The sequence below is a fragment of the Magnolia sinica genome, chromosome 2, assembly GCF_029962835.1.
Source record: "Magnolia sinica isolate HGM2019 chromosome 2, MsV1, whole genome shotgun sequence".
In the NCBI taxonomy this organism is placed as follows: Eukaryota; Viridiplantae; Streptophyta; class Magnoliopsida; order Magnoliales; family Magnoliaceae; genus Magnolia; species Magnolia sinica.
In genome coordinates this window covers 137,842,283-137,914,371 of record NC_080574.1, presented here as the reverse complement: position 1 = coordinate 137,914,371, position 72,089 = coordinate 137,842,283, and the positions used below count along the sequence as shown (strand labels likewise).

Below are 72,089 nucleotides of genomic sequence, written 5' to 3'. Positions count from 1 at the left end.
GACGAATATGTGTATAGTTTCTCCGGCTCTGCTATATAGGAATAACTAGTTCAACGCTACGGCTACTAGTAATTTCAATAGAGTTTTGAGATACTTACACTAAGGGAAGATTAAAATCGAAATATATTTTTCTTTATGCATATAAGCTGATTATTCTCGCAGAAATGTTTTATCGAGAAAATATATTTTAAAAAAAATCAAGTGGGGGATTGTTGCAAAAAATATTGATTTAATAAATATATATATTTTTTTAAAATATAATATAATATATAAAAGTGTTTGAAAAACACATTTTGTGGGTTTTGGGAATAGTCCCATATTAGAAAAAGAAGAGAAGAAAAAGTGGTTTATATGAGAGTGGTAGAGTATTATAATACTTACCCACATGGTCCAAAAAAGAATGGAACCTGCGCGCGCGTACTCAGGCTCGAGCACGGACTCAGTCATGGGCTCGGTGTGAGGGCATGGGCATGTGAGGTAGTGTGGCTGTAGAGGCGCCAGTGGCCCACTTTGCACTTTGCACATGTGCGAGTCACGGTGTGACTAAGTGGCTAAGACGAATGGTTGGCTGGACGAAATCTAGAGGATTGAATGTAACATCCTGAATTTTCACTGTTTTGAATTTTTAAAAATCCTTGAAATTTTTTTTAATTAACTTATATTATCACTTACTGACCGTTAGCACTCAACGTTAGCTTATACACGAGTGGTCCAGTCTGGTCACGATTAGACCGTGTGCAGGCCATCAAGTCAGATGATCGGTTTGTACTTAGCGACAGCTTGTATAGGCCGTGCAGCAGCTGATGAAGGTCAGAAAAATCTAAAAATTTATGAAAACATAGATCTCACTGGGCTTGTGGTCCATCGCGGACCATGGACTCAGTGGACACCCAGAAATAAACTATTCAGGCCGTCCCAATGGCACTTGCCAAATGCAACCCACCAATGCCAGAATTGGAATCTGGCACTGGTAAATAAGACTAGGATTTCAGACATTTCAGCCATCGAATTTCTTTCAAATTTACGGTAATGGTCTAATGTATTTGTCTATGCCTGCCCACAAAATTTGGGTCCCGATCATGGCACGGTGACCGTTGATCACGAATCAGACCCGTGCGACTAAACCCCATATCCAATCGTTCCCAAATTTTGCATGGCCCTTCATCGGGCCATGGAGCACCTATCCTGTAAGTTTCATGGCTAAAGGGCCACCAGAACTGCCCCGATTCTCCAAACAAATTCTAGACCGCTCGTTGGTGGGCCACTAGTTCCAAAACTATAGAATAATGTCCATCTTACTGGGCTTGACGCCCATCGCGGAAGTCGAACCGGGGTATTGTCCAGAACCGCTCAACATAAGCCGAAGGATGAGTGCATGAAAAGTGCAAATACCCTAAAGGAAGGAGTTAGAACTTAAGTGAATTGAGTCGTCCACTCTTATGTAAAGTTGAGGATTTCGGACCGTCGGGTTGCGACCAAACTTTACATGTGGAGTGAGGATATTTCCCTGGTCATATCCGTATAGTCGTGGCCCCGATCGACCATCGGTGACCGTTGAACAGACTTCTAATCGTATCTGTCGATCGGCGCATCTAAATGGCGGGCCGATCATGTTCATACGTAGATCATCATTAGGGCTAACTATCCTACGGTGTATATCAATATGTACACCCTATAGTGGGCCCTAGATCTTGAAAAGACCCTCCCATAGGTCTAGTATAGTAAAAACCCAACACTTGGGGCCATTTTCACTAAATCTGGCATTATAAAAGGGCCTCATTTGGGCACCCTCTCTCCCTATACGATTTTGCCCTAGAGAAGGAAAGAGAGAAGAAAGAAAAATGAGAAGAGAAAGAAGAGAAGGAGGAGAAAGAGAGAGGAAGAAGAGAGTGAAGGAGGGTGTTGTTGATGGTGAGGCCCAAGGAAGCTCAATCTTGCAACTCTCTACCCCTTCTCCAAGAAAATCCCTACACTACAACCGCAAGAATCGTCCGTTGGTCATCTAGGTAAAACCCCTCACCCCTTTTTCTTGAAATCCATGTATTGAGAAGAAATTGTCATGGATTCTAACATACAAATGCTTGCTTTAGGGATTCCGGCCGTTCAACCCCAAAAATCCATCTTCCTAGGTCGTTTTCCAAGCCTTCAACAATCCGGAGGTGCGGACTATTACTCCTAGGTGGCCTAGCACCAATTTCAATATGAGTTTAATGATTATGATTGCTTAGTTGATGCATTTAGAGAGTGTAGAGAAAACCTAGGAATTTATGTCTATTTTAATGGTATGAAATTGTATGTTTTATTTGATTTCCTCACATGATGCTATTCTTGCTTCTCACATGACTTGTTGAAATTTGATTATCGCTTGTGGATGACTTGTTGGATTGCTCATATGATGATGCCCTATAGTATGTGTGCCTTATTAACTCTTATGTAGTTGTTTCTATGAGTTGTAGGAAGTGAGCAATTTCCTCACCAACACACACAACACACATGCACCATTGCTCATAAATTGTGTTAGCTTGCTTATTAGACGAATCTGAATTATATGATTGAGGTGTGAGAACATGATTATGATTTTTGCTAATTGATAGCTCTGTCCGTTGACGTGTTGTGAACTACCATCCAAACCCTAGGGTTGGTCAAGAAAACAAGGAAAGTTAAGGCGGTCTCGTTGGTAGGACCGCCTTGAGGCTAATCTCATGGATCTGGGCGAGAGCGTGTGGGCGACTGTAGTTAGACTACATAGGTTGCTTGCACCCGATGTCGTTCTGCCATGCCCTTTCCTGGGCTCTGCGGTCTAGCCTACTATCTGACCAACCTTGATTGTTAACCCTGTTTGCTCACACTTGTATGGAACCTGGGACACCCTACAACCGTTGTAGCTCATCGATAACCCACTTGAAATTGGTCCACAGCTTCGTGAGCCGGGCATGGTGGAATGGGACACCGTGTCCGAGCTGTCGGCCTACGCTGGGGTACCGCACCTCCCCGTAGTGACCGCGAGCGATCCCTTTTCTCTTGGCACTCCTCATGTGCTTGAAGTCGGGGATGAGGAACCCGACGGGATCACGGACCGCGGGGCCTCTGCCTCACGCATTGGGGGAGTCGTGGTCTCGCAACCAGTTTAGGGCGTTGATACGTGGGGTGTACCAGAATCCCCAATCTGTTGGATGAATGAACCTAACTAATAACTCGGCTAACACGAGCGCATTTCATCGCATTAGTTAGGTTGCGACTCGGCAGTCGAGGTCGCACTGAGGGAGTGTTGGCATTGGCGATCGTTAGATGTTGTCGCACGAGGGAGCGTTGTGGTGAGGGCATACATCATATCATCCTGCATGCATGCACATTAACAAGACTAGATAAATGTTTATGATTGATTGCTTTTCATTAAATTCTTATTATAATTGATGCTTGTTACACCTTATGGCTAATAGCACCCACTGAGTTGATCACTCACTCCCACTCTGGGACGGTGTTTTAAAACACCAACCAGACCCTTTCATAGATGCAGGTGACTCAGGACTGGAGGAGCCTGATGGGGCGAGCTTCGACGAGGAGGATGAGTTATTTTATTTCCAGTGATGGACGGCTCTCCATTGGCTTGATGGGCAGGATCAGGATTGCTGAGTAGTGGGCTCAGCCTTATTATTTTTGGGATATAGAATTCTTTTGTTGTTTTGGTTGGGCTACGCCTTATGCGGCCCGTTTATATTTTTGGACCTGTGTATATGATAGATCTCTTTCATTTCAGTAGACTTGTGTGGATGTACTTCGTGTTCCAGGAGATTCCAGGCTGCCCATTTAGATTGGATCGCATATTAATGAAAATTGGCTATAAGTGACCTCGGGAACTCGGGAGTCGGGTATATGCACGACCCCCGATTTTCAGGGCGTTACAAGATGGTATCAGAGCAATAGTTTGGAATCAATTGGGCCATGGGTCATGAACTCATTAACGCGTCCGCTGACTTGAGAGGATATGTAATAGAATACGCAATAGGAACTTAGAACGCTAGGAGCCATCCCAGACCCTGAACCAACAATTGTAGACGGAGGGTAGGACTTCCAAGGAGTTAAGAATGGGTAGCAAGAGAGGGAATAGTGACGCTAGAGAAGGAGATCCAAGAGTCTTACAGTGTCACAACCCATTCTTGGGCAAGAAGTCAGGAACTTGACGGCAAGACCCGATCCGACTAAGTAGGAAATTTAGGTAGTCTAGGCCACCTAATCCTTAAGGGCCCATTTGGCCAACTGCGTTAGGTGGGATTAAGGTGAATGGAATGGTAAGAATAGCAATACATACATGTGTAAGGTATTGTCTCTAGATTGTCTGTATCCCATGTTTTCTAATACAAGGTTTGTAATGCATGCAATTAAAGGTAAATCGCGGGATTTCCTTTCAAATTACACTTGAAAATCCCATATCACACCTTCCAACACAAGACTCATTCTACAAAGCCTATGAAATAAGTTTTAAATTTCGTCCCACACCCATTCCCCATATGCCATTCCCAAATCTTGAGTTGGGAGTAGCATTGCAACCCCATTTAGTACAACTAAATGCCCTTAGCCAGACAGGCATAAGTCGAAATCTCTCTTTCCAACATATCACTTTAAATATTCACCTGGCATCACCCTATTCTTGAATTTCCCGGGTACATTGGTAGGAACGAGTCAGAAATCGAAAGATTTGACAGTCGGAAACATCGTTCTAAACCAAATGAGTGAATACCAGGCTAAATTTGATAATTCCAACCTGCTCTGGGATGGAGACTTAAGGGTGAATGAAAATTTACCGAAAATGGGAAAAACTGTAGAAAAATTAGATTTTTACTGCTAAGCAGGAAGAATCTCATGAAACCATTAGTCTCGTTGTGTAGATGAACTCCTCCTACCCCAAAATCATATATAGTACTTTCCTGGGGGCCTTACCGATGCCCGAGAAATCGAAAAACTAGGAGTCCCAAGCAGGACCCCGGCGTGGCCGCCCAAAATACACTGTGGGCCGGCGTGCCCACGCCCACCGGGCGTCCCCAAGCCCAAAACTCCAGGGGCCCGGCGTGGCCACGCCCAAATCTCCAGGGGCCCACGCCCAAATCTCCAGGGGCCCGGAGTGGCTACGCCCAACCGGCGTGCCCACGCCGAAATTTTCTGCAAAAATCGATCAACTTCAAAAATGCATATCTCCTTCGTTACAACTCCGATTTAGGTGATTCAAAAACCAGATTTAAGCTTGATGAGTCTAGTTTTGTATAAAAATAAGAAAAAAATAAAATAAAAATTATAATATAGTTAAACTTAGAATTTTTTATCAACTGTCCAAAAATTATTAATTTCAGATGACTGTCGCTCCTAAAATTTTAATAATTTATTTACAACTTCAAATGAGATGAAATTTTGTGGTATAACTTTAAACTTAATTATAAAACATTATAAAAATTAAAAAAATAATTCACTCACCAATTTATAAGAAACGTTACACGATAGGTCCCCTCCTCCCTTTCAATGTACACACGAGTGGGGTCCCCTCTCCTTGCAAATAGGACTCAAACCATTTCCTTTCCTTTCATTTCCTTCCTCTCCATTGCTCCCGACACTTGGAAAAAAAAAACCCTCTCCCCTCCCTCATCTCCAAACTCCATTCTCAAAACCCATTCCTCCAAACCATTTTCTTCTCTTTCACAAAACCCATTCCTTCTTGTTCCACCCATTCAACATCAAACCCACCTTCATCTCTTGCACATTTCCCATCCTCTCTCACCACCCATATTTCTTTCAATACTCATTCACCAAAACCCCACTCCTTTCACTCTCTTCTTCCCCATTTCAAAATTTCATTTCCCAAAACCCATCTCAAAACCCTTCTTAGCCACTTCTTCAAACCCGCATCTCAACTCCCATTCTCCAACTCCATTTCTCATAAAACCCATCTCAAAACCCTTCTCAAATCCCATACCTTCAACTCATATTCAAGTTCATTTCTTCAAGCCCACACTCAACCCATTTCCTCCAAACCACATCTTTAAAGTCCATCTTCCTATAAAAAAAAAAAAAAAAACACATCCTTCTCCCATTTTCACTTCCATCTCCCTAACCCATCTCCACTTTCTCATTTCCAAAAATCCCCTCCAACACCCAATATCCATTTCCACCTAAATCCCTCATTCACAAAACCCAACCTCAACCATCCACATTCAACCCATTCCTCCCCATTCCAAGACCATCCTCAACTTCATTTTCCAACCCCCATTCCAATCTCACTTTCAAAACCCATTCCTAAAACAAACTCCCAAAACCCATCACATTCTCATTTCCCAAAACCCTTCAACAAAACCCATTCAAAACTATCCACTCATTCACTCTCATAAGCTCATTCACAAAACCCAACGATTTGTAAAAATTGATTTTATATACTTTAGTATACATTGATCATTAGATTGTTACAATTGAAAATTTTTATATAAGGTTTGATAATAATTAAGAGGTAACAACTTACTGTCCATTTTCAACTTAATTTTAACCCAATTATTAATCTTTTCTATTCCCTTCTGTTCATAGGTCAATTGGTGTTGTTGCCACCAAACGAGCACACCCTTTGAGTTTTGCGGCCACAGACCTTAATTTCTTTCCATTCTTCCAAGCTTTCCAGATAAAGAAAGCTGTTAAGGATGCTATGTAGTCCACCTAATCAATGGGATTTAAGTTGCCTCTAGGATCCAACACATTGACCTGGATGGTGTGATCTGACCCTTCAACAGCTTGGGCTAGGTATTTCATCCGATAAGTTGCCTTTGTTGTCCTGTTGGAACTATAGCAGAACTTGAGTCTTAATTGACTCCATTAGCTCTCTCCAAACCACCCTCATTTTCTACACCCTCTCTCCAAACCTCCTCACCTTCAACACTCCTTCATTCTCTTCATCTTTCCTCTCCTAAAACCCACTCTCAACATTTATTTCCATCCCATTCTCAACTTTCTTTTCTAATCTCATTCATGAAAACCGACCTCAAACCCATTTTCAAGAGACTCATCCAAGAGCATCCAGCCTCTACCCATTCCTCTTCATCTTCTCCAAACTCATTGTCAAACCCAATTCAAAATACATTCCTAACACCTATCTTAAAACCCAAACTTCAAACCCCATTTCAAATTCATATCCAACCCACATTTCTCAATCCGATTCTCAAATCCTTTCCCAAATCGGTCTCGTAAACCCATTTCCCTCTACTCCCACTCCATCACTCTCACTCTCCCATCCTCAAACCCATCTCCTCCTTCTTCTTCTTCTTTTCTTCTTCTCTAAACCTATCATCAAAAACCCATTACTTCAATCCTTTCTTCTTCTTTTCTTTCTTCCAAAGGCAACCATTGAATTAGAATATAATCATCTGAAACTCAAATGGGCCATCTCATGGAATAGTTGAGAAGGAACATCCACTGTTAGTTATATACGGGGCCTATCATGGTCTTTATCTGCCACCCAATCCATTCATGTAATGTGCTTCATCATAGATAGGTGAGGTTGCTCTAAATGAAAATAAATAAACTGTGATTCCATATACACATCCCCATCTGAATATTGTGTTGTCCACAATTAAAGATACTTTGTAGTCATGGACATTCAATGCTAGATTTTGGTACCAATGTTGGGTGTGGAAGTGGCTAGGAAACAGATCAGTCATGAAGACAGATGGCTGACTAGTGAAGACTCTGCTAAAATAGGAGCTGATAAGCAAGTTCTAGGACAGGCTATGGGTGTTGGAAACAGTTCTAGAAGAAGAAACTAGACAACAAGTTAAATCTATTAATGGGTTTTGTTGCAAACGCAAAATAGGTTGTAATGGATTGAATTTAAACAGGTCTGCAGTAGAAAGCAAATATGCAGTGAAAGATAAGAATGTTTATTTCTAATAATACTAGGAATCATCCTATGATTAAACTAATTTTTATATATGTTTTTCTATTTTAAGTAGCTTTCAACGCAATCGAATTAGGACCCTTGAGTAGGATTGGGTTTCACAGCTTAAGGCTCGGAAAGTTCGTATTAAAGGCGGACTATGGTAAAATATGTCAAGTTTTCCTATTCTGTTAAAGAATTAAGGTTCGTACCACGTTGAGAAGATGACATTCTTCGTCTTTCCTTTTCTGCATCCGTCTTAGCGTTATTAGCACTTCAAACCTCTGAAATACCTTATAACTTTCGATTCTTCCTTCCCTCTCGAAGTTTAGGAAACTGAAGTGCAGTCTGCTCCTAACCCACTAGACATGAGATCGAAATGGTGATATACATATAAGATTTTATACTATTAGGAACATTTTTAGGATAATCATTTGACTATAAGCACCGTGGGAGATTTAAATCACTAAGTTAGACAAGAATTAAAATGAGAACTCTCTCGGACTAAGACATAAAGGACAACCTTATAAATAGGAGATTTAAACTTTTCAATAATGGTCGTTTCCTAAGCATTTATATTGATCGGACTACGAAATTACGGAAGTATACATCTGCGAAGCATTCGCGGCTTGACTCAATTCTCAATCCTGGATAACTACCAATGGACTCACTGCTTTGACCGAGCAGAAGACCAGGATCCACCAGGACGAAGAAGGGATACGATGAGTCTTCTACCCTGGTCAGGTAGATGATCGACGTATCGGGTTAAGGCCCACTATAACCGTCTCTCCGTATTGGTCTACCATTGAAAATAAATATTTTTACTCTAGATAGAGGAAAACCATCGCCATGAATCTAAATCTTTATAGATAAATTTTAGTAAACCATTAGGGTGAAAAAGTTTTAAGGGGGGTAGACTAAAATGAGCCAGCCTAGTATAGATAGTATACACCCTATTACATATATAAACTTGAAATCAACAAACTTAGGCAAATGAAATAATGAAACCTTTACTACTACCCTTAAGCAATTTCGGGGACGAAATTATTTTTAAGGGGGGAGATTGTAACATCCTGAATTTTCACTGTTTTGAATTTTTAAAAATCCTTGAAATTTTTTTTAATTAACTTATATTATCACTTACTGACCGTTAGCACTCAACGTTAGCTTATACACAAGTGGTCCAGTCTGGTCACGATCAGACCGTGTGCAGGCCATCAAGTCAGATGATCGGTTTGTACTCAACGACAGCTTGTATAGGCCGTGCAGCAGCCGATGAAGGTCAGAAAAATCTAAAAATTTATGAAAACATAGATCTCACTGGGCTTGTGGTCCATCGCGGACCATGGACTCAGTGGACACCCAGAAATAAACTATTCAGGCCGTCCCAACGGCACTTGCCAAATGCAACCCACCAATGCCAGAATTGGAATCTGGCACTGGTAAATAAGATTAGGATTTCAGACATTTCAGCCATCGAATTTCTTTCAAATTTACGGTAAAGGTCTAATGTATTTGTCTATGCCTGCCCACAAAATCTGGGTCCCGATCATGGCACGGTGACCGTTGATCACGAATCAGACCCGTGCGACTAAACCCCATATCCAATCGTTCCCAAATTTTGCATGGCCCTTCATCGGGCCATGGAGCACCCATCCTGTAAGTTTCATGGCTAAAGGGCCACCAGAACTATCCCGATTCTCCAAACAAACTCTAGACCGCTCGTTGGTGGGCCACTAGTTCCAAAACTATAGAATAATGTCCATCTTACTGGGTTTGACGCCCATCGCGGAAGTCGAACCGGGGTACTGTCCAGAACCGCTCAATATAAGCCGAAGGATGAGTGTATGAGAAGTGCAAATACCCTAAAGGAAGGAGTTAGAACTTAAGTGAATTGAGTCGTCCACTCTTATGTAAAGTTGATGATTTCGGACCGTCGGGTTGCGACCAAACTTTACATGTGGAGTGAGGATATTTCCCTGGTCATATCCGTATAGTCGTGGCCCCGATCGACCATCGGTGACCGTTGAACAGACTTTTAATCGTATCTGTCGATCGGCGCATCTAAATGGCGGGCCGATTATGTTCATACGTAGATCATCATTAGGGCTAACTATCCTACGGTGTATATCAATATGTACACCCTATAGTGGGCCCTAGATCTTGAAAAGACCCTCCCATAGGTCTAGTATAGTAAAAACTCAACACTTGGGGCCATTTTCACCAAATCTGGCATTATAAAAGGGCCTCATTTGGGCACCCTCTCTCCCTATACGATTTTGCCCTAGAGAAGGAAAGAGAGAAGAGAGAAAAATGAGAAGAGAAAGAAGAGAAGGAGGAGAAAGAGAGAGGAAGAAGAGAGTGAAGGAGGGTGTTGTTGATGGTGAGGCCCAAGGAAGCTCAATCTTGCAACTCTCTACCCCTTCTCCAAGGAAATCCCTACACTACAACCACAAGAATCGTCCGTTGGTCATTTAGGTAAAACCCCTCACCCCTTTTTTCTTGAAATTCATGTATTGAGAAGAGATTGTCATGGATTCTAACATACAAATGCTTGCTTTAGGGATTCCGGCCGTTCAACCCCAAAAATCCATCTTCCTAGGTCGTTTTCCAAGCCTTCAACAATCCGGAAGTGTGGACTATTACTCCTAGGTAGCCTAGCACCAATTTCATATATGAGTTTAATGATTATGATTGCTTGGTTGATGCATTTAGAGAGTGTAGAGAAAACCTAGGAATTTATGTCTATTTTAATGGTATGAAATTGTATGTTTTATTTGATTTCCTCACATGATGCTATTCTTGCTTCTCACATGACTTGTTGAAATTTGATTATCGCTTGTGGATGACTTGTTGGATTGCTCATATGATGATGCCCTATAGTATGTGTGCCTTATTAACTCTTATGTAGTTGTTTCTATGAGTTGTAGGAAGTGAGCAACTTCCTCACCAACACACACAACACACATGCACCATTGCTCATAAATTGTGTTAGCTTGCTTATTAGACGAATCTGAATTATATGATTGAGGTGTGAGAACATGATTATGATTTTTGCTAATTGATAGCTCTGTCCGTTGACGTGTTGTGAACTACCATCCAAACCCTAGGGTTGGTCAAGAAAACAAGGAAAGTTAAGGCGGTCTCGTTGGTAGGACCGCTTTGAGGCTAATCTCATGGATCTGGGCGAGAGCGTGTGGGCGACTGTAGTTAGACTACATAGGTTGCTTGCACCCGATGTCGTTCCGCCATGCCCTTGCCTGGACTCTGCGGTCTAGCCTACTATCTGACCAACCTTGATTGTTAACCCTGTTTGCTCACACTTGTATGGAACCTGGGACACCCTACAACCGTTGTAGCTCATCGATAACCCACTTGAAATTGGTCCACAGCCTCGTGAGCCGGGCATGGTGGAATGGGACACTGTGTCCGAGCTGTCGGCCTACGCTGGGGTACCGCGCCTCCCCGTAGTGACCGCGAGGGATCCCTTTTTCTTGGCACTCCTTATGTGCTTGAAGTCGGGGATGAGGAACCCAACAGGATCACGGATCGCGGGGTCTCGGCCTCACGCATTGGGGGGTCTTGGCCTCGCAACCAGTTTAGGGCGTTGATATGTGGGTTGTACTAGAATCCCCAATCTGCTGGATGAATGGACCTAACTAATAACTCGGCTAACACGAGCGCATTTCATCGCATTAGTTAGGTTGCGACTCGGCAGTCGAGGTCGCACTGAGGGAGTGTTGGCATTGGCGATCGTTAGATGTTGTCGCACGAGGGAGCGTTGTGGTGAGGGCATACATCATATCATCCTGCATGCATGCACATTAACAAGACTAGATAAATGTTTATGATTGATTGCTTTTCATTAAATTCTTATTATAATTGATGCTTGTTACACCTTATGGCTAATAGCACCCACTGAGTTGATCACTCACTCCCACTCTGGGACGGTGTTTTAAAACACCAATCAGACCCTTTCATAGATGCAGGTGACTCAGGACTGGAGGAGCCTGATGGGGCGAGCTTCGACGAGGAGGATGAGTTATTTTATTTCCAGTGATGGACGGCTCTCCATTGGCTTGATGGGCAGGATCAGGATTGCTGAGTAGTGGGCTCAGCCTTATTATTTTTGGGATATAGAATTCTTTTGTTGTTTTGGTTGGGCTACGCCTTATGCGGCCCATTTATATTTTTGGACCTGTGTATATGATAGATCTCTTTCATTTCAGTAGACTTGTGTGGATGTACTTCATGTTCCAGGAGATTCCAGGCTGCGCATTTAGATTGGATCTCATATTAATGAAAATTGGCTATAAGTGACCTCGGGAACTCGGGAGTCGGGTATATGCACGACCCCCGATTTTCAGGGCGTTACATTGAATGAGAGTCTCTCTGAATATATAGAGAGCTGCAAAAAGAGCTATTGCAACAGATCTCTAACAGCTGTGCAATTAGTACAGGGTCCAGCTATAATTGTTGCATGACTAGCCCAACAGCTAGAAAACGGTTAGCTACTGTCTCACAACAGTCAGCATGTAACAACTTAATGGCTTATGCACGACAGTCAGAAAACAGCCATAAAATGGCTAGTTTTCTCCAACAGCTAGAAAATGGTCATGAGATTTATTTCTCTGGACTATAACCCCCAGCCACCACAGCTTATATAAACAAGGCCTGGGTGGGTTTACAAACCATCTCACCACACTCCAGCAATACCAATACGAATCAAAGCATCTCCTCTCCTACAAACGAAAATATCAACAATATAGCAAGGTTAATCAGAGCCATTGCTTGAAGAACAGACCAACGGTATGGTCTAGAACGGTTCAACTGAACCAATGGCTGAATAACTGACCAGTGCAGTGGTCTAAAATCACACATTCTCTTCTGAGATTTTTCTTTATTGTAATTCTACCAGATAGTGTGTAACAGAGTTCCATTTGGTGGGCTTTCGTATTTGCTGAATGTAGACCCACACCAGACTCGTCGTATCCTAGAAGCAGTTTACCCGTAACCAATCAGCATACTCAATCTTTTGAGTAGGGGCAAATAACGCTTTAAGGACAACGTCTTAGACGTGCTTTAACCTATCCTTTATGCAGATCATCTTGATTTTTCGGATTCCATATTTTATAGAAATATTATTATTCTGTATAATTTCCAACAAGCCGAGGATTGAACATTCACCCGTTGAAACCTTATTGGGTTAGGGTTATATTTGTCTTTTCCCTTCATCCACGTAGAATTACGGTGGCCCACCATTCTTTGAATGGTGGGTGTCTCTATATCTATTATTTCTGATTCCGTGGCTCACTTGGAGTTTGAATCTCCCTAACTTTAGCGCGCTTTTGCTTGTATCCTAAAATGAGCTGACCAAAACGAACGTATAGTTTGGATATAATACAAACATCATGGGACACGGATTGGGCTTTGTGGGCCCCACAATGATGTATGTGTTTCATTCATTCCGTCCATCTAATTTTTTAGATCATTTTAGGGTATGCAACCTAAAATAAGGTATACCCCAATATCAAGTGGACCAAGTTACAGGAAACAGTGTTGAATGAAAGTCGACCATTAAAAACTTTTTGAGGCCCATGAAAGTTTTGGATCAAGCTGATATTTGTTTTTTTCCCTTCATCTATGTCTGTATGACCTAATCAACAGATTGGATGTCAAATAAACAGTATAGTGGGCCTTAGGAGGATTTTAATGGTGGATATCCAATCACTATTGTTTTCCTGTGGTGTGGTCCACCTGAGATTTATATCCCTCTCATTTTTGGGAGCAAGCCCTAAAATGATATGTAAAAATGGATGAATTGCATGGATGAAACACATACATCATGGTTTGCTCACAAAGCACCGACCACCAGACACCGGGCTAGTGGCAGGGGGAGTAGCTAATCCGTTTCCAACATCATGTGGCCCTGCAGAGATTTGGGTTACAGGCAAGACTGCATCCCTGCAGGTGCACTCCCGCACTCATCCACACGTGGCGATCTGGTACGCGGGATTTTCAGCAGGTTACAGTGGCACGTGCATGTACCTTAAACCAAAAGCCTAAATAATGGGCCCACTGAAGATTGGTCATATACTCAAAATTAGATTTATTACGTGCTCCTGGCATCTGATTGGTGGACATGTTTGTCCAATTTCAACCGTTCGATGGTCAATTAGATGTCCATCAATAGACTTTTGCCGTCACGCTTTCATTACAATTTTTGGCTTATAAGCCATCTATAGTGGGTTCTTTGCACTGGACGGTTTGGATTTGTGGTACGTGCCACGTGTACATATAGACCTTCATATGTATACCACAGCAGAGTTACTGTGCCGCGCATCAAAACTCAGCGTTATTTCGTTTTACACGCGTGGCCCACTTCATAGACTACTCCCTCGAAGCTTCGGCCGGATCATCTACAGGCGGTCCTACAAGCACGGTCATCCAGACTGTTGAAATCATGGGCCCATTGTGGATGGTCAGATTCTGAAAATCAAACCGATTAGATGATCCTAACCATCTGATTTTGCCCATGGAGCATGGACCAACGACCACTGCCCATTTAAAGCCAACTGGATGGAAACTGAATCCAATGGCTAGGATCATCCGAACCCATTGATATTGTGGACATGCTACATCCTCCATGGGGCATGATTTTGAAGGTCTGGATTGGTGGGGTCCACCATGATGTATGTGTTGAGCCATCCATCCATTTTGCCAATTTATTGTAATGCATGAGCCCGAAATTGAAGGATATCCAAAGCTCAAGTGGACCACGAGGAAACAGTGGGGATTGAACGACTACGCCTGCCGTTGAAAACTCATTGATATAAACATCGCTGTGGGCCCTAGGAAGGTTTCAACGGTGTATGTCAATATCCTCAGTGTTTCCTGTGGTGTGGTCGATTTGATGCTTCGATTTTTGACCCATGCCTTAAAATGAGCTGGAAAAACAGTTGGACGGAGTGGATAAAACAATACGTCATGGTGGGTCCCACAGAATCCTCACATCACCTATCGCCGTTGTGCTCGGGTCACCACCAAATCAACGTCCGGCACGCGGGTCCTGGACGACGAAGTTTAACGTACCAGCATGTTAGTTGTTCGACGCGGATTGCGTACTACCCCCGCCCGTCCCTAGCTGCTAACGGGCAGTTCTGTGGGCGGGCCCACCGTGATTTATCTGTATATCCAAGCCGTCTATCCCTTTTCTCAGATTATTCGAAGGCATCAAAACAAAAATGAAGCATATCCAATGTTCAAATGGACCACACCACAGATGAATCTCGCATTTAATGCAACTGACATTTAATGCTTTGTGCATTTTAATGCAACCAAGCTTATTATTTGGTGTGGTCCATTTGAGCGTTGGATCTGCGTAATTTTTGTTTATAAGCTTAAAATAATCTAAGAAAAAGGATTGACGGCTTGGATGTACAGATACATCACGGTGGGCCCGCCCGCAGAACTGCCCGTTCGGAGCTAGGGACGGGCGGGGGTAGTACGCAATCCGCGTCCGTTAGTTGTTACCCGCTGAATACGCTGCAGAAGCAAGCACTGCACACTTTTCTTTCTGGGAACTGGTTTAATGTGCCTCGAGCTATGTGGGGCCCACTTCTGACTGTATGTGCAATCCAAACCATGCATCTATTGCGCCTCTTCATCTCCACTGCACATCCCAAGAATCGTCCTGATCCAAGAATTAGGTGGGACAAACCACACATATAAACATGATGGTGGTGCCCACCAGATGACGGGTTAGAGGACATATAAACAAAACAGCAGACACAAATTCCATCTAGAAGTTTCTATGGTGGGCATCACCCTCCCCAATGAGGCCAATCGATCCTTTCTGTGTGGCCCACCGGTGTCATTGATCAGGCTGGCTTATGGTATCCAGGCCTAACATGGCGGGGCCCATCAAATGGACGGGTTGGATGACACTCATACACCACAATGGGCCCCATACACATGATCTGTTGGAATCAACGTATTCCCTGTCATCTCCAAACATGGCACACATTTAATCATGACCATTGATCTGGTGGCTCAGTTCCAACCCAAAATTGCAATGGAGTATGACAGATAAACGGTAGGTGTTCAGCTACTGCAGTTTTGGACCATTGAAAGCAGACCACATTTTCAGGCTCAGGTCCAATCTAAAGTTAGACCATGATTGGACCTAAATCAGGCCCATTTGTTGGATTGGCCTGACCCATAACTTCCACTGGCCTGTTACGACTCAGAGCAATGCAGGACCTACATCTGGAGTCCAGTTCAAATCGGCTCCAGGTCCAATAATCCAATCAATAGATCTGAACCGTCTATTAAGTCCAAAATATATGTCATGGACTACCATGAAAAGATGGCAATGATCGGATGATCCAACTTCCTTGAGTTGGCCTTACTTTGATTCCCCTTCTCTTTTCATGCCTTTGGATGGGATGGCTGCGATTGCCTAACAAAAGTGATCTTTAGAATCATAAGCACGTTCTTGATTGGACCAGATAGATGGATCAAATCGTTGATAGGACCAACTTTTCTGTAAACAATCTTGACCACCCATATTAAAGGCCATTGATCAAGTGGTTAATATTTGTCAGATTGGTGTGATGTTTGCATGGTAACCCAGATCACGTGTTGGATCTAGTGAGGATTCTAGATGAATTGATTGGACGGTCCAAGCGTCCTAATGACACTAAGAGCACTAGAATTTATAATGCTTTGAGAGAATCATAGCATTTCTCTTGGGGGTTGTTTGGATGCATGTAAAATCTTCAATCTGTAAAGGGATTAAAGGTAATTCATAAAATCCTTGATTTATAAAGGGATTAAAGAAAATTGGATTGAAGGGGCTGTTTGGGTAATTGCATCTGGTATGAAAACATAACACCTTTTAACCAGCAAAAAGCCATATTTCATATTACAGTCAAAGTTTTTACAGCTAAAAATACATTATAAACATCAGAACACAATGGTTCATATACACTTATAACGTGTCGGGCTCACGGTAATATGTATAGTACATCTAATGTGTCTATTATGTACTTCATGATTGATTATCAAATGGACCACACAAGTAAAAAGGATGGGATATCTCCACCATTAAAATCTTTAGATTGCATTTGGGGCCATTGTTAAGGTTGGAGGACATCAAATCCATCCAGTGCTAAAAAAAAATCATATCCTTTTTACATTACTTGCCGATTTTGGCGGGATTTACTGCCTTGAGCTACATATGGTGTCAATACCTACTTTGTACATTGTAAACACCTTGTAAGTTAGCCATCCACAAAACCTGTTTACCACTAAACAAGATTACCACAAAAAAGCCAAGCAGAATAACATGCAAACAGTTTACACATGAGGGCCAAGATGATTTTCCAATTTCCAATGTAATTCAATGTAATCAGGCCATCATTATCATTTTAAGGTGTTTGTTTAAGAGAGAATTATGGTGCAAAAATCAATGGTCAAATACACCTATAAAGCAAACGAGTAAAGGAAATTGTAATTATTACATTTTTACGTTATAAAATTATCATCTGTGCTCATGTAAAACAAACAATGGTAGATTATAATCATTACAGTCAAATGTAAGCGATGTCATCACACAGATGAGTAATCATTTACCAATTTCCAGCCAATTACCATTGTAATTGGAAAACCAAACACGCCCTGAAACTTTTTTCGAGTGTAAAGTGTTTATAATTTAAAACTTTGTAGGCATCCAAATGACTTGTTGGGAGTTGTTTGGGAGGTGAATTTGATATTTATTTGTAATTGCCATGGAATCCATGTGAAATGGAATCACTAATTGTGTTTGGCAGCCACTAATCACCAGCAATCTGGTAATCAGAGTCACCAAAGTGTATTTGGCAGCCTATATTTGGAAGAGAGCGCGAGAGAGATGACCGTGACTTGTGAATCAGTGCTAATCGGATTCTATGTGAAATGAAATCACATGGTTTCACTCTGATTTCAAACAAGTGCCTTTTGTGTATTTGATGTGAATTGGATTCCAATTGACATCAATACACTCCTCCCAAACATCCCAATTCACATTGATTTGCTACCAAATGACCTCTTAAAAAATAAAACGAAAATAAATAAATAAAAGTGATGCTAATTGCAATGACATGAAGGAAACTAGCACTTTAGCATTGCGAATCCAATGAGAGCATGTGACCCTGTGAAATCGGGGTTAGGCTTCATCCCGATTAAGTGGGATCCCCTACCCAAATGGATCCTAAGATCAGCGACCAAGATGCAAATTTTTATTTTTTTTCAGTATGTGGAGTGGAAATTCAAAGTATCCAAACATATATTAGAAGCAAATACAGTAAAGAATCCCCCAAAAACCATAGTCTTTCAATTTACATTTTTGAATGGAAACAGCTCTATATTCAAACCTCCAATAAAATGCACTGAAAATGGGAAGAAGGTTCAACAGCACTAGAAATCAAAGCAATGAGGTTTACCTTTCTATACATAACAAGCCATGGAAGGAAACCGGCAATAACCATCGCTCACTGCCCGAACCAACCTTTCTGAGGCTGGATTTCACCATTGTTCATCAGCTTGTCCAGCACCATGTTCAGATCAACTGATTGCCCATTCTCTGTCAGCTTCCTCACTGTCGCCCTCACCTGGTCCCTCGAGAACCCCATTGTCACCACCTTGTCGACCACATCATCGATTGGGACCTTGTTCCCAGTTCCGCCAGAACTGGAACTGCTGCTGACACTGTTTGCAGTCGGTAACGCATGTGGTAGTATCTGGGCCGTCGGGAGTCGTGGGTAACTGCTTCCACCAGCAGGTGTAGAAGGAGAATGCGGAGGCGGTTTTACCAAGCTGCTGTAGTGAGTAGGGGAACTACTATAGGGATATGAATCGTTGAAAGTTGGCCCAGATGGCGGGCCATACCCAGCAGAAAACGCTGGCTGTCCTGAACTTGGCCTGCTCCCTGAGGGTTCATATGTGTGGGTGGTGGGCCGATAAGTATGTTGGGATGTAGGAGGCCCGTAAGTCTGTTGGGATGTAGGAGGCCCGTAAATCTGTTGGGATGTAGGGGGCCCACTTGGCGGCTGAGTCAGCAGGGCCTGTTGGTGGATGTTTGGTGGGTGGGCCTGTTGGTGGATGTTTGGTGGGTAGGTCTGAGGTGGTGGCATGTGAGGACTTTCTTCAGGATGATGGCTTGATGGAGGTTGGAGCTGTGGAGGGAATGTGAGCCCTGGAGGCTGGTGCTGTTGTGGAGGTGGGGCCGGCTGGGAGTACTGAGGAATTTGTGGGGGTGCTTGATACTGTTGAGGCGGTGGGAGTGGCTGAGCTGGCATCTGATATTGCTGATGGTGGGCCTCCGCTGGCTGGCCTGACTGCGGGAAGTATGCATTTCCTAATGAGGGCAAGATAGAGGGCATCTGGTTCTGGGGCAACTGAGCTTGAAGCTGAGCTGGCAGTGGGTTTTGTTGCATTGAGGGTGGAGGAGCAATGGGCGCCAGCAGTGGGAGGACAGGAGCTTGAGAAGGTGGCAGAAGAGGAGACAAAGGCAGGTGCGATTGAATCGACTCCTGCGGTTGGGATACAGATTGTTGAGAAGAAGCTGCTTGTTGGGTGTTCGGGTTTTCAGTTGGCTGGCGTTCTCCCTTGGAGACTTGCAACTTTGCCAGCCGCAACTGAGCATCTGCAATCTCTTGCTTATCATGAAGAACCTGTACACCCATTTGTACCTACAAGAAATTTGAACACGAAATTGCAAAGTACACGAAGTCCTGCCCCAACATGAAGGAACAACTTGCAAGCAATGTGACAAATACCACCAAGATTTTGAAAATCTCACAATAATATCATGAAAAATGCACTAAATGTTGTTATCATGAGATTTTCAAAAACATCAGCAGATTGAAAATATCGCAATATTACTGCAAAAAAGTAAAAACCTTAAGAAATTTCTTATATGAAAATATATTTAAATTTTAAATTTATTCATTAATTTAGAAAAAAATTTATTTTTGGCAAGATTTTCCCGATAATATCACCGAGAAAACTCTCGAGAAATTGCCAAGAAGGAGATTTGTCATTATGCTTGTATGAGGCTGAAAGAAGGTTATGCATAGAATTCAGCTTAATTCCTTTTCAGGAGTGGATCCACAACCTCTGGAGAGATGGCATTTTTGTGCCTCCAAATGGTATGCCATACATGTGGCGCATGTATATGATGATCCCAAGAAAGCGTATCCTGTGGGATCCACCTTTGATTGATACGTATGGAAAATTGCTTTGACCGGAGTATCTTCACCGTCTAATAAACAAAAATCTCCTTACGGCACGGGAGCCATTACCGATATTTGTATTTACTGTTCATAATCATGCCACCAATTAATGGGATGGGATCCTCCAGAAATTGTGAATTTTTCAGACCAAAGCCTGCATATGCAAATGAAAAATTACTGTATTTGATCTCATCCATGTTCGCTGCATGTGCAGAAATGAGGAGGCGGCACAGAAATGCCAGGACTCCAGAGGCACCTAGTGCACTCCTTTTTTTCAAGGGAATTGATATTTACATTTCACCCTATATGATAGTTACACAACTTTTCTTCCCACTTGCAACACAATATTTACAACTTTGTTCTATTGTATCACTAAACGGAGAAAGAGTGTGTGTGCATATCAAACAGGGTGGGTATAAATTGTAGCTCCCTTTTATTATCATTTTTTAAAAATATAAATTACTTATTCTTCATTGCATCACAAAGTTTACAAAAGAATTCAAACATGAGAATATTCGTATCAGAAGAAACGAAGACAAACAAGGTAATACGCACAGCATATTTTCTGCGAAGTTGAGCAACTGTTCATTAAAAAAAGAAGAAGAAAACGAAAATGAAGGATGGAAAAGCTGAAAGAACAACATGAACTGCTTGAGCTAGATACCTCAATAGACTATTCTAATAAATGAGAAAAATAGCAGGCACAGGAAAAGGAGGAAAAAAAAAAAGAAGAGGCTAGTTTGGTGGAACTACACACATGAGAAAGGAAGAGTTTCAGGCACAGTTACCAGACTGAGAACGGACACAGGAAATGGATACAAGAACAGTTTCATTTTACGACATATATGACGATAGTTATAGGACACCGAGTTTGGAAGGAGGTTGGTAGATTTGGAGCCTATGGTTGGTCTGCCCAAGCCATTGACCTAACGGCCCCCATCATGGATGGACCATCCCTAGAATATCCAGTCAATTGGTCAACTCTAACCTTCCCGTTGTTGGCATGCAAATACAAGGTAAAAAAGAAATGCATGAATAAACCATATTCAATGGAGGAAAGACCAAAGATTGATGTCTAGGTCTTCCAATTTGGGAGATTTTCAGGGAACTGTCCATCCATTATATGGCCCACCAGATCAACAGCTTGGATAGATCACCATGGGCCCAACATCTACAAACTAAGTTCTAAACAGCGAAGTTCCCTGTTGGGAACGAACAGAGAACTTGGCCTCTAGTTATACATATATCCGAAATGAATGTGGAAATGGGAAGTGAGGATCATGTGTATTTTCAGGGGGAAGTGAAATTTATGTGATGTCTTGTACCACTCAAAACTGAAAGGGAAATATTACAGGATAGCACATGCTTTGTGGGCAATGTATCAGTAATGGTAACGGACTAACGGTGGCCGTAACGGTCACCACCGTTACCTTTACAATACGGCTGTAGCGGCTGTTATGGCCCCCATAACGGCCGTTACGGTTTTTTTTTTTTTTTTTAAAAGAAAAGAAAAAAGAAAAAAAGAAAAAACGAAAAACATGTATAGGTCCCATCATGAACCGTTACAGCCTTTACCGGGGCTGTAATGGATGTCACGGGTTATTTTTTTCCGTAACGGCCATTACCGTTGTTACATTACGGCCTTTAGACCCTGTCACGACTGTTACAGCACACTATGTTTGTGGGACATAATGTTGGGCAGTTGGCAAACAACATGTTCGTCTGATGAGTGTAGCTGAAATGAGGATGTTGAGGTGGATGATTGGCAAGACGGGGAAGGATAGAATTAGAAATGAAAGCATTGAGTGAACTTAGAAGTAGCACCAATAGGTAATAAGATGTGGGAAAGTAGACTTAGATGGTTTTGTCATATGCAAAGAACACCAAGAAGTGCCCCGATGAGGAGTTGGCACAAGTCGAAGGTTCTAAAAGGGCAAGGGGAAGGCCCAAAAGGACTTGAGAGTGGAGTTGGTAAGAAAAGAATTGATGACCTGTGGTCTAACTGAAGTTATGACCCTTGATAGAGTGGAATGGCGGAACAAGATTCATGTAGCCAACCCCAATTAATAGGTATAAAGCTTGGATGATGATGATGATGATGATGAGATGAAGCGAGTTTCATGCTAAACAAGTTTGATACAAAACTAAAAAGAATAGTAATGAACCAAACCATATTGAAAATGAGATCTGGGAGATGACCTTTGGGCTAAACATTTCATCTACCCACATAGGTAAAAAGGCTTGACAGTATTTCTGATTTCTTGGGTTAATGAGGTGTGAGCTGCTTATTAGGGATCCACTCCTCTGTTCTGAACATTTTGCCTAATCTTAAATTTGTTTTCTTATTAAATTAAAAAAAAACATTAATTATGTCAATAACATCAATTACATGGTGGTTGGAACAAGTCAGCTTTAAAAATAAAATAAAGTCAGGATCATAGAAAAAAAAATACAAAACAAATTGCACAAAACGTGAGATAAGACTACCTCTCTCAATATGTTCTCCAGTTGTCTCAGCCTTCCATCAGTGCTGCCATGATTATTTCCAACTGTGACCTTGAAATCATCAACTGAGATTTCAAGGTGACGTGTCCTGGTCTCCAGCTGTGATAGCCGGTCACTAACTCCTTCCAATGCTTGTAGCAGATTATCGGCAAGTTTCTTCATTGTTCGATCAATCTCAGACACCATAACAGTATCGTAGGTGCTCCTATCTTTCTCTGGAGAACCATGGTTCTATACGGATCATGAGAAAACCAAGAGATGTTACAAGAAGTTCACATGGCATCATAGAAATCTCAAGAATCAAATGATTCGTAAAACATTGAGACTTGTTTCTCTAGTAAAAATGTTGAATAAATTCTTCATGTAGCAAGAAACCATGGAGCTTGGAGACAGACATGCACGCTGGGTTTTTCAGGTTCCTTACATGGGTTGAAAAATATAAATGCGAATGTGTCGAGATCCTAAAAATCTGACATGCGGACACATCCATCCATATTTATAATGATATCGAAAATGTACTGTCATTGCTTTATTTCTTCCCTTTCGCTCTGCCTGTCTCTGGCCCCTTCTTTTAATAATATTGCATCTATTCATCAAAATAATAATAATAATAATAATAATAATACTGAAAATTTATTATCATATAAATTTTATTTCACTTGTGCCTTCAATCGGACACACCAAGGCATTTGGCTTGATTGCATCCTGCCCCAAGTTAGTTGGGTGTGTGCACGTTTGACTTGACTCAACATAGTTGAGCAAGGACTATTGGTCCCAGAGAAGACCAAATAGTACTACACTTCTTGGACTACAATCCGGTACATGTGTATCTATCTACTTCATTTTAATAAAATTCCATCCCCCCCCCCCTCTCTCTGGTGCAGGACAATTAACCACTTGCTCTAAAAGCTCGAACCGTTAGAGCATGGCGAATCAATCCATTTATCTCATAACCCAGGCCCCACATCTCATGGGTTAGGACCTCGACTGAACTCCCCTCGTGGGCCCCAAATCACATGGGCATCGCCTCACACAGGCCGTCCACCCCGAGTGTGCCCTTGCATCCCACAGGCAACCCCACTCGAGCCTGATGTAAAAATGTTTTCGTATTAATTACCCCCGATGAGGAGTCTCGAACATGAGACCTCCCGCTCTAATACCACTTTGATGCAAGACAATTAACCACTTGCTCTAAAAGTTTGAACTGTCAGAGTATGGCGAATCAATCCCTTTATCTCATAGCACAGGCCCCACATGTAATGGATTAGGACCTTGGCCGAACCCCCCTCGTGGGCCCCAAATTACATGGGTACCTCCTCATACGGGTGGGGCCTACCTCACATAGGCTGCCCACCCCGAGTGTGCCCTTGCATCCCACGGGCAACCCCACTCGAGCCCCCACATCTCATGGATTAGGACCTAGACCGAACCCCCCTCGTGGGCCCCAAATCACATGGGTACCGCCTCACACGGGTGGGGCCCACTTCACACAGGCCGCCCACTCTGAGTGTACCCTTGCATCCCACAGGCAACCCTACTCGAGCTCCCCCCCCCCCAAACAAAAAAAGTGTCCTTGATAGGACTAATGTTCTAGTAGATTATATGTAACGGAGTATAGCTTTGGAGGCTATGTTCAGTTGAGAATTCTAAGCATTGTTAAAAGAGCTAGAATATTTAGGTATGCAAGCATGGGTGGAATTGACTTTTGGGACCATTTTGTGAAACTATAGACTCAAAATCTTTATCTCTGGCTATTTTATATGTAAGTTTTTATTTAAGAGAAATACTAACATCCCACCTTCATGGCAACATTAGAAATGACCCCAATGGCATATCCCATCATAGATCTAGACCATCCACTCCTTCATGGCAACAGGGGCAATCAATGGTGAAAATATCATGATGATCCAATGAATATCTTTGAAAATGAATAGCCAAGATTGAGCCAAGAAATAAAATAGGGCCAATCATTTCCTAAAACATCTTTTCACTAGGTCCCTCCATGGATCGCTCATGATTCCAAAGAAGCACTTTGGTTTGATGATGCTAACCATTGGTCCAATCTATGGCTCGCATAAAATGGATGGTTGTAACTAAATGCCTCACATTCTAAGGTTAAGGTTGTCATATCAGGGTGATTTTCTCATCATGGTTGTTCCCAATGGTATGAATGAATTGATAGTACAGATAAATGATTGAATGTACCACGTGTCACAAAAAAAAAGGGACGTTGCTAAGTCCCTATGAAGACTGTTAGCGTTCCCGTTTATTTTATCTGTTTACTGTGTATTATTGGCTGCATGGTGAAATTATTTACATGTTACAAAAGATGTGTGGAGCCTTATTTTATAGAAAGCACCTTGCCCATCTGGGATTGCTCTCCAATACTCAGATCATTTTGTTATCATATGCGGAAAATTTGAACTATGGGCTCCTCTTAACATATTCAAGCTTGACTCTGTCCTCTTCTACCATGTGGATATTAAATTTATTACCTTTTAAAAAAAATAAAAAATGGTAATAAGGACTTTATTTTTTAGAAAATGAATGTGGCCTCGTCCGGTGATTGGTTTTGCTCATAGAATTAAAGGTGCAGTGAATTAGACAACAGTGGAATGTGTTGCACAGTTTATGTAGCTTCGTGCTATGAGTAACTTGTGCACATGCTAGTGTAAATTACGACTAAAGCATATGTACATACTTTATGGACTTCTATGAGAAACACGTCTACTCCCAGAATTAAGTTATGACCCTTGGTGTTATTGTGAATTTGATGGAGTCATTCTTAGCATATGTGCTCCAGTTTGAGAGTGAAATGCTTTTTGGGCAAGTGGGAGTCTGTTAGTATTGTGTGCCCAGCAAAGCCAACGTACTAGTTTTAGCCATTGATCATAATGACCATAGGTCCTATGCGGACATATCATTAATAACATGACTTGTATATGGGTTTATCTTAAATTCCACATGTATTTGGGTTAAGGAGAGGGATTCCTCTTATTGTACTTGGGAATTTGAGTTTGGACATGACTAAGGTATTCAATAATGGTAGTGGTGGCCATATGGCCCGTTGCTACTGTGATGATATGGGCTATGGGAACAGGATCCTAGTATTGGACTTGGTAGATGCTTGCATTGGAGGATCAATTCAAGTTTCCAGACCAGGAGACCCATCATGTCTAGACTTTGATCAACTTGCGTATGTACTAGTTTCAACTAATCCTCAAACATGAGGACATTTGGGGAGTTCAAGTTCCTAATGTAATGTGCTTTGGCCCGCCTCACGAAATCAATTGCAATAGTGCATAGTAGATGATTTTGGTTTATGCATTGGAATACAGTTGAGGTCCATATGATCCAACAAAGGATCCACTAGTCTCCTAGGGACACTCTTATGGCCAAGATGTGGTAGATCACACTATCCATCAGGTGGTTTTTCACTGGTACAGGTACCCCAAAGGTTTCAAATGGTTTTACGAGTATTTTATCTTTTATTTTAACCATTATAATATTTTCATCACACTTGACGGTTATTCCGATAGTTAAGATCTTATGGTCCATCACTTAATTTGCATGAGAATTGAATTGAGAATGTATGGCCACGTTTGGTAGACGGATGGAGTCGGTGCGTGGTTAAGCAGGATCACAGACTTTCAATTAATAGGGCATACCAAAGTTTGCAGGGTGATGGTCTCTCCCTAAAACCATAAGTCCCTTACAAATAAGATCATATCTAGAGGGAAAGGATACACATAAGAGAGAGCCTTAGACACCCAAGCCCCTGAGAGAGAGAGAGAGAGGGAGAGAGAGAGAGAGAGAGAGAGAGAGAGAGATTCTCCAGTCCAACCTATTGGATGTCCTCCCAGCTTAGATGTTGTTGATTAATTAATGGTAATAAATATGAGGGGGCGTAGAGTTATTTTACATGACCTAAAAAATACAATATTGCATATTGCATTTACTTTAACTATTTAACCAATGCTCTTCTCTGTCACATGTACAATGGGCCCCCACATGTACATGGGCCCTCTTGCAGTATGCCCTGCATGTACAGTGGGCCATACATGCACGAACCATGTGTACAGTCGACCAGATCGGGACCGTTAATACTCTAATTAGAGATGAATGGGGTAAAAAAATAGGGTTAGAGTGGGCTCCATTGTACGGTGAATCCCTCAATCATAACTTGTAGTGCTGAAATCAAATCACTCAAATACAACCTGTTTTTAGCCAATGAACCTATTATTGGAATCCCCAGCGTTAGGTTGGGTTCCCATTGGAGGTGATTAAATTTATATGAGCCTTAGCACCATTCCCCTCGATGTGTTCATCACTAACTCTCTAAATAGAGCTTTGGTTAGTGGGTCAGCTAAGTTGTGTTTGGAACTTACAAAGTCAATTGCAATTACTACATCCTTGAGTAATTGTTTAACTAAGTTATGTCTCAGACATAAATGTTTGGATTTCCCATTATATATCTGATTATTTGCCTTTGCGATTGCAACTTGGCAATCGCCGTGCAAGGCTATAGCTGCTACAGTTTATCCTATAAGGGCATATCTATGAGCAGATTCATCCGTTATGGGCTTGATTTCATATCAAAGGTGTGCTTGGATGCTTAAGTGCAAATGACCTAAGATGGACTAGCCCATTCCGTTCATAATGAGGAACTATCGTCCAAATCATTTATCCTACAAACCGTCTCAAGTACAACTTTGAGTTCAACTAGGGGTTTGATTATCCTTATGAAATTAAATATGGCAACGTCCCTACTTCGTCATTAGTCCTATCTTGAATTGGGTCATCACAATCCAATTCAATTGAGCTTCCAAAAGTGCAAATTAGAGACACATCTTCTACACATAAATTCCCATCAAATTCCACCAAAACCTTCTCTAGAAACAACGAAAGATTAACTTACCCCGAAAATATTCTTAAAAAATAATCAAATTGCCCCTAAAAACGCATTAAAAACAACACCAGACATCAAATAAAATCCCTAAAGAATGCATATTTCGCCAAGAACTGCACCATATGAAGATGGGGAATCCTATGCTTAAAGCCATCCGCCATATATGCATCAATTGCAGGACTGTGCAATCCATTGGCCCCACCATTAAGGCATGGCCCAAAAATTCTATTGAAATTGGACTATCCTAACCACTGGATTATTCCCTCCAACATCCATTTGATGGCCACCAACCGATGGGCTACCGTTATCCAATTGTTCTAGCCATCCATATGCGGGACATGATTTGGACGGTCCAGATTGCCATGCAGATATGCCACGTGTACTGTCGATGCATGCTACAGTTAATCTATTTCATAAATAATTAAAAAAATAAAATAAAATTGAAGAAACTTACTCTAAATCCAGAAGCGTTTTTCGCCTTCGAATCCGCCGAATTCCAAATCCTAGCGCCTGGGATGATGCCACCTGTCGTTTCAAGGTTCATCGCAGCTGCTAGTGAAGATGACGGACCTCCGACTTCTGCGGACCGAATCGGATGGAAATCGTAGCTGGGCCAGATGTCGTCTTTCTTCTGCTGCTGCTGATCTTCCTGACGAGGGTTTAAGAGATCGAAGAAATCGCCGTTATGGGAAGACGATCTCGACAGACCCAAGATCTCTTTGTCCATGAACTGCGACGAACTCATCTACTTCGACGCAGATATCGTAGAAAACAGTTGGACTTTGAATTTATTTTCAATGTATTTCTTTTCGGTGTTTTTTACGATGCTGAGTGGTTTTACTTCTATATACAAGGAAGAGAAGAGACAAGAATAAGGCTTTGCTCACTCCACGCGCGTCTGAACTATCGAACTTAATCACACACGCATGCCAATATGGAACATGTGTAGAAGATCTGAGCTTTCCATCTGGTTTTTAGAGAATCTTATACCACGCGTGTGAATGGATGAGCTCTAGATTACACATTGGCATTCTATATGGGACCCAGTATCACAAAGTAAAGCTGACGGTCAAGATTACTTTTTCTTCGCTTCGGTTGTTTTATATGCTATCCAAACGGATTGAAGATCATCTCGTACACGTAAGCGTGTAAAATGGCCTATTTTAAGACGGGAGATATAAAGTGTATCCCAAACAGAGGATCATCTCCGATGCATGTTCCACATTGACGCGTGTGGTGCTGTGGGATTAGACGCGAAGAATGGGAGTGCGGATTAGGTGCAGCCCGAGCCATACCCAAGACGGTGCGGCCCTTACCATGGGGCCCACCTTGACGCATGTATTCTACATCCATCCATACTGTCCATCCGGTTGGCCAGATCATTTTAGAGGATGAGATTTTTGATGAAGATCTAAATCTCAGGTGGGCCATACGACAGGAAACAGTGTTGATTGAATGATCCTCCATTAAAGAATTCTTAGGGCCCACTTTAATATTTCTGTGATGTTTATTTACCATCCAAACTTCTGATAAGATCACATAGACTTAGATTACGGAAAAATAAATATCAGCTTGATCCAAAACTTTTACAGTCCATTAATAATTTTTGAATGGTCACTAACTATTGTTTCCCATGCTATAGTCTAACTGCGAATTGGATCTACCTCATTTTTTGCCCATGTCTTAAAATAATAAGGAGAAACAGATGAACGTTTGGATATAAAATACATGCATCAAGGTGGGCCCCACAGTAAAGGCCGCACCTAGCCCGCTCCGTCTTAGTGCCTGTTTGGATTAGCTATGACGACTAATGCGCTGAAAATGGATAACGATTATGGATATTCTTGATTAGAGGTAAGTTGAGATATTCGCCATATAAAATTTTTAAAATATGTTATATTCACATTATTCATTCGTTCTGTAATAACATTTTAAGACATGACTCAAAAATTAGGCAGATACAAGGCCCAAGTGGACCACACTGGATAAAGAAGTCATGAAAATAACATCTAATATTGAAACTTTCTTAGCCCACCATAATGTTTATTTGTTATCCAGCTTGTTCATAAGGTGATCCAAACTTCAACTAAGGGAAGCATAAATATCAGCTTGATCCTTTGTCTAACACTTTTATATTATAAGCGAATTTAACCATGTAGTCCATTTTTGCTTTGGATATGTCTCATTTTTTATATCATCTTTTAAGAAGATTGACTATATAAATAGATAATATGGATATAACACACATCATGGTAAGGCAATAGAACTAAGCCAAGTCAACCCGCCTTGGTCCATACGCATCTTTACCGTGGTAGTCAACAATAAGGCCAAAAGCTTATGGATTTATCTTTAAACAAAAATAAATAAATAAATAAATAAATTAGATTTTGATTAGGCCCACTGTACTTTTTATATGATAATCCAATCCATTCGTCATATGAGCCCATCGGGATGAATGGATGACACCCAAAGATCGGTCAATTCCAGAACTCAGATGTTCTATATCAGGTAATTTTAGAGGTTTTAGCCATCATTTTAAATAATGTAGCCCATTTGAGTTTTAGATCAGCCTTCTATTTGATCGAATAAGAAAAATGAAACATGGATGTTATGCACACTTCACAACAGGTCCATGTAACAAAATTGTAGGATTAACTTGCTCTGCTATAGTTGTGGAGCAACGGGAGTGGATTAGCTTAGGCTTGGGTAATAGCCCAACCAAGCAAGACCTAAACATATGGCCTATCTTAATGTATGCATTGTATATTAACATTGTAGCTCATTTTTAGGTTACTGTCCAAATTTTGGACACAAATAGCTTTTTCTTTTTCTTTTTTTCCCTACATGCACACACCCCACACACTCACGCTAGTGGAATTTCACCACTTATGGATACTTGAACCCTATGCGGGGTGTTGAAACTCCTGAGAGTCTAACACCTGAGCAAGAGTAACGATCCTTAAACACAATTAGCTTAGAAGGCTTTTTGAAAGAACTTATGATGCAATGATTCAAGTTACTTCCATGGGATCTCACGCTGTTCTGGTTTTTTATAGGTGTGGCCCACATCATCAATCACCTGCCTGATGTTTAGGCCGGATCATCTACACGGTGGGTCCACCTTATGAACGAATATCCTTCGCATGGTTCTATACTCTCGTGGAGGTGCGTCCCGAACGTTGCGTGTAGTGTTACAAAACGTTCCAATTATAAAACGCCTGACTGGATGCTGAGTTTTGTTTTTTATGCGCTGCGTAGGTCGGTTCCTCTGTAATGTTTGGAGTGTGTGGGGCTCAAATCCAGTCCGTCCATAAGGTGCCTCCCTTCAGGGCTGTTTGATTTCGTGCTTTGAATTCATAAAATGGGCCAGGCCCATTGACGGTCCTAACAGGTCCGATCATCAGACCATGCCTATATATGGGACCCAATGATGCCACAGATGCTCTGGACCCCTCAACTGCTAAGAATTTTGGGGCTCTACGCCACTGTGGCTAACTAGGCCTAAGAACTACTGCTTAAGCCTATGTATGTGAGCCTTTGGGCTGGGCTGTTTCTGGCCCACACCATCTGAGGCCCATGCTAGGAGAAGAATGCTTATTGCAATGAAATCAAGCATCCATCTGCATTGCTCGTTTACCTCATCCAGTGACTTGGCTAGGCTCCTCTGATGGTTCATCGCCGTTTTTAAAATGGTGGTCTTCAACCAGATACGTGGCATAATTGTATGGCAATTCAGACTGTCCAAATTGCTGACCTGATTTTGGATGGAGCATAGCCAAGAGAATTTGCTGAGAAGATGACAATATCTGTCCATTTGATAGTTACCAATTGGGTGGTTAGGATTAATTGATCACTGAGATTTAAAGATATGATCCATATGTGATGAGTCCCATTGGATGGTTTAGATAGCTGTACATACTGTCATAAATGAGGAGGTGAGTCACCTTCAAATGGTATAAAACTATCATATGAATAATCTAGCCCCAAGATTTATAATGTACAGGGGCATAGGGCAACTTGGGTTGGGTCAACCCCAGTTTCAGGTGTGGTTGGGTTGAAATTTGGTTGTCTTGAACTGACCCAACCCAACCCCTGGGTTTGGTTGACCTTGGGTTGTGGGATCTGGGCATTCCAACACAATTTAGAGTTGTGCCTAAAAAAACCAATGTGAATCCCATCCATTGATGGCATGAATGATGTCCAGTGATATTGATGATCCTGACTAAAGATCAAGATGGCCATGAGTTATGGATGAGTAAGCTACGATGTCATAGCTAATACATGGGAGTAATTTAAATGTACATGACATAGGTTAAAGGAGAGGGATTCATCTAGCTGTTTTTGAAAATTTGAAAATAGACACAACGATTATTAATCGAGAAATAGATGTGGACCATGATTTTAGTATCCTGTTATGGCATGATCATATAGTAAGTTATAGGAAAAATGTATGGTTGGTCATCCTATATATAGAGACCGATGACGAGTTGGGATAAAGTGTCTTTATCAGTGGGCAAGACGACAACGTTCCTTTGCCCTACCCCACATTGGAGTATGCGCGCGCCATGCCATGGGTATAAGCTCATCAATTTGGACTTGCCGTGTACTTGCATTGGTGAATCGAAGTCAAGTCTCTCTACCACGTGGTCTATCATTTTTGAATTATGATCAACTTAAAGATGTACCAAATAATTTTAATCTTTAGATCTATGGACGTGTCAAAAGTTGAAAGTTTTAATTAATTATATTTTGGCTTGCTTTACAAGGTAATTATGTAGCTAACAAAAGCAGGTGTAGTTTAATAGGAACTCATTTATTAAGAGGGTGTATCCATCAACGTCGGTTAAGATTCACATAAGTTAACAAGAGTTCCAGTTTAATAGTAACTCATTAAGGCTTAGATCTTGGAGATTAAAATTTATCAAGTGATTTTTTTTTTATAGGCCCATCGTTCAAAAGGTTTTAAAAAGTTTGACAAATATTTTCAAATGTCAGACTTTTAATTTAACAATTAAAATAATTTTGATCATACCTAATGATGGTTTAGAATTAAAAATTTATCACTTGATCTATATAAGCATTGGGACAACAATGGATTGCTATAAAAGTGAAAGGATTTGATCAATTTATGTACATAAAAAAACAATGCTACAGACTTTTAATACAATGTGGCATATGAAAGCCTATAGGCTGAAAGAGTATCATAACCAGCGTCTTATTGAAATTCTAATTCTTATTTATATATAGATCCTATTTAAATGTTGAGGAGCCTAAATTTCAAAAAAGAAAAAAGAAAAAGAGAGAGCATTAGACATCCCCACCTTGTGAGCCTCACTTGTAGACAGTGAAGAAGAAGAGATTGATATGAGAAGAGAATAAAGACACGCATCATACGTTAAACACGTTTGGGGTTCATTACATTGACAGCTTTATGCATCTCCGTTGACCATACTACAGGGGCTAACATGTTGCTCACATCTTCTCTTACAACAAAAGAATATTAGGAAGAAACCTTTTGAGTTAAAATAACAAATTCTTTAGCAACATCCATACGAGGTTATCCTAATTTTTAGAATTAAGTAGTTCTTCTTAGAAACTTGACAATATTTGAACTGGTCCATGGAGTTGTAAAAAGTAACATATGAATTTTTTAACTTCTAACTATTTGCTAATGCGTTTTGAAAATCCCAACAAACCCAAATCCCACCTTGAATGCGTTATATATACATATGCGTTATGAGTAATATAAAAGATATAAGCACAAAATCAAAACTTACACAGAAAATAAAATTCGTGAATAGTCTCTTTAAACAATGGTGAGTTCTCTCTCTCTCTCTCTCTCTCTCTCCTATTTCTTTTAATTTATTTATAAGTGATGATTGTGGACTTTATTTTGTTAGTGCTATTTTGATGCATGCAAATTTACTTTAATGAAATTATTTAACAACTACATGTTTATTGTTATATATTAATTTACTAATTATTATATTAATCCATTTTAATTTGACCCAACCTGATCTAACCATGCCCAATTTGATAATCATGTCAATTAAGTATTTAATATCTTGAGTTGGGCTTAAGTTTGGTAGTATGAGGTCGTTTTAGGGTTGGGTTAGGCCTTGAGCTAACTCCTTTAAGTTGGGTTGGCCTAGGGACTTAATGGTCAACCCGACGCACTGGAGTTTTACCCCTGGATGGTAACTACCCTAAAAATTTTGTAACGCTCTGAATTTCGAGAGTCGAGTAATATCGATATTACAATTTAAACATTGGCTTAGCAAACAAAAAGCTCTGTGCTAAAGACTTGACACAGAAATATTCGTATTGAATGAATGCACCAGTCATTTCCTTAAGTATCAAGGCTTTAATGGACTAAGCCATGGCAAGAAGTGCACTCTCATTGCAATAATGTCACAAACAATACATGAAATGATGTACATATGCATACATGAAATGTATGTTTATATATTTAACATATGCATACATGTATGCTAACAAAAAAAAAGGATTTCTGTGGTTTGATCTCCAACATTTGAAAAAAAGAAAAAATATCCATTCATACAATATTATCTTTTACTAGTAATTTCATCAATAAATCAAACAAAAGAAACACTAGTTTCAGTATAAGTATTCAATCATGGATAATTTCGAAGACGACCCGGGCCACGAAACTTGAATCACAACCATCCTATCATCATAGACAAATCCCACCTCCTCTCCATTGATCCGACAAGATTTCGGCTTCTCTGATGAGAACGCCCGCATTTCGCCGGTCCCCTTCACACCAACTCGAACGGAATTCTCTTCACCGTCGAATTCCAGTGATTGAATTGCCCCGCCCGAGTTTAACATATTCACCAACCCAATAGGAGCGAATTGGACCATGTTCATAGGCAAAACCATCACTGGCGAAACCGTGAAGAGCTCGAAATCGAACGGCTCCAAAGAGATTTCTATGTATTCATGTGGCCTGATGAGAGCCACCAGCTTTGATTGAGATGAGTACACTGCAAACATGTCTACTCCTTTAGTTGAAATGGGACTCTTCCCATTTTCCCATTCAATGTCATTTGGGCTTGTACGGGCTTTTAAGACGTGTGAAAATTCAGAGTAGCATTTGTTTTTTCGATCCTCACGGCACCATCCTCCTCCTTGGCAGTTGAATGCTCCTACAACTCCAGTAACCTGTTTCAAACACGAGGAGAGAAAGAAATGAAGCTAACCATTAGTTGTTCTTAGTTTTGTTGTAGCATTTTCTTGGAGGTGATTTCAATGAAGATATATACTAAATGAATGGTGTATATGCTATTGCCACCGTCAATTAGTCATGGGGTCCACCTGCCAATGCGCCATTTCTGGCCAGGCTGTTCTACTGGCAAGGATTGACAACTTGGGCAAGTTGGATATGTTAGTTCCATCCAACCGTCCATTAGATGCTCGTAATGTTAGCATTAGATCCCAAAATTCAGCTTGATCCATGACTCAGGTGGGCCACATCAAATGGAACAATGGGGAGGGCGACGCCCCTAATAGACACCTCTATATGAAATTTGGAGTCCACCTTGTTGTTTATATTCCATCCAAACCATTAATCAGGTGAGTCCCATAAGGATTAAAAGACCCACCAAAAATCAGGTTATTCCAAAACTCAGGTGGAACACACCACGTGAATATACAGTTTTTAGCCATAGTTTTACATTGCTCACTGTGGTGTGTCTTACCTGAGTTTTGGATCAAGATTATTCTTAAAGGGTACAATGAAACTGATGTGGCCCACTAGATGCACGACTCAGATTCTACATACACATCACAGGTGGGCCCCACAAAATTCGAATCTAATATTCATTTTGTAATTAAAAGAGGAGGAGCTCAAAAACAGCGATTAAGACATGATACCTTGTTTAGATTCCATATCTTGAGCATGGTCTTCCCATCATGCAGTGGATCTTCAAAGAGGCAATCCCGGGTCGGAAGAGCGTAGAATTCACACCGTAGGATCGAGCCATCAGGCAAGACCAGGGTCTTAAGCAGATCAAAGTCATGTTTTCCGACCGAGTCGCTCACGTAGATAGGCCCACCTGAGATAGCCCGAGAAGCAGCGTGGAACCTTGCACAAGGGTGAGTGGACTGGAACATGTCCCAGTCAGGGTGTATGAAGTTCCCCATCCACAGGCTATTGTACGCACAGTGGACCATGTGACACCCTTGTAGCCAGTATGTACCGTTCGGATCGCCTGATGGATCAGTGCACCAGAAATCGTCACCTGCAAGATTCATGGGTCCCATGAATTAGTGGTGAGTAGGGCTGGGTATGGGTGGGACCCGGGCCAGGCTAAGGTCTGTTCAAGGCCGACCTGCATCGTAAAACCAAGGTCCGGGTCTAGGTGGTCCGAGATGGGCCCAAACAAACAGGCCCAAATCGGCCCATTACGATTTTGAATGGCCAAAGCCTGACTCAGCCGTCCATTTGAAGAAGATCCAAGCTGTTCATTTAGGCATGCCCCACCATCATGACATATGACGAAAATACACTTGAAATCTTAATGGTCAGGATCGGGTGGGCCCCACTGGCTAAATGAACGGGATCTAACAGAAGCGGGACATATAACTGGAGCAGAGTCTATGGACCTATGGATGGGCCACATCTCAATTAATGGCCCTGATGATTAATCAGAGCCATCCAGGACCCGTTATCCAATGGTTTAACAAACGGGTCGGGCCTCGATGAGATTTATTCGGCTGTGGCCTGATACCAAATACTTCCATCACCAGCTGGCGTTGGATCAACCTCGACGGACTCGAGCCCTTTACAACACTTATTTTACGCAGCCCGTAAAATACCCCACGTTCTGGAGATATGTAAAATCCACCCCGTCCATCAGGTTTTATCCTTGATTCTAGGTCCTGAGGAGACAGATCATCTAAATAAATTACTCAGGTGGGCCACACCACAGGAAACAATGGGATGGAATGTCAACCACAGGTTTTCGTGTAAGGCCACCACGGTGTGTATCTTTCATCAAACCCGTTAATCAGGAGTAACTCACAGGATGAAGAGAAGATACAAAAATTAGCCTTATCCAAACTTAGGTGGGCCACAAGGGTTTTTTTTTTTGCAGAGATGATCTTTTCCATGTACGGTGCAAATAAGCGTTCTCACCTGATTGGCGGAGTACATTTTACATATATAATATGTGGGCCCCACACAACTAGGGTGTTTTACTGAGAGGATTCCGTCCAACCTCAATCCATCCGGCCACGTTACAATTACATCCATGTAATTGGGGTTTTACGAAGTTCCAAACATGGACCGGTCAGAAAATCGCAACCTAGAGAAGATCTGGACCATTCATCCGAAAATCCCTACAATGGATTACCACAACCTAAAAGTTATGCTGATCAGATCATCGCAACCATCCAACCCGTGCAATTACTAGCGTCAAAGCACGGATATGGACTAAACGGGTGAAAATCCCCCGATCAGAACGGTTCGTATTTAGTATGACTGGGAGATATGGCCCACCCAAGTTGAGGCCCATAAAAAATCTTAAAGAAAAAACAACACGTACCAACACGACCGAGGGACATTGCTTCGGTCCCGAGGAACATGAAATCGTTACAGTGCTCCATGCTGGCAATGACTCCGTTGCCCTTGAAATGCTTCTTCACAGAATCACTGAGAGCCTTGTAGTAAGCTTTGGCTAACTCCACCCTACCGCCATGCTCTTCACACAGCATCTCCAGCAACTGCAGGACCACCGAATGTTACGGTACACATGCAAAATGTTCATGCATGCATGTATCATAAACTCACGAGATGCATGCACGCCTGGACATGTATACGTCATTCATGCATGAATCTACCACGCAAACGGATGTTGTAGCACGTATGGCATTGGGAACAAGTGCACGTGCTCACAATCGCTTCATGGTGCATGTATGCACGTGCCAAGTACCGTACAAATAAGCATGTGAGTGTAGTTTCTTGACTCGTCGACTCAGCTAGACCAGTTGGTCCTGAGTCGAGTTACAACTCGGTGATTCGACCGAGTTGGGGGAACTCATCCTCTATTCTCAGTACTGACTCGTGGTGAACAGACTTTAACAAATCCGAGTCGACTCGGCCGAGTTGTCTATTCATGGACCTAACCTACCCATCGTAAACGCTTCAGTAAAATCAACGAAAACCTAGCGCTTGCCTGAGGGATGGAAGCGTGTGGAACCATGCAAAAGATTTTTTAGGTTTCGAGTCAATTCAAGGCCGGTTTGGTGAGGAATCGGATTGCGTCCGACCCCCGGTCGGACGTAGCAAGGTCCGACCAGATCTGTGTGGGGGCCTACCTTGATGTATATGTTTATCCACGCCGTCCAAGCCTTTTATAAGATAATTTTAAGGCATGGGCCCAAAAATGAGATAGATCAAATACTATATTGGACCACGCCAAATAATAAACTTATTTGCATTAAATGCAACAGCAATATCTGATGTGGTCCACTAAGATTTGTATCTATCTAATTTTTGGGCCTACACATCAAAATAATCCAAGAAAATGAATGAACAGAGTGGATAAACAGATACATCAAGGTGGGCCCCCACGCAGATCTTGTCGGACCTTGGGTCGGACGCAATCCGCTTCCGTTTGGTAAATGGGTCGGGTTCTTTTGACTACGGTCAGACCCGAACCCGACACACATCTCTTATACAGACCATTGACCAATATCTTAAATGCTACGTTATCATCCAGTTTCTAAAGCCACAGGGCCCACGTCTGACGGTTATAGCAACTTCCATTAATGTGTGATAGATATTTAAAACATAAAAGTTTCAAGAACTCACGTGAATGACGTCCACCTTCACACCGTCGATACCAACAGAAGCCAGATGGGAGTGCAGCCCTTCATACATCTGTCGCGCCTGATCAGGATCCACGAGTCCCACCCCATTGTTAACGATCTTCTCAACTGCCAGATCCTCCATCGTCATCTCCAACCCAGGTGAAAGCCGAGGCGTCACGACCGTCGATTGCGGCATCCAAGCAACGTTGGGCCGGACCCCACCCCAGTACCCCATAAGCGCGTGCCACACGTACACATAATCAACGGTTGGGAACGTCTCCTTCAGATCTTTGATGAACGCTCCCATACCCGAATCCATCATCTTTTTGCAACCATCAGTCTGCTTGCTTGAACTTTTATACTCACTGAACTTGTGATTTTCTTGGAACTTTACAAGCCGGCATGGCATCTGCTCGCCAGCAGATGTTAAATCCATACCCTCAGATTCTGTAATTGAGTCTTCATCGCGACAGATGGACTGCCATCCATCATCGATGAGAACTAGTCCAGGGGGACAACCTCCTTGAACTAGTCCTTTCACTCCTTCCCAAACTCCTTCTGGATGCACCTTTAGATAAAACGCATCCCACGTGCACCATCCGAACTTATCCACAATCCCTGGAGGGGTCTTCTCTTCTAAGAGCTTGAAAGTCCCAAGGTGGGCCCTTATGACTTTCATGGCTTCTTTGATGAGCTTATACGGGTCGTCTCCAGCTTGTATGTATAATGAGGTTTTGAAGCTGGAGGCGATCACGTGCGTGGACCCACTTTCCACGCACATGTCCACGTAATCATCCTCCCCTGGTTGGAGGGAACTCCGAAATGCTCCCTCAATGAGGGGAAGGAGGAGAACGTAAGGTCGGCCAGAGTCGGATTTGTCGAGTATCATCATCTGAGTTTCGTGCTCGACGTCACTCCCTTTGGTGCCAACCCAATGTGTGGTCCACCACACCTTGAATCTGAAAATGCTCATGAATTTGATTCCTAGGAGCTTACCTAAAGACGCCACGTGTCTGCTCTTTGGGATTTTGGAGTCGAACCCGACAAAGCAGCCGGTCGGATCGACCGTTTTGTCGATGGATGTGATCGACGATGGGGATGCAATGATATTGGGTGGGACATCGAGGAGAAATGGATGGCCTGCGACCGTGAAATTCTTTCCGTCGAGGGAGATCAAGGACGGTTGGTCGCCGTTGATGAACTCCATCGAGACATCGGAAGAAGCTTTGCTCAAGCTAGGAGCCATGGATGGTAGAAAGGGCTAAAACAACAAAAGAAGTAATAGAGAAGAGGAGAAGTTAGATATTGAAATCTTTGGGTGGAATAGAGAGAGGTGATTTTTGATGTGTGATAACCAACGGCTAGAGGCCCATGTTATATAGACTCTGCCCAATGAAGGAAATCGACACTTGTATGAGCTGATGTGTCCCTTTGATAGTTATTAGGCGGGCCCCACCATGATCTTCCATGCATTAGATGCCTCTAATTTTCTGAATTGAATAATGCCTTGCTCAATTAATGTCGTTTTCTAGGACTAGGAACTTATAACTTCCAACCGGTCCAATGGTTGGGGAAACGGCCCCACGTGGCCGTGTTTGTGTGGGCTTTTGGAATATGGGTCCCTCGTATTCCAACTGGGACAGGTGATGGTCAAAATCAAGGAATTCTGTGGAAGGCGGTACCTTTGGAAGGACATGATCTCTCATCTCATACGTGCCCTCTTCATAATCTCAAGTGGACCACATTACAGGAAACAGTGTTGAATGAATTTTGACCATTAAATATGTTTTGGGGGCCATAAAAGTTTTGGATCAAGCTGATATTTATTTTTTCCCTTCATCTGAGTCTTTATGACCAAATCAACAGATTGGATGTCAACTAAACAGTATAGTGGGCCTTAGGAAGATTTTAATTTTGAATATCCATTCATTATTTTTGTCCTGTGGTGTGGCCTACCTAAGATTTATATCCATATAATTTTCTATATATAGCATAAAATGATCTATAAAAATGGATTAACGGAATGGATGAAACACTTACATCATAGTGGGGCCCACAGAGCACCGACCATCAGCCACGGGGCTGGTTGGGGAAACCGCCCCACGTGGCCGTGTTTGTGTGGGCTTTTGGAATATGGGTCCCTCGTATTCCAACTGGGACAGGTGATGGTCAAAATCAAGGAATTCTGGGGAAGGCGGTGCCTTTGGAAGGACATGATCTCTCATCTCATACGTGTCCTCTTGATGCTTTTTGATCTTCACTTTGTCTTTGCCGTTCCTCGCTTTTCCTTTAATTGGGGAGGGGATTAGGTGTGGCCAGGGCCTCACCCAATATGGTGCAGCCCATACTGTGGAGCCCACCTCTATGTATGTATCCTATATCCACTCGGTCCATCCGTTTTTACATATCATTTTAAGATATTAACTAAAAAATGAAATAGATCCAAATTTAAGATGGATCATAACATAGGAAAAAGTTGTGATTGAATGTTCCACCATTAAAATCTTCCTAGGGCCGACCGTAATGTTTACTTGTCATCCAACCTATGGAGACCGTCACACAATCCCTGATGTAGGAAGAAAAACAGATATTAGCTTGATATAAAACTTTAATGGCCCACCAGAAGTAATTAATGGTGAATCACCACTCTTTCCTATGATATGGCCCAGATGAGATTTAGGTCTATTTAATTTTAGGGATCATGTCATAAATTGATCTGGGAAAACGTATGTACGGTATGGGTATAGAATAATTACACCAAGGTGGACCCTACGGTCAGGGCCGAACCATTCTGGGGTGTGGCCGGGTCGCACCTAATCAATTCACCTTTATTTTCAGCAATCTCTCACACGTGGCAGGCTCATCTTAAATGATTTTCTTATCGGAGCGGATTAAGGGTTACCTGGCTAACACGTCACTGGTTGTTAACCTGACCTTGGGGCCCACCTTGATGTATTTGTTATGTATACATTCCATCCATCCGTTTTGCCGGCAAATTCTAAGGCATGACATGAGGGTAAAAAAATGAAGCGGATCGAAATCAACGGCACAGGAATCCATGATAATCGAACATCCACCGTTAAAAACTTCCTAAAGGCCCACAGTAACGTTTATTTCCCATTTAACCGTTTGATAAGGTCACACGACCGGACAAAGGTAAAACACAAATATCATCTTGATCCATAACTGTTGTAACCCCAATAAGCTTTTAATGGTGGGGATTCAATCCTTACTGTGTGGTCCACTTGAGATTTGTATATACTTCATTTTTAAAACCATGATCTAAAATTATTTGGAAAAACTGATGAATGGCGTGGATACACAAAACATACAGCAAGACGGTCCTTCAGAATCAGAGCAACGCCTATAATGTGTCGCCCGAATAACACCTAATCCACTACGCCGCAGATTGCAGGAGCAGATTACCAGTGACCCAGGTATAGAATTATCTTTATGTTTGTCACAGATCCACTCCGTCCATCTGATTTGAAAGACAATAATAGGACATGGTTCTAAAGATCAGGAGGATCCAATACTCACATGGGTCATACCAAACGAAACAGTGGGTATTGAACGCCTGGCAGTGACAGGAGTTATGTATCAGAGTGATATTTGTTCCTACCGTTTATCTGAGTGGTATTAACTATATTAACGGTTTGGATGGCATATAAATATCATGGTCAGCTCCAGGAAGGTTTCAATGGTGGACATTTCTGTTCCCTTGTTATGTGCCCATACGAGTCTTGGATCTGCCTGATTTTTAGAATCCTATTCTATTGTGTTCTTTCAAAACAGATAGATGGAGTGGATTCGTCATGGACATCTCTGTGGGCCCCACACAGTCCCTCGTGTTAGAAGTCGGTGAGATCTGATTGGGCCATGTGTTAGATGGGCCACACAATATAATAACTTTCAAAAAATACTTTCGCACGCAGATTGCGCGGTGACGTTGCCACCACCGACCTCCATGGTTGCAGCACTCCGTGGGGCCCACCATGATCTACCTGTCCTGATTTTCCTGGTAGTTGCTACCAACCTTTCAAAACATATTCTAGGAGGAGAAAATCTTTGATACACTGGCGGATCGTGATGAATGATACACAGGCACTTCAAAATCGTACACATAGAGTATTTTCAACTCAAACTGAACCGTCCAGATTGTGATGCTTAAATATATATGAATAACTACTGGAAGTTTACACCGATTCCATTACCTAAATAGCGGGTTGGTTCCCATGTCGTGTGCGGTTTAAATAAAAAATCCAACGGTCCTAATTCAGTAATATGTGTCCATGGACCAGAGTCTATGATCATCCCACCAATCTAATTTTGGATTACACCGATCTACAGCGCTTACCACATTTTGAAAGGTTTGATTTTGATCATATATAACAGAATGTGTCCAATTCGGCGTGCCAGCGTATCAACCATCCCATTCCAACGGAGTATCAAGTAAATTCCCGAGCTAACACGGCAGAGCCGGTGGAACCGTAATATGATAGAGCCATCTCTTTACCGTACACGTGTAAAGTTTTCTGGTCAATCAGGACTGTTCACTTGGCGTGTATAATCATAGATGGGCTATCTATCGAAAATAAAACCTATCAAAGGATCGTAACCGTCCTTTTTCTTCACTTCAAAGATGTCCAGCAACCATCGCTTTGACTCACACTGTTCATATAGATAGGACCATCCGATATACCTATATCTTCTACCATTCTTCGTCCACGATATGGCCGACTAGATAGACAGTCCAAGATTGAAATCGGATTATGTACTGAGTTACTTAGTACGCTCTTATCTTACTGAGTAAACTCAGTTGGGCCCACTGTGAATTTATGTGCTTTATCCACACCTTCCATACATTTTTCCATCTCATTTTAGGCGTTGATCCCAAAATTGAAGCTTATAAAAATCTCAAGTGGACCATACCAAAGGAAACAGTGGAAATAATGATTTCCACAGTTGAAACCTTTCTATGCCCCACAGTGATGTTTATTTGTCATCCAAACTGTTCATAAGATAAAAAAAAACATGGATGAAAGGAAAAAACAAATATAATCTTGATCCAAAACTTCTGTGGCCCCTCAAGAATTTTTCAACGGTATAACTTCAATTCACACTGTTTCCTGTGGTGTGGTCCATTTTAGCCTTGTAATCCTTTGCTTTTGAATTATGGCCCTAAAATTATCTTATAAAATGAATGGAGAGACTGGATAAAATATATAAATCACGGTGGACCCCACGGAATTTACTCAGTACGCAATCCGCTTCCGTCCAGATTGACACATAGATCTTCCACGTGTACCGTGGAACGATGGCCGTATCATATTCCGGTTCCTACTTCTCCGCCGTATCATCTCCCAACATATTCTAGGAAAAGGGCCGAGCTTGCTGGATTCGTAAATCTGGGGCCCACTGTGATGATGCGCCTTAAATCCATACCGTCCATACATTTCGACAGCTAATATTAGGGCACAGTCAAAAAAATGAAGCAGATCAGGTAGACCGTACCACAGGAAACAATACTTATTGAATCCCCACCGTTAAAGAGGCCCAACGAAATGTTTATTTGCAATCCAACCTGTGAAAAGGTCACAAAGATAAGATAAAGCGACCAAGAAAGTATAAGCTTGATCCAAAACTCCTGTAACTCTAGATAACTTTTTAACGGTCGATTACCATTGTTTCATGTATTATATTCTACATTAGATTTGGATCTGCTTCTATTTGTGGAATCATGCCTCAAAGTAAGTTTTCAAAATCAACGGACGGATGGATATAAGTAAAATAAATTAACGTGGGCCCCACAGGCAGGGATCCACCCACCGAGGTGGATCCGGGAATAGATAAAACTAGACTCGAGGTGGAGCCCCTTTCACTATACACGTGGCACTATTCAAGATTTTCGGAGAACATTATCCAGATTCTGGAAAGTCGGTCGGACCATGACCGGTCCACGCTACCTATTTGACCACTCACACGTGGCAAGGTGGGTCACCGAATCGGTAATTCAAATGTTATACGTGGCGCGAGATGAATGGATAAAACGCAACGAAATCGCTCGACATTTCCATTGGTTCCGCCACGGCCATCTGTTTACTGAGAGGAGTAGGTACTTCCCGGTCATACCTAAGACGTTGCGGCCCTTACCGTGGGGTCCACCTTGATGAATTTATTCTATATCCACACCGTCCATCCATTTTTACAGATTATTATAAGTTATATAACGAAATTAAAGCAGATCAGAAATTTAGATGGACCATACCAAAGGAAGGAGATGTGAGTGACCATTAACAACTTATAATGGGACATAATGGTTTTAGATCAATCTGAATAATTGTTTTTCCCTTAATATAGGTTTATGTGAACTTATCAATAGGTTTGATGGCAAATAAATATTATATAAACATTAAAGTGGACCATGGGAATATTTTAACGGTAGGGAGTTCACTCACCACTGTTTCCTTTATTATGCTTCGCCTGAGACTTATATCTCCTTCATTATTTGGATAATACCAAAACATTATCTTTAAAAACGTATGAACGGCGCAGATGTAAAATAAATTCATCAATGTGGGCCCCACGGTAAGGGCCGCACTGTCTTGACTGAGGCCGAGGCCGCACCTAATCCGCTCCCCATCTGCTTACACGAAGGATTCACCACTGGGTTTTGCTACAAGAGGTTCCACCGTATTGTCACAGAATATGCTACGTTTATAGGTCCCTCCACGACCACTTCATGTAATCTAAGCCGTTTATCTGATGAGAAGTAAACGAATATTTGCATAATCCAAAATCTTCTAGATTAATAAGATCATAAAAGATTATTGTGTTAAAAAGAAAATGTATTAAATTGTCAAAAGTTCTAAAACTTCCGGACCTGAGATTTTCTTTTTATCCATACAGCGTGAGCTCCATGCTATTAACGGTTCAGATCACAGAAAAATAGACCCAGATGAAACCATTAAATTCCCTGCATATGATAAAACCATTATGCCCTATAGTAAGTTTTCAAAATCCACGGACAGTGTGGATATAAATAAAATAAAATAACGCGGGCCCGCGGTCAGGGATCGACCACCGAGGTGGATCCGGAGAGAGACAAATCTTGCCTCGAGGTTTCGTAGTACACGAGCAAAGGTCGCCCGAGTTGAGTTTAAGCAAAGTTCAACCATAATGTTTTTCAACTTGACCCAAAGCTCAAGCTCAACATAGCTCAAGCAATATATTTTTATAACATATATTAATATGCGCCCAAATTCACAGCTCAATTGGCAAATTGAGTGGAGATACCTAGTTTCAACACTTGAGGTTTTGGTACCGATCCCTAGTAAGGGTGGCTAACGTGGGGTGTGTGTACTAACATGGGTGTGTACTAATATACTAACTCAAATATATATATATTTAAAAAAAGTTAAAATTAAAAAGTTTTTATTAAAAAATTTTACCGAACTTTAGCCGTTTCTATTCCTTCCTTTTCTTTTCCTTATCTCTTTTAGAGTAAATTCGACTCAACTCGAGATAAACTCAACTCAACTCAACTCGAATCACTAATCCAGCTAAAATTCGACTAAAAAGCTTTAACAAACAAGCCAAGCCTCAATACTAACTTCGAAGGCGAGCTCAAGCTCGGGCTCAAACACAAATATAGCGTGGGCGAGTCAAGCCGAGCTTGGCCCGACTCGACCCAACACGGCTTGATCTACAGCCCTACTCGAGTTGGAGCCCCTCTTTTGCTATATACGTCGCACCATCCATGATTTTCGGAGAACATTATCTAGAGTCTGGAAAGTCGGTTGGACCATGACCGGTCCACGTCACATGGTTGACCACTCACACGTTGCAAGGTGCGAGTTGGTGATTCAAATGTTACTACGTGGCCCGAGATGAATGGATAAAACGAAACCAAACCGCTCGACCATTTCCATTCGTTCCGCCACCGACATTTATTTACTGGAGCGGAATAGGTAGGCCCCGGCCACACCCAAGAAAGTGCAGCCCTTACCGTGGGGTCCACCTTGATGCATTTCTTATATATCCACACCGTTCATCCGTTTCCACATATCATTTTAAGCATAAACCAAAAATGAAATAGATCAAAATCTCAGGTGGACCATTCCATTAGAAGGAGTGGTGACTGACCATTAACAAATTATAATGGGGCATGGAAGTCTTGGATCAATCTGAATATTTTTTTCCTTCCCTTAATCCAGGTTTATGTGACCTAATCAACAGGTTTGATGGAAAATAAATATAATATAAACATTAAGCTGGGGGCAAGTAATATTTTACTGGTAGGACGTTCACTCACCACTGTTTACTTTAGTATTCTTTGCCTGAGACTTATATCAGCTTCTTTTTTCGCATAATTTCGAAAATTTTCTTTTAAAACGTATGGACGGTGTAGATTTAGAATAAGTGCATCAACGTGGGCCCAACGGTAAGGGCCGCACCATCTCGAGTGAGGCCGGGGCCGCACCTAATCCGCTCCCCCATCTACTTACCCGACGGATTCACTATTGGGGTTTGCTACAAGAGGTCTCACCGTATTGTCATAGAATACGCCACGTCTATAGTTCCCTCCACAACCATTTGATGTAATCTAAGCCGTTTATTTGATGAGAAGTAACAACTATTTGTATAATCCAAAATCTTCTAGATTAATAATATTATAAAATATTATTTATATTAAAAAGAAAATGTATTAAATGATCAAAGTTCTAAAACTTTCGGAGCTGAGATTTTCTCTTTTTACTCATACAGTGTGAGCCCCATGCTATTAACGGTTCAGATCACTGAAAAATAGATCCATGTTAAACCCTCAAATTCACTGCATATGATAAAACAATACATCCACATGTACTGTACCAAAATTTTGGATTTCTTGCGATGTTTTTGCCTTGCATTTGGGGCAGCTGCACCCGCATCTTCTTTTTTTTCGCTTTATTTTATTCCTTCTTCTTCTTCTTTTTTTTTTCTTTTGCTTTCTCTTCTTTTTTCACGAGGGCGGTTCCTTAAATTACGGAATGCAACCGTAACCTCCATCGCTAACGTAACGTCGCGCTAGGTACGTACGCAAACCGAGAGCCACGTGGATGTAACATTGATGAGATCCGCCCCGTCCATCAGGTATTTTGAATCATATTAACCGTTGAATCCAAAATTCAATATAATCTAAAATTCACGTAGACCATTGTATAGGAAACCTGGGATTGAACAGCCAGCCCACTATTAGTTTCGTGTTGGGCCCCGGAGGTTTTTGCATGCCATCCAACCCATTCATCTAACATGACTCGTTAGGACGAAAGAATTACTTAAAACACGGTACGAAATGAATTTAGAGGCTTTATGTATAATATTTTTGGTTGGCCCATCTAAGTGATGAATCAGTCTATTTTGATCCAGGGTCTTTACCCTTACCCGGGTGGTAGACTCCCAGGAGTTTTAACACCGGGTCAAGGGTTCGAGTACCCACCAGTGGTGAAATCCCACGGCGTGCGTGTGTGGGGTGTGTGTGTGTGTGTGGGGTGTGTGTGCGCGTGTGTTTTTTTTTTTAAAAAAGGTCTATTTTGATCCAAGGCTAAACAAGAAGAGGTGGCGTACCTGATGGATGGTGTGGATTTCATTAGCTTTGAGTTGATTATCTCGTGAAATCAGTGCCGCGTTTTTCACAATCTGCTCCTGACAATCCGGGCAAGGCAATCTGCTCTCCTATGCAAGATATGATCGTAGTTACTTTTAAAAGTGAAAGCTAATCATATTAGTTCTGCAGCATTTTAAAGCCATATAACATATCTCCTCACATGTATCATTGCTTTACAAAAATAACATTTTGGTAAATGTCTTGTATTTTGCAAAACAGCATAACATAAGCTAAATGGGTCCAGCTCCATAGCTCAATTGTATACACATGTGTTTCAAGCCTGAGCTTAGAGATCCAGTTATCATAAAATAAGATTGATTTAAAATCCTGAGGGTCCAGTGCCATAGTTCAATGGTAGACAGATCGTGTTTCAAAATTGGAATTAAAGATGAGTTCCCATGTAAGTATGAATAGGCAGGTGAGTATGGGGGTGCATGCGAAAAATAAAAGATACATCTAAATCCTCAAGGTTATGGGAGCGTGGATTTGGAACCCTGTGGATTTAGAACCTTGGAATTGAAACCCACTATATTTGAAATCCTCTTAGGGCCCGTTTGGCCGGGTGGATTGGAAGGGATTGAATGGTATTAGGGTGGATGGCATGGATTTCTAAGTAATGATGGCGTTGTTAGTGGATTGTCTTGAAATCCATGGGATTGCTATATCCCGTCTGTTTGGCAAGCCCGGCCAATTCCGGGATTAAAGCTTCCCATCCCTTCCAATCCCTCGGACCAAACATGTCCCAAGCAAATTTGAACGGATTAGGGTGGATTGGATGGGATTTAAAGGTAATGATGGTGTTGCCAGTGGATTGTCTTAAGACCCATGGGATTGGGATCAGATCACCGACTCTGTTTGGCACGCCCGACCAATCCCGAGATTTAACTTCCAATCCCTTCCAATACCATCCAATCCCTTCCAATCCAACCGGCCAAACGGGCCCACCGTGTTGGGCACCCTAGATTGAGAATCAAAACTTTAATAATAATAATAATAGTAATAATAAGTAGCTATGTATGGTATATTTACATGAGTTTGAATTTAAATCAACTTTAATATCTCTAATTAGTGAGCATATAATGTTTGACACAATAGTTGTAATAAGCCTGTTGAAATATATACTTTATCCGAAAATGATGAAATTCCAAATCTTAGACGGGCACAAGCACAAGATCACATTCGAGTGATTAATCAATGATTTTTAATCGTTGATTTACATGGACAATGTTTGGACGGCGATGATCATCATATTAAAGTAATTATAATAACGCAATTGATAATCTAATTATTTTAGGATATCATTAGTAAGTCATGTGTCCAATAGATTAATCATCTAGTGACACACATGTTCCCCATGCAATTCTTAAAAGGATTTTAGATGTAATCAAAGCTTAGTGTAGATTTCAAATCCCCTGTTTGCCATTTGAGGGGATTTGAAACTCCCGTTACTTTATGGAGGGGAACAGGGAATTTGATATCCCTTCAAATGCCCCCAAATCCTTGGTGCCAAACAACCCTTAAAGCTTCCAAATTGTATGGGACCTAATTCAACCAAACAAGGTATTGGTTTTGGCAGGGATTTATTCAAGGAGTATACACAACACTAAACCACATAAATTTATTGTGTTTTGTATTTGCATGCTTTCTTTGTTGCATCCATCTATTTTTATAACAAATTCAAAACATACAAGTTGTTGGACCCACATCGATGGAGTATAAATGCCACATCATATTAATCATGAAATTTTATCCATATAATGTGATTTGTAAGGTATATCACTTAAAAATCACTATTTTTTTATTGTTATTTATAAAAAAAAAACAGGAATTGCAACTAACTCTTTTAAAGAAATGTCTTAAGAACTAGAACCACATCAAAATAATAGAAAATGATTCCATCTCTTAGATTTATAAAGTACACAATACCAAATCTGCTTCGAGTTCCAAGGGGCTCGTGATGTATGAGTTTTATCCACATCGTCCATCATTTTTCCATATCATTTTACGGTACAAAAGCCCAAAAATGAAGCACTTTCCAACACACAATAGGACAACACGGGGATTTATGTGTTTTCAATCTCTACTGCTCCTTGTGTGGTGACCCACTTCAGCTTTAAATATGCCTCCTTTTTGGGCTCACGACTTAAAATGATATGCTAAAATGGATGAATGGAGTGGATACACTGGGCCGGGAGCGGATTAGGTGAGACCCAGTGGTGGGTGGGACCCCTGGCCGTGGGGCTCACAGTGATGTATGTGCCTTGAATCCACATCGTCTAGTAGTTTTGAAAGCTCATTTTAGGGCACGATTCAAAAAATGAAGCAGATCCTTACGCGGACCATACCACAGGAAATAATCATGAGTGAATCTCCAGCGTCAAAACTTAATGGGGGCCACCGGATTGTTTATTTTCCATCCAAACTGTTGATAAGGTGAAAGATCTGGATGAAGATATCACCCAAATATCAGCTTGATTCGAAACTTTTGTGGCCATTGAGAAGTTTTGAATAGTCGATTACCACTGTTTCCTGTATTATGGTCCACATGAGAATTGAATTCTGCTTAATTTTTGGGATCATGCCTTAAATGAGCTTTCAAAATGGTTGGACGGTGTGGATTTAAGGCACATACGTCACTGTGAGTCCTACAGTCATGGGTCCCACCCACCTGTGGATCCGGGGTCTCACCTAATCCGCTCCCCCACCGACCACGAAAAGCAGTTTTAAAAGTCGGTCAGAGTAAGTACTCGACCGCGTGGTCACTGGACACGTGGCCCAATCAAGTTCCACCGCGTGATGTTTCCTGATTCACTGAATCCACTTCCCATTTAAAAAGTAAGGAATCGGATTGCGTACTGAGCTACTCAATCTGGTCGGGTCCGGAATCGGGTCCGGATCCCTTCCAAGCATAAGGATGGATCATCGCACCACAGGATTTGCCGACAGAGAGTGCTGAGTGCATGGAAGCCTTCCAATGCAGTAATTGTATTTGACCTCAGTGGCATCCACATCGCTTGATCTGGACCGTTTTCTATAGCTATAAAATTCACTGCAATTGGACGGTTGTATAAACATCTGCGACTGGGCTTGTCTCCTGCAAAGTCTTTTTAATGCAATTTTTCATGCTATTGATTGGACGGTTTGGATCATACGATTAATATAAATTTTTATTTTCAAGTCGCCCAATGATGAATGCGCTGGTGGCGGTTCAGGTACGATTGTCCAAGTGTCCAAATGCAACTCGTTGGATGGAAAGGTTTCCTTCATTGGATCATTGCTCTTCTTGAATATAAGGTTGAGCCTAACCGTGCACGCCTGTGCAATAAAGCTCGTGCACACGCCACACACGTACCAGCAATAGCACACAAAATCTAATCCATCCGTCAGGTTGGTCCAACCATTTAGATGTTTTCCCAAAGATAAGATCTGGACCAATCAGCAAGCGGACCTCAATATTGGAAATGTGTGGATTGGTTAGAAAATTTCAGCTAAGCTTCTCAGAGCCGTACATGTGTTCTTTATTTGTGGCCTAATTGAGGAGTGGATCAACCTTATTCTTGAATTAGGGTATCAATATAGTGTTACTGTTATGATGAATGGATTGGATCTAACACATATCTTCCATGCTGCCACATGTGTGTCGCGTACATGAGCTCAGGGCGTGTGGGCTTACCAAAGCTCTTGATTAATATATAGAACGTCTTTGCATCGCGCCTCAAACCGCCTCTCATCGTTAGATATGGAAACACGTGAGACTTGATTACTCATGTACCGGAATCTTCAAGAACGCGTGTTAGGCAACGGTATAAAACATCCAAGCTATGTGGGCCCATCATGTTCTATATTTGAATCCACCCCGTCCATCAGGTGAGAAGCTTATTTGAACCGTACATACAAAATACCAACCAGATAAAATACTCCAGTGGTCCACACAAATGGGAACAATTTTGAGGGCTAGATTCCAAGGATCATAACCCTACATGACCTAAAAACCATGCACAGGAGGGTGGGTAAACACAAAATAGGATCCGGACTGTCAAACTAGACTTGCGTGGTTCAAAATTCTTTTCGCAACCAGCCTTCTTCTCGTGGGGCCCACCATTTTGAGGGTTAAAATCGAAGGATCGGAAGTCTACTTGACCTTCAACCATGCACAGGACGGCAGGAAATAATAGGATGAGGACTTTCCATTTGGCCTTATGTGGTTTTCAAAATATTGCCTACTTGATCGTTTTTCTTGTGGGGCTCACCATTTTGATGGGTAGATTCCAAGGATCCGAAGCGTACAAAACCTTCGGCCATGCACAAGGCCAGGGAAACAATAACATTAGAACTGTTCAACTGGCCTTGTGTGGTTCAAATTTCTTTTCTTACACACCCTTTTTCTCGTGGAAGCTCACCATTTTAAGGGCTTGATTCTAAGGAGCGAAAGTCAATGCGACCTTCCATCAACCATAGGTCTGAGGGAAACAATAGCATGAATGTCCAATTGGTTAGTTGTGGGGTTCAAAATTCTTTCGGCATGCACCCTTCTTGTGGGGCCACCATTTTGAGGGCTAGATTCTAAGGATCGAAAGTCTATATATATATATGACATTCGACCATGCACCGAGCAGGGGGGAACAGCAGCATGGGGACTGTCCAACGAGCTGGTGTGGTTCAAAATTCTTTTCATAGGTACCCTTCTTCTTGTGGGGCCCACTATTTTGAGGGCTAGACTCTTAAGGACCAAAAGTCTATATGACCTTCAACCATGCACAGGACGGGCGAGGCGGGGCAATAGCATGGGGACTGTCACTGTGGCATTGTGTGGTTCCAAATTCTTCACCATTCTAGGGTTTAGATTCCAACGGCCAAAAGTCTACAAGACCTTTGACCATATTCTGTTGAGATGATGACATGCAGACATCTCATGCCAAGGTACGCTCTCTCTTTCACACTTAACGTAGGTAAGTAGCAGCATTGTTTGAATTATCTATGATATTAGTTGTTATCTTCAACTTGGCAATACCGAAAACTGGTACTACACCGGTAGTACTAGAAATTCTAGGCATCAACTATGTATAAGTAAGTTTCACCAAGGTATCAATATTGTCAATATTTTCAATTCTATAAATTTTAGGTGTAGATATTGTCGATATTTTCAACTACCTAAATTATAGGTAATGCTTGCATCACAAGTACATTGGCAATATTTCAATAATATCACCAAAGTTGAGATATCAAAGAAAATTTATTTATTAAAAAAGAAAATTCTATTTCATTTTTATGATCATATAGTTATATGCAATTTTCAATTTATCATTACTAATATTTATAATATTCCAATATTATTGTTATTACAAAACCGCAATCTTTTGTTCCTTTCTATTGTCGATGATTTTTTAGCAAAATATCATGAGTTGCCAATATTCTGCAATATATATATATATATGGATATTTTGGTGGAAGATTGCCTGTATGATGGATGGTTAAATGGTATGGATGATTGGGTGGTTGGACTGTTTTTTACAACTACATATGCTTTTAAGATCCCATTAAGTGGAAACTTATTATGTACATCACCTTTTTGCAAACTTTTTATTACCAACTATGCAAATATATGTACTTTGACATCTCTTTAAGTTTCACTAAAAATTCTACCGTTTCCCCATGTTTTTCCGTAATTTCGATTATCAGTTACCACGATATCAATATTGTTACTGTATGCCTGGCTAGCGAAACTTGTAGCGATATATGGGGCCTACTATTTTGACGGCTACATTCCAAGGACCCAATTCATCACAAGACTAGTTTTTTCAGCACAAAAATCAACCGATCTTCGTAAGCCCCAGTCGGCCCATCTTGTGAGAACCCTTATATTCACCATCCAGGTGAAAGATCAGCTCGATGAAAAAAAAAAAAAGCTTATATGTGCCACGCCAACGGAAACGATGGAAACGATGTAAAATTGTTCACAAAACCTCTTTAAGTTCAAGTGGTGTGGCCCATTTAAGTTTTGGATGAGACTGAGTTTTTTGTATCTTCTCTTTATCCAGGTGTGTTGCACCTGATTAATGGGTGTGATGAAAGATGCGCACCATGGTGGCCCCACAAAAAAGAATAAAATAAAAATAAAAATTCATGAGACCCAAAAGAGGATTGAAAAAATCCAAAAAACAAATAAATACATATTTCTAATAAGCACGAATATGTTGATGGGAATGCATGGGAACCTGAGAGGCAAGAGTCGTGAATTGTTTTCCCTGCCAAAAGAAAGCCAGGTGCATTACGGTTTCAGTTATACAGGTCATCATCGTCGGCAGTGGCGGCTCAGTTATACAGGTCATCATCGTCAGCAGTGGCGGCAGCAGACGCAAAGGGGTCTGAGCCTGCCCCAGCGGTGGGTGCATTGTCCGTGCGGTCCGGGAAACGGAACTCAGACCCAAACCCACGGGACTGCTGCAGTGTCTGGGCAAACAGCTGGTACTTTCTGATGTCAGCATCGCTGACACTCCGGCGGGCAAACTTCATGGACTCCTCAAAATGGGCGGCCTTGATCTCTGGGACCTCGTCGGCGTCGTCCTCTTCCATTGCCTCAGGATTCTCTCTCCTTTTCCGATCCCTCTCAATGTCCTGCCATCCCCAAGGAAATCAAATAAGAATACTTCTCACACTCATGCATGCAGAAGGGGAGATGCTAGTTTTCTTAGAAAGATGGAAGGGAGCAACGCTTCTATTTACATGGGAATTGGGATGCATGCAACCAATGTACAATATGAAAAATAGAGGCCTGTTACTCTACTACAACCTCGTACGATGACCCACCTGCACGTGAAAAGTCATTCACCTTGCCTATTCACTATTCACCTGCTTAAGCCTGTGTGGGACCCACCATCGTGTGTGTGTTCCATCCAGTGAGCTCCACCATGATAATGGCATGCTCCAAAAATCAGGATCATCCAACCTTAGGTGAGCCACACCATAGAAAACAATTGACAGCCACTCAAAAGCCTCCAAATTCATGGTGGCCCACATGATGGTTACATAGGCCTGATTTTTGGGGCATCCAACTTCACAGTGGGTCAACCCTTATGGAAAGGTCAGATGCCATATACACACCATGGTGGGCCCATGCGCAACCCTTGTAGAATAAAAACAAATAATATTATGAAGCAGCCTATAAAAACGAGTTTTTACAAGGACTAGTAGATGAAAAGACCTATAAAAACAAAATAATATTACGAGTTCTCTACTTGTCACTGTGCTGTACTTGCAACGTGTTGCCCATGGCTTGGCAATCAGTACCATTGGTCTGAGATCGGATGGACTCATTGTGGATGGACCTGTGCTTGCGTGCAATGTATAAATGGCTGTGAACTCAATCTGGGAGATTTTGGGGAATGGCTTTATCCGTGGAGGGGGCCTATCAGACCAAGGATCAGCATCACTGGACAAAGCACTCTGCTTTGTCCACGAGGTCTGCACCCGATAGGGAAGTTCCCAACAGCCTACAATCCATGTAGGTGCAAAAGTCTTACAAAAACATGATTATGCAGAGATTTGGGAAAATGCACTCACTTTCTCGATATCTTCTCTGATTGCGTATTTGCAAGCACGTTGAGAAATTTCAGTAATATCCGCTCCGCTGAAACCGTGAGTATATCGTGCTAGGGCCGAAAGATCAACATCCTTCGAGACGGGCGACTTCCGCAAGCATGATTTGAATATTTGAAAACGGGAAGCCTCGTCTGGTAGGGGTATGTAAATCAACTGATCCAAACGACCTGGCCTCAGCAGGGCTGGGTCAATAATGTCAGGCCTATTTGTTGCTCCGATAATGAAAACTGTCTTCTTTGCATTCATGCCATCCATTTCTGTCAGTAGCTGATTCAAAACCCTGTCAGCTGCACCACCAGCATCTCCAACAGAGCTTCCACGCTGGAATATTAAAAAAAAAAAAAAACAAAACCCAGAAGAAGAAGAAAGAAACAATATTCAATAGCTATAATAGGTAAGACAGCACAAGGAACTGAAGGAATACTAAACAGATTTAGGCCTGTCAGCTGTCCTAGGGTGTTTGGATGCTCAATTGAAAGTAATTGGAATAAAATCAATTCCAGAATGAGTAAAAGGACACATTAGGGGCATAACCTTTTAAATTCACAATCAAACCCAAATTGCAGTTCCATGTGTTTCAAGTTGGACTTGAAATGATACTGCTGTTGTGTTTGGATTTCGGTGGAAAACAAAACTTGGAAAAGAGAAGTGCCATTGGAATCCCCAAGGAAAACTGTGGATTCTGACCATATATCTGCTGTTTGGTTGGATTCCAGAACAAAGAAAAGGAAAACAGTGGAAAAAAGCAGTTGAAAGTGTATTCTCCTTTCCTCAGAAATCGATTTCATACTTTCTAGGGCGAAAACTGAATTACACACTTTCCATGGAAAACCCATGGATATAAAGATCATTGTCCACCCATGCCCAACGCCGCATGCTTTCGAAAATTTGGAGTAATGTATGGAGTTGAGCTAGCCTCAAATTGGTCATTTTTCCCACCTACTGAATTGAGATACCAAAACTCATTTCAATTGAGCACCCAAACATACAGCAAGTTATGGAAAGAACTTGCAAGCAATGGGCATGATACACCATGTCTAAACATAAAATAAAATCACAGAAATGGTTACCTGGGTTGCAATTGAATCCAGTTCATCAAAGAAGAGCACGCATGGAGCCGATTGGCGGGCCTTATCAAATATCTCTCTGACATTAGCCTCACTTTCTCCAAACCACATTGTCAGCAATTCAGGTCCCTTGACGCTTATGAAATTAGCCTGGCATTCGTTCGCAATAGCCTTGGCAAGGAGGGTCTTACCGCAACCAGGAGGCCCATAGAAGAGGACGCCTTTAGATGGAGACATGCCAAATTTCTCAAACTTCTCAGGATGCTCAACTGGGTATTGCACAGTCTGCCAACAGTCACACGTTGTACTATAATTAAGCCCGCACAAACAAAAGCAGGTGATAGGCAACTCTAAATACAGAAACTGGGTGAGCTAAAAAAAAAAAACACCCTCAGGCGATTAAACAGTTCCTCCTTTTTTTTGGTCCTTGTAGAGCCCAAATGAACTCATCCAAGGAGTATGTAAACCAAATTGCCCATCAGATACCAGAAGCCAAACCGGACGAGGCGAGCTTATAAGGGTGTGAAGCAATTGGCTACCACTAATAACTGACGACCAGCATAGACGTGGACAATCCATGGACTTTTCAAGGATCACAAACATTAGATGCTAATTGCTTATAGAGGAACACATCACCAAGAAACAGTTGTAGGTTAACCTACATTCTTCCCATGAAAATATATGATATTTTCAAGGGCCATAAGCTCTAAAGACCCAAAAAAATGATGCAGCCTACAACTGGTGGTTGGTGATCATTCCTTTCTGTATAAATAGAAACATAATTGTGGTCCTAAAATTATATATATATATATATATATATATATATATATATATATATATATAAAAAATTTGTTATAAAAAAAAAAAAGAAGGAGATGCTAACCACCCCACCCAACAACAGCAATCCAACAATAAGTCCATACCTCCTGGAGCTCTCTTTTGACATTTTCCAACCCACCGATATCCTCCCATGAGACATTGGGCACCTCCACAACCTGCCAACCAGAGTTTGTTTTTGCCACAGAGAGGAAAGCGACTAAGCGTACACATTCAAAGGCTAATTAAGAATATGAAATGTGAAGCACATGAAAGGTAAAATCAGGGGCATACCGTTTCACGTAGTGCTGACGGATTTGAAGAACCCAGTGCAGTCTGGAAATGTTCATTTGTCACAGCCATGGAATTGAGAACCTCAGCATCAATTGTCTCATCTTCCAAGTCAATAACGTCCATCTTCTCCCTGATGCACTGAAGGGCAGCCTCTGTGCAAAGAGCAGCAAGATCTGCACCGACATAACCATGCGTATCTTTTGCCACTCTTTCCAAGTCAACCTGCATGGGAGGTTAGAGAGAAGTCCATAAATCTCCAATCCACAAGAATAACATGATGGAATAAATAGAAGGCAAACAAAGGCTTACATCTTCTGCAAGCTTCATATTCTTTGTGTGGATTCGGAGGACTTCCAATCTCCCAACCTCATCAGGAACACCAATGTCAATCTCACGATCGAACCTTCCAAATCTCCTCAGAGCTGCGTCAATGCTGTTCGGCCTATTGGTAGCTCCAATGACAATAACGTGAGCACGGGATTTAAGACCATCCATCAAAGTAAGAAGTTGGGATACAATACGCCTCTCAACTTCTCCATGTGTCTTTTCTCTCTTTGGGGCGATAGAATCTAACTCATCAATAAATATGATAGAAGGTGCGTTCTTTTCGGCCTCCTCGAAAGCCTTCCTTAAGTTACTTTCACTTTCTCCAGCCAACTTTGACATTATCTCAGGTCCATTAATCAAGAAGAAGAATGCACCAGTCTCATTAGCAACAGCCCTGGCAATAAGGGTTTTCCCTGAACCTGGTGGCCCATAGAGCAAGATACCCTTGGGGGGTTTCACACCAATGGACTTGAAAAGCTGTGGGTGCCTAAGAGGAAGTTCTACCAGCTCACGAATTTGAGCCATTTGCTTTCTGACTCCACCAACATCATCATAGCCAACTTCATTCAATCTCTCCTCATCTTCACGTTTGACGGGCTCACCCTCACAAAAGATCTCTGTATCAGGTGCAACAACGCAGTACTCACCAGGATCCGTCTCGATGACTTTAAATTCAACACTCCGCATGCCTCCCCTCACAAGGAAAAGGTCACCCTTTCTAACAGGTCGATAAGATTCCAAGAAATATGCTGTACTTGAATCAAGGCGAATATTCAAAACCATGATATATGATAAAAACAACTACAATAAGGGAAAAATGAAAGAAAGCATGTTGCTTAAACTCACGCTTTAAATAAGCATCAAACAGGTTGCCAGTGACTCCCTCAATCGTATCATCAATAGGAAGGATGTGAACACGCTTCCCATACTTCACATCAGGACATTGGTGCACAGAGACCACATCACCAAGGCGTACCCTAAGATTAGCACGAACAACTTTGTTCATTCTAATTTTGGGCTCTTCACATTGTTCATCAACAAGAACAATGCACACCGTGTCCTTCCGCTTCTTTCCCTGTTTCATACACATGTTTTTTAAAAAAAACCCTGAAACACAAAACCTGACATCATAAAGCAAAAACACAAGGACGCAAAGTTCACCTTAATTAAAATTGTATCTCCACGGAAAAACTGGAGCTTATCCATCGTTGCAGGGTTCATAGAAACAACAGAATTGTCATCGTTGAGAGCTTCATCAACAATCAGACGATTGGCGGCTTTTTTACGTTCCAAGATTGCGGTGCTAAAATCCCTCTTAGTTCCTTTCCTGTAAGGAATATAGAATTAAATTACTTTTGAAGTAAGTTGGAAAGAATACAATGGTGCACTAGATACAAGTTATGATTGTCTAATGTAGAAAGACAACTTAAAAGTATCCAAGTAATTAGAATCCCTTGGATACACTTCCTCATTTATACAATCAAATAGAAAGTAAAAGAGTTCTCACATGATTTGTAGGAAATCAATAATTTCTTCTTCTTTTTTTAATTTCTTTTTCTTTTTCTTTTTTGAAGAGAGAGATAACAATTATTAAACTGCTACCAACAGAACAAGGCAACCACAGTTAAGAAAAACAAGCAAAATAGGAGGCAGATCTCGCCTCCAAAACTTTGGAGGCCCAATCTCTAACTAAAAAGGAAATTTTCCTAACCAAGACCTCCTTATAAGCGCTTCTATTGAGGAAGAAACACTCATTCCTTTCCCCCAAATGCCCTAGAAAACTGCAACCATCAGCAACTGCCATAACGCTTTGACATCTTTACCGGGGGACCCTCCATGCCAAGCCCAAATAAAGCTATCCACCAATTCAGCCATGACCCAATCCATACTAAAAATCTTGAGGAAGAAATCCCATACCTTCCAAGCAAAAGTGCAGTGGATGAAGAGGTGATCTATTGATTCTGCATTAGCCATGAACATGACGCGGGTATTGGGAATGATTATGGATCTCTTCTAAAAATTGTTAACCGTTAGTACCTTTTTTCCTACCCATCAACCACACGAGAGCCGCCACTCTCGGAGACGCCCCATAAAACTAGAAGTGGGAGGGAAAGGAAGATGCAAATGCTGAAGACGATTCATAAAGCATATGATAAAAAGATCGCACAAAGAAGCGACCGAAAGTGTGTACATGCCACACTAAAGAATCATTTCTCCCAATCAATGAAGAAAAGAGCCGAAGGCCTTTCCAACAATGCCTCTAACTCCATTATTTCCTCATCCAAAAGGTCCCTTCTACACGGAGGAAGCCACACGCCAGAAATGCCGGAGGAGTAGCACCTAGCCACCATGATATCCTTTTTTGTAGCTAAATTGGCCACCCTTAGGAAAGTGGTGTTAAGAATATTTCGCCCACAACAAGGATCTTCCCCAAAACCGAATCTGATTACCATCATCGAACGCAAAAGAGACACCCTCATAAAACGAGTTCGCAACTAATTCCACTACTTTCCATATCAAAGTGGGCATATTTGCACGCAGCGAGCTCTCTCCGCAACCTTCCTTCTTCGGTGCCAAAATGCCGCAACCATTTCCCCAAAAGAGCGAAATTCATCAATTCCAAAACCCTTATTCCCACCCTGCTGTCTTTGACCAACTTGCACACTTTTGACCACTTGAGCAAATGGAACTTATGCTTATTCTCCGCATACTACAAATGACTGACCTTCAAGCATGCTTCTTTGACTGAAAATCTAGAGATTAAACCCAACTCCTCCCCTTTTTTTCACCATCTTGCTGAGAGCCTCAACTACAATCACGAAAAGGTAAGAAGATAGAGGATCTCCCTATCTTATGCCCCTAGAGGATTTGAAGAATCCTTTAGGGGATCCATTAACCAAAATTGAGAAGGTTGTCGAATAGACGCAAACTTGGACCCAAGTTCCCCTCCATTTCTGGCCACAACCCAATCTCCCCAACATGTAATTAGAGTCGGGCAACGAACCGAGTCAGATCGGATTGGGTCCAACTCGACCCGATCCGAAATCTCGATAACCTGACCCGAACTCGATCCGATCCGGGACCGAATCCGGGTCACCTGACTCGAACAGATCCGGAATGTGTATGAGTTGATCCGATCCGAATCCGACTAAAATCCTATCTTAAAACCCTAAAATCACAAACAGAGAGAAGAAGAAGTAGAAAAGAAGAAAAGAAAGCTCTAAATTTGTGGCCCTAAATTCTATCTCAAAACCCTAAATCCGTGGCCCTAAAACTCTAAAGAAAGCTCCAAATTCTATCTCAAAACCCTAAAATAACTATTGAATGATGGATTCCATAACCATAAAAACCCTATATCTGTGGCCCTAAAACTCCCAAAATTGGAAGCTCTAACTCTCCAATTTTTGCACTTGAGAGAATGAGAGATAGAGAGAGAATGGGAGAGAGATACTTGATGCCTGATGGTGCGTGAGAGCTTTGAACGGTGTGGATTTAAAAATACATCATGATGGGCCAGAGAGCTTTGACACCAGCTAGCTGGCCGGTGCGGGGTCACCTTCCAAACGGCATTACACCTTACACGCATCGGCATAGGAGGTGAGGGTTGGAGCTTAGAGAGAGAGAGAGAGAGAGAGAGAGAGAGAGAGAGTAGGCAGGGGTTGGAGTGTGAGGGTTTGGGAGAGGGAATCGACGGATGGCGGGGGCTGGAGCGTTGAGAGAGAGAGAGAGACAGCGATTTTAGGTTAGGGTAAAAAATAAAATGCCTTTATATATACCCAATTCCGGATCAGGTCGGGTCGTCGGTCCGGATCCAGCAAGATCTGAATTCGATCCGAAATTTGTTCCGATCTGAATTATCCAACCCGATCCAGACCGTCGGTTCGGGTCTGATCGGGTCGGATCCACCGGATCGGATCTATTTTGCCCACCTCTACATGTATTCAAGAAAAGCCCAATCCGCATGGTCGTATACCTTCTCTATATCCAGCTTGCACACTATCCCACCCTTTGCCATCTCTATATCTCGAGTCAATACACTCGTGAGCAATGAGAGCATTGTCAAGAATCCGCCTACCATAAACAAAAGCACCTTGGTCATAGGGAACCCCAATTAGACTTATGAGTCAAAAGTCTTTGAGCTCCTCTGGGTCTGCTGTCTTAGGGATTAAACCAAAGAATGAAGCATCCAAATCACAAGAGAGGTGACCTCTCTTAAAAAATTTAGCAAAGAACTCAATTAAATCAGATTTGATAAGAGGCCAATTTTTTTGAACGAATGCCATAGGAAAGCCGTCAGGTCCCAGCGCCTTATCCCTACCAAGAATCAACTGTTGCCTTAGTCTCGTCTTCCAGAAATGGACATTTGAGATAATTTGCATCCACCGCTGACAGCTTAGGGAAGTACAAATGATCCAGACCTGGTCTTGGCCTATCATCTCTAGTGAGCGGGGTGTTGTAGTAATTGACGATCGCTTCACACACCTCATCCTTCTCTGACACCCTTTTCCCTTTCAAAACCAAGCTTCTAATTCTATTACATCTCGCACTTGCACTTGCAAAATTATGGAAAAATCAAGTGTTTTTGTCCCCTTTCTTGAGCCACACTGCCCAAGATCTTTGTCTCCATTTGATTTCCATAGTTTTGCACTTGCAAATTTATGGAAAAATCAAGTGATTTGTCCCCTTTCTTGAGCCACACTGCCCAAGATCTTTGTCTCCATTTGATTTCCTCTTCTTTGAGAAGATTAGCGTAGGACTAAGCCAGAGAATTGCGGTTAATCATGTCTTCGGCCAACAATTCACCTCAAGATCGTGAATCTCTTAAGCCAACATATCTAAATCTAAATTTTGAGCTCCAAAAACCTCTTTTTTCCAGACTTTGAGTTTTTTTTTTTTTTAACAGTTTTAACTTTCAACCAAGTCCGAACCTCGCATAGCCTTCAAACGAGAAGGATCCCCACCAATCAGCTACCAGCTTATTAAGCCTTCTACTTCCATCCAAGCAAATTCAAATCTGAAAGGTTTTGGACCCCAGTTGTCGTCGCAAACCTCCAAGCTAATCGGGCAGTGATCTGAGACTGTTCTTGGATGACCTTTCTGATGAACTAGTGGGAACTTCTCTAACCAGTAACCAGAAACTAGAAATCTGTCTAGATGTGCTAATACAGCCTGATCGTGCCCGTTTGATTTCATTTCTAGTGGAAACTAGTGGGAATCAAGAATTTCATTTCTTATCTTTTCTTTTTTACTTTTATGCCTAAGTATATTGATCTCTCAATCTGCTTCAATCCATGCCATTGTCAGCTACGGTTGTTCAATTCTCCAAAACCGTCATGCATAATTGATTGGGGTTTGTAAACCAATTTTCTATTCTCTTGTGAATCCAGCATACCAGCTTTCCTGATAAATATTTTAATAATTTATTACTTGCCAAAGACATGTTATGCACTGGAATAGAAAACTAGTTGTTAAGCAGCATACATAGATCTCGCAAGTGAGGGGGATGATAATGATAAGGGATGGAGGATGATGGGGAGGGCTAGGCGAAAGGCAAGCGTCAAAGGGTGGGCAAATCCCCATTTAGCATATTTGTCAGAAACATTCCATTTTCAATTACTCCCAATGACCTTCAAGAGGCGTTTGGTAAGTTCAGAGACATTTTCATCCCTCATCGATTGAAAGCAACGAAATATGCTAAATATCCTAAAGTTTGAGAATTTGGTGTTTATCCACTACAATGTCAAGTTGAAGTTAAGAAATATGAAGAAGGGAAGAGGGCATAGCGATGTCGAATCACAAGATTGTCCAATAAATCCATAATATATTTTCGCTGAAGACAGTGATAGCTGGAATAGAGGGAGAAGGATAAGGAGGCCGCTATCAGTGAAGGGAAAACAAAAAAAAAAAAACCAAAAAACTTGGATCTCGTCGAGAAGCGTGCGTAATTACTCTTGGACTTGGAGCTGTCCAAAGACGACTATTGAAGCTGATGAGAAAGGACATAGTAGTAGCGCTACCAAGTCCAAAGACTAGATCCAACAATAGTGGACAGCAGTGGAGATGGTGGTGGTGCAGGTGATGGTAAGACAATAGCGCCTAGTGTTGTCAGTATGGGCAAGGTCAACAGCAATACAACAACCCAAACAAAGATGATGATGTTGAGCTTGCTCGATCATTCTTCTAATATTGAAGAGGTAAAGCTCTTGGACACTTCGTAGTGAACTAAGTAACAGACACACCTTGGGGAATGATCTCCCAAACCATTTAATATTCCAAATACGCCACCTCGGGGATGACATGCATCCATGCACGGTAAGGGAAAGGCCATGGTTTGGATGATGAGAGCCTTGTCGCTAATCAAGGAAGATAAGCATGAAAGGAAGAGGGCGTGACAGTTCGAGGAACCAGCACAAATGGTTATTGACTAGTGGTCAATGTAATAGGTGTGGGAGAATGTTACACACTAATCATTCATAACAGGTTTGTGTAGGGACTTAATCATTTTTTACACTACTTGTACATTGGAGCAAGTACATGACAAAGAATTATAGAGAGTTCTAAAGTCATGAAAAGTTATGCGTAGTGCTATGGAGATTTGTAGCATGTTCTAGAGTTTTCTAGTGAAATCTTGTAAAAAGGGTTGTGTGAAGTATTCTAGAAGGTTTCTAGAGTGTTTGCATCCGATTCATGATTACCACAAGGTATCGTCCTACGCATCTATATAAAGGTTCTCAAGGATTCTTAAGTCTATACAAGGAAGTATTCTCATTAGTAATTATTCAACAAAAGGTTGTAAGCTTTGGAGCTCTTGAGTAAGACAAAGCATTCTTCCACTTGTCTCTCTTGATCCTACAGGTTTGTTGCACACAGTGTTTTAAATATCGATGATATCAGCTGATATATCCCATGATATATCTTGTATCCCAGTTGTGCGATACGAAACACACAAGTAGTGGGATACATCCCACATGTTCAATCCGGTGAGCATTTTTTTTTAAAATTTTCGATCCCTTTTTTTCCGTAAATCATATTTAATCAGTGTCAAATTGTTACAAATCCATGATTTTTCATGTTTTGCATGGCATGAAAAATCATGGATTGGGAACTTCGATTTCGGGATTTGGAGAAGAACGACCGAGTTGCGAAAAATTGAAAAAAAATATAATCAAAATCAAACATGTATATAACCTAATCTAGTTATTCTTCTTTTGCTTTTGAATGTATTGTTTGTGTTTACACACGTCTTCTCGCATTTATAAATTATATGAATAGACTTTGAATGTACTTGCATCAATTCAGCTAGACAACACATAGATTAGGACCTCATACAAATAAAACCTATTATTTGCACTTGTTTTTTTGTAATGTTTTGATTTGTAAGTGTGTATTAATGTCTTTTTTAACAATTACTGAAATTTCATTGAAAAATTCGACCAATTTCCAATGTTTCCCTATGTTTCCAACAACAGCGATACATTATGCCATACAACCAATATATCCCATGCGATAACCGATATGTATCTGTATCCCAAGGGTGCAATACATAACACGATACCGTTATTTTGAACATTGGTTGCACAACAATTGATATTTGCACTTCGGGGATTGGCTAGATAGGACTGAGTCAAGCTTCTCAAGGTCTACACTTACAGGAAGCACTTAGGCCACATCACAAGTCACTCGACCCTGCGAGTAACAAGTTTAGTGCTGGAAATCCGCATCCATCTAAGTACCAATCCTATCAACTTCCTCCACTAAGAAGACCCCCACAAGCAGTCATCAAACAGCTCCTTGTCTAATCAGCATCATACAGACAGATGTGTCAGCCAGCAGAAGCAAATAGTGATACTCAGCATTATTGAAACCGCCCCTCATCCGAAAATCTGACATCCCAAAGTAGAAGATCTCTTGGTGTACCTGATGTAGATATCATCTGGTGGAAATCTGGCCACATGAGCATATAATTTCTGATCTTGAGAGATTCGAGAGACCAAATTTTCTGAAGTTAAAAGATTCCAATGGTTGGCCAGGGCCAAGAATATCATGAAATTAAAATTCTTTCAACATCCACTTCCCTACCAGCTCAAAATGGTTGAGGATTGTAGCCCTCATGTACATCTTCTTAAGCCTTTCATCTTCCAACATAAACCCATCCATCGCCATACTCATTATATGAATGCCTTTCAATGTTGGGATGTCCAACATGACCATCGTTTTCTCCCCATCCAACGGTGCACTTTTCATACCAGTAAGCCCAAAATACTTGCGAATTGGACGAGCGGGGAGAAACTATTGTTAGATCCATGATCAAAATATCAAGACCAACCAAAGAAAGGGTACATATGTGACAAAATTTATGGTTGATAGGTTCATCCCTAGCAATAGAATTTAGAGTCAAAAACAAAACTTCAATCTTCTTTTAATATAATAGGTAGATGATGTTCAGACTATTTTTGTCAAAACAACATAGCTCGAATGGCACAAGGTTTTACTTGTACGTCACAGTCATTCTCTTATTGGAGCGGTTGCAGACCCCTTCACAATTTTCGGCCATCATGATAGAAAGAAGGTAATGTCATTATTCGAAGTATATGAAGTACTCAACAAAGAGACAACACTCGAGCATCAAATACTTTGTCATCAAGCATTACGGACCCCTTTGTAACTGTGCTATGATACCACTTTTCATAGTGTAACTTCTTCCCCTAAGCATAGACTGTATAGCACTCAGCTCAAGAATCCTCTCATGAAAAAGACAGCCAATCCCCATATGCAAACATCAAGAGCTATGCACCGAACCCATCAAGATGCAAGAGAGACGAGGACGGAAGAATGTTTTGTATTACTCAAGAAGTAATGTTACAACGATACACTTTGTTCTTCCATGACATGCCCCCTCCCTGCTTTAATTGGATAGAGGTATGTGCGTGCAACAAAAATCTTCATGGGCCCATCATGATGCGCATTACTTCCACTCCATCCATTTGCACCAACTCATGGTAGGACGTGAGCCCAAAAATCAGGCCAATCCAAAACTTATATGGGCCACACAAAAGGAACAATGGGGATGTGGAGCACATCATTTAAACCTTCATGGGCCCAACTGAAGTTTTAAATCTGCTTGATATTTGGTTTTTCCCTTCATCCTGGATGTACTCATCTTATGAACGTGTTTGATGTCATATAGACATCACAGTGGGCCCCAAAAAGGTTTTAACAATGGCATCCCTATTCCAACTATTTCTTAAGATGGGATCCACTTGAGCTTTGTATCAACCTAATTTTTGGACTTATGTTCTAATATAAGCTAGAGAAACTAATTTATGGAGTGGATTTCACATACACATCACGGTGAGCCTTAGAGAGCTTTTTTGTTGCAAGCACTTTTTTAGTCCAGTTAAATGCAAGGGATGTGTCATCAATATACAGAAAATCATCATAGCATTACTCATTAATTAAGAGCTCCAAAGCGTACTTCTTGTATGGTTACAATGAAGAACCATCCTTATATAGACCTAAGAACCTTTTATAATACTTAGGTGGATGAGAATGGTGGTCCTTGCCGTGTGGTGGTCTGTGTGGGTAAGACGAAAACTACTATCCAGAGAATGGTGGTCCTTGCCGTGTGGTGGGAAAGAAACAATAGATGTTTTAGAAATCTCTCCAATCCGGCTGGATTCGTGGGCTCTTGGGCTAAGCGTCTCATCATTGAATGGGCTCTGAATGTTAAGGATCTGTCAGGTCCGGATTTTTATTTTTTGGGCATGTAATCTGAGGCCTGCTTTCTCAGGAGCCTCCTCTTTTGTTTTCTCTAGTTCTTAATGAAATCTTCTCGTCTTTCAAATATATATATATATATATATATATATATATATATATATATATATATATATATATATATATATATATATATATAGGTGGATGAGTAGAATGATGCCATGTGGCGATCATCAATCGACCAATAACACTCTACAAATCTTCTAGAATACTCTACATTACTATGTCTACAAAATTCCACCACAGACCTCTAGAACATTCTAGAGATCTCCACACTATTCTACACAACTTCACAAAACTGTAAAATTATCTACAATTCTCTATTGCAGACAACCTTTGGTGCACCGTGCACAAGTAGTGCAATACAATTATTTAGTCCCTACAATGAACCTCTTGAACATTATCAATCTGTGACAAATTGCCTAAAAGATGCCCTGGTTTGAATCAGTCAGTCATTTGTGGCAACATTACTAAAGAAGAAAGAAATATTAAGCACCAACATTTGTTCTACTTTCAATTCTCAAGTAAGAAAAAAAATATATCGATGTGTTGATGTGCATCTTCAGGACAAGGGAAACGCTATAAATTCCTTTCTGATTTTTTCAGTTTCAAGACGAGCAAAAAGACAATTGCTTTTAAGATATCATAGGATGTAGAATCTGAGCATCCAGTTGTTTATAGCATACCCAAAGTACTTTCCTTCGTCTCCGTTACATCACATTGTTCACACAATTATCAATTAGCTCATTCTTTTTGTGTCGAAGAAACAGCAAGTATAGTCCTATTTGATGTGTTTGGATGCAAAACCTGAATTGAAATGCAAAAATTCAGTTGCAATGAAGTGGAGATTATTCATAATGAAGTATACTTTTTCTTTAAAGGCCACCTTAAAAAAATGACAAGATGTAGTTTTGAAAAGCTTAGTCTTCAAATTTGAATATTGAAGAATGAACTTCCGATCAATGTCATTAACTTTAGATGCCAGCCTCAGTGTTTCCTGGATTGTGTTCTGAGAGGTTTTTGTCGTCTTTGCTGAAGGCAGTAAGTTTATGATAAATTAATATGCATATATATAAGCTACTTCATTTGATTATCTTAATTCCTCCAGCAATGAATTGAACTGCCAACCATGTAGTATAGTAGAGGTAACTAACTTGGAAATAGGTACTAACTGCAAAGGAATTATCTGAAACTACTTGAGCCTTATGGTTGGAGTTTAGTTGCAAGGCCCTTCTAACTAGGTGCCACTCCTACTTTGAATCCCATTTTGGAATCTCGCTTGTGCTCCCGCTTCCTACCTATTCATACTCGTTTACATTTTTTGAAAGGATGCTTCCTGCCTTCCGCACCTGAATTTCTTGCCGCTTCACTTCACGCTTTGTGCAACTATAGCTTGGACTGGTGGGGCACAAGGATCAATGATCCAAACTGTTGTTTTGGTGGGATCCATCATGGATAGGAGAATCCACAAAATTATCACTCGTTAAATCATCCTAACCTTTCTATCAGTGGTCACCAAATATGACAGCAAGAGAATAGAGCAGCAATGAAGTTCCCTGAAAATAATAGAAATTTTTTTCCAAAGATTGGATGTCCTGCAGACAAGCTTTTGATCCAGGATTTCTTGCGGGTATGGCCTATCCACTTTGGAACCCACTGGATTAATGATCCACATGTTTGAGCCATGCGGCCTGCTTGTCCAATTGGCCTGGAATCAGGTAGAAACTACATAATATCCCCAGAGTTGGTGCATTGCATTCTAGGCAATTGTTGCTTTAAATTCAGATTTTTCTTCTTCTTTGTCGTTGATGTGTGTTTTCATACTAAATTTGAACACTATAAAGGGGATGTCACTTCCCCTTGGAACCTCTCTAAGGGAAACGAACAGAAAACTATAATGATCATCCAATGATGATTTTCCAATATCTCCCATGAGCATGAATTCCCTGGATTCCATTTGGGCGCCTTGTTTGGATAAAAAGTGGAAATCTTAAAAAAGCTATCACAAAAGTTGCCATGTTTCGTGCGTAAGAATTTGACTATGGTGTTTGGGTAATGGTTGCATTTTGACATCCAATATTTCCTTTGTTATCCAAACATATAGCGAACTATCCCATCATGGGAAAAGTCATCCATTTTTTTCTTTTTTCTTTTCTCCCCTTTTCCCACCATCCAAACAGGCCCTTAGTTTGGATGTTGAGAATCTTAGGCTTCCGAGCTAGAATGGACCTCCCCCAAGACTCAATTTTAGGTAGACCTAGTAAGTTGGCCAGGCCTAAGCTTTCCTCAGGATTGTTTACTCTTACATCAAGACCTTGTAAGAGCTTCCTTTTCTTAATCCACTGAAATACACGCAACTATGGAAAGACATAAAGCAGAAATCACGTTTTTCCCTGGAGAATACTGTTCTTGAATTCCAGTGTGTTTTGAGTTAAGAGCATTATCCAATAAAGTTAACACTTCAGTCACTATCCGACTGCCATAACCCATAATACTCTCAACGATCACAAGTCAGTATGTTTAGTTATTTTCATTAGTTATATTCTTAAATTATTATGTGCAGGTCGAGCTCGTCGGCATCATGACTGACGTAGAATTTGTCAGGATGATCACACATGTCTGAAGTGGCCAACGGGCCTTGTTGACTGAGTCAAGACAAATCCCTAGTTTCCCTCTTAGTCTTACCTTCAGTCAGTTGAGGGATATGTTGCCAATTGAATAGGAGCTGTTTCTCCCGCTTTGTTGCAAGTACTCTGAGCATGCAAAGGTGATAATATAGCCATATAAACCGGACTGGTAATAGGGGAAATAACCTGAAAATTCCTACTCACCTGTACTCACAGAAAACCTGGCAAATCTAGCAATCATCAGCCTCACTGGACCTAGCTCTGATGATCGGCAATTGCTTCTCTCTGGATTTACAGAATTCCCCTTTCTCACTCCACTAAACATAATGCGAGAGAGATGCGGAGGGATGCTGAAGTGCTGGTGTGTGAAGGTTAAGACCACTACGAGCTTCCCAGAATCAATGCACAGATTGACTAGGGCATGGAGAGATGCTGAAGTGCTGGTGTGCGAACGTTAAGACCATTATGAGCTTCACACAGTCAATACGATTGACTAGGGCATTCCTTTATGTTAATTTCATTGTAGTCTGGTATATCTATGTTGAGTCTGCCATAAACCCATGTTTATTGTAGATTTTCCCCTTTTCAATCAGCTAAAATACACACCCAGACCGCTCTCTCTAGGCATAGCGCCTGCTTTATGTAATTCCTAGCCTGGTATTTGTGGGTTAACAACATCACATGCACATGTTCAGGTTAGAATTCCCTAATTCACATCCGCTAAACTACACACCGACTTGTGTATCTTCCTCTATCAAACCCGTTCTTGAATCCTAGTGTCATATAGTTAATGTTATCATAAACTAGGCTTATTTTTGGGTTTCCCTTTCTCAATCTGCTAAAAACACACCTATGCTTGAGCTAGGGTCACTTTTTTTTTCTAATTCTCGTCCAAAACAAGATAATTTCAAGAGCTCAAAATCAAAAACCAAACCCTGACCCTAAGATTGACAGAAAAGGAAGCATAGAACAGAATCGAACAGAATCCATGAACGAAGAAGATGGATGAATTACGTACGGTTCTGATGAAGACTGGCCAAGATCGGCTGCTGCAGACGAACTCGATTCCGCCATGAATGAAGATTTCTGGTTTCTTTTTTTTTCTTCTAGGATTTTCAAAGAAGCGAGCTTTAAAACCCTAGCTTTCAGCTTTCTGTAAAGATCGATGGAACTGGGTTGAACTGCAGGTGAAACGATGAGTCCTGCAGGTGTATTTATCTTGGGAAGAAATAGACAGGAATTGTAATATTATTCTAATATCCGTGGCGCCGGCGCGTATCTTTGCGTAGTATATACGTGTTCTCAGTTATCATAACTGGAGAAATATTTCCGTAATCCAGACCGTTTATATTCTGTGTCCCAGTATAAATAGTTAATTTATAAAATATATATTTACCATTTTTAAATATATCATGTAAAAATCCATGTTTTTAGTTGAACGTGGACCGTTGGTGTATAATTTTTTAGGCCATAGATCAAACATTTAATATTGTAAAAATATTGTATAA

The 72,089-nt window shown here is 41.3% G+C and overlaps 3 protein-coding genes across 3 annotated transcripts; all 3 read right to left on the bottom strand.

Moving 5' to 3' along the window:
- Positions 1-18,182: 18,182 nt before the first annotated feature.
- Positions 18,183-28,427, bottom strand: LOC131237888 (altered inheritance of mitochondria protein 3-like). The gene is made up of 3 exons (XM_058235935.1): positions 28,047-28,427; positions 22,666-22,914; positions 18,183-19,635 (listed from the first exon to the last, which is right to left on the bottom strand). Exons 1-3 carry the CDS (start codon positions 28,335-28,337, stop codon positions 18,436-18,438), a joined length of 1,740 nt encoding a protein of 579 aa, XP_058091918.1. The 5' UTR covers positions 28,338-28,427; the 3' UTR covers positions 18,183-18,435.
- Positions 28,428-34,147: 5,720 nt separating this feature from the next.
- Positions 34,148-39,797, bottom strand: LOC131237887 (galactinol--sucrose galactosyltransferase-like). Its single transcript, XM_058235934.1, has 4 exons — positions 38,430-39,797; positions 37,162-37,339; positions 35,489-35,856; positions 34,148-34,777 (listed from the first exon to the last, which is right to left on the bottom strand). Exons 1-4 carry the CDS (start codon positions 39,672-39,674, stop codon positions 34,211-34,213), a joined length of 2,358 nt encoding a protein of 785 aa, XP_058091917.1. The 5' UTR covers positions 39,675-39,797; the 3' UTR covers positions 34,148-34,210.
- Positions 39,798-54,215: 14,418 nt separating this feature from the next.
- LOC131237886 (cell division cycle protein 48 homolog) lies at positions 54,216-71,786 on the bottom strand. The gene is made up of 9 exons (XM_058235933.1): positions 71,600-71,786; positions 59,339-59,504; positions 59,024-59,252; positions 58,160-58,926; positions 57,851-58,072; positions 57,664-57,735; positions 56,744-57,025; positions 55,635-55,994; positions 54,216-54,689 (listed from the first exon to the last, which is right to left on the bottom strand). The coding sequence occupies exons 1-9, from the start codon at positions 71,653-71,655 to the stop codon at positions 54,387-54,389; spliced, it is 2,457 nt and encodes an 818-aa protein (XP_058091916.1). The 5' UTR covers positions 71,656-71,786; the 3' UTR covers positions 54,216-54,386.
- Between the last annotated feature and the right edge of the window lie 303 nt (positions 71,787-72,089).

Excerpts from the sequence above, each read along its gene's own strand:
- LOC131237887 (XM_058235934.1), bottom strand. The coding sequence starts at position 39,674 with ATGGCTCCTAGCTTGAGCAAAGCTTCTTCCGATGTCTCGATGGAGTTC. Across the intron at positions 37,340-38,429 it reads TGAAGGTGGACGTCATTCAC|TTGCTGGAGATGCTGTGTGA; the intron begins GTGAGTTCTTGA and ends GTGGTCCTGCAG. Across the intron at positions 34,778-35,488 it reads AGATATGGAATCTAAACAAG|GTTACTGGAGTTGTAGGAGC; the intron begins GTATCATGTCTT and ends TGTTTGAAACAG.
- LOC131237888 (XM_058235935.1), bottom strand. The coding sequence starts at position 28,337 with ATGAGTTCGTCGCAGTTCATGGACAAAGAGATCTTGGGTCTGTCGAGA. Across the intron at positions 22,915-28,046 it reads AAAACGCTTCTGGATTTAGA|AACCATGGTTCTCCAGAGAA; the intron begins GTAAGTTTCTTC and ends TGATCCGTATAG. Across the intron at positions 19,636-22,665 it reads TGGAGAACATATTGAGAGAG|GTACAAATGGGTGTACAGGT; the intron begins GTAGTCTTATCT and ends AATTTCTTGTAG.
- LOC131237886 (XM_058235933.1), bottom strand. The coding sequence starts at position 71,655 with ATGGCGGAATCGAGTTCGTCTGCAGCAGCCGATCTTGGCCAGTCTTCA. Across the intron at positions 59,505-71,599 it reads GGCCAGTCTTCATCAGAACC|GAAAGGAACTAAGAGGGATT; the intron begins GTACGTAATTCA and ends TATTCCTTACAG. Across the intron at positions 57,736-57,850 it reads CGTCAGCACTACGTGAAACG|GTTGTGGAGGTGCCCAATGT; the intron begins GTATGCCCCTGA and ends TCTGGTTGGCAG.